The sequence below is a fragment of the Mercenaria mercenaria genome, chromosome 7, assembly GCF_021730395.1.
Source record: "Mercenaria mercenaria strain notata chromosome 7, MADL_Memer_1, whole genome shotgun sequence".
In the NCBI taxonomy this organism is placed as follows: domain Eukaryota; kingdom Metazoa; phylum Mollusca; class Bivalvia; order Venerida; family Veneridae; genus Mercenaria; species Mercenaria mercenaria.
The window spans coordinates 12,793,774-12,865,862 of NC_069367.1; the positions used below are offsets into that span (position 1 = coordinate 12,793,774).

The 72,089-nt window shown below is 35.4% G+C and overlaps 3 protein-coding genes across 4 annotated transcripts in view; 2 read left to right on the plus strand and 1 right to left on the minus strand.

The window, feature by feature from the left end:
• Positions 1-27,086: 27,086 nt before the first annotated feature.
• On the plus strand, positions 27,087-40,044 carry LOC123555622 (vacuolar protein sorting-associated protein 4B-like). 2 transcript variants are annotated; one of them, XM_045346219.2, is made up of 10 exons: positions 27,087-27,193; positions 27,938-27,950; positions 29,096-29,225; positions 30,080-30,203; positions 32,494-32,679; positions 33,776-33,929; positions 34,311-34,586; positions 37,245-37,435; positions 37,767-37,843; positions 38,707-40,044. In XM_045346219.2, exons 1-10 carry the CDS (start codon positions 27,166-27,168, stop codon positions 38,830-38,832), a joined length of 1,305 nt encoding a protein of 434 aa, XP_045202154.1. In that variant the 5' UTR covers positions 27,087-27,165; the 3' UTR covers positions 38,833-40,044. The 2 variants fall into 2 exon arrangements, with proteins under 2 accessions (XP_045202154.1, XP_053403562.1); XM_053547587.1 differs by lacking the exon at positions 27,938-27,950 and having other exon boundaries at positions 27,175-27,193.
• A 5,067-nt stretch (positions 40,045-45,111) lies between these two features.
• Positions 45,112-59,934, minus strand: LOC123554901 (uncharacterized). The gene is made up of 12 exons (XM_053547588.1): positions 59,484-59,934; positions 58,439-58,696; positions 57,806-57,907; positions 56,384-56,548; positions 55,612-55,878; positions 54,227-54,294; positions 52,752-52,859; positions 51,686-51,863; positions 51,276-51,375; positions 50,330-50,436; positions 47,743-47,874; positions 45,112-45,797 (listed from the first exon to the last, which is right to left on the minus strand). The coding sequence occupies exons 1-12, from the start codon at positions 59,493-59,495 to the stop codon at positions 45,678-45,680; spliced, it is 1,617 nt and encodes a 538-aa protein (XP_053403563.1). The 5' UTR covers positions 59,496-59,934; the 3' UTR covers positions 45,112-45,677.
• Positions 59,935-64,712: 4,778 nt separating this feature from the next.
• LOC123554902 (G2/mitotic-specific cyclin-B3-like) overlaps positions 64,713-72,089 on the plus strand; it is a 9,839-nt gene continuing 2,462 nt past the window's right edge. The window contains exons 1-6 of the mRNA XM_053547041.1: positions 64,713-65,002; positions 66,443-66,506; positions 67,327-67,419; positions 68,222-68,452; positions 68,885-69,040; positions 71,990-72,089. The exon at positions 71,990-72,089 is cut by the window's right edge and continues 50 nt beyond it. Of these exons, the coding sequence (XP_053403016.1) occupies positions 64,713-65,002; positions 66,443-66,506; positions 67,327-67,419; positions 68,222-68,452; positions 68,885-69,040; positions 71,990-72,089 (934 nt within the window). The remainder of the gene's footprint in view (positions 65,003-66,442; positions 66,507-67,326; positions 67,420-68,221; positions 68,453-68,884; positions 69,041-71,989) is intronic.

Sequence of the window (72,089 nt, forward strand, 5' to 3'; positions counted from 1 at the left end):
ATTATGTGTAGGGGGGTCAACAAATGTATTGTTTAAACCGGCCATGTGTTCTTTCTTCCAGCCTGCATCTGGCCGTTTGACTGACATATCTCCAAGCAAGGACGATAGAAGGTTATCATCTAGGCCCCACAAGTATCTGACGCGAGGTTTATAAGTTGTGGACTGTTCTGTTGTAACAGTTGGCAAAGATGTTTCTTTGCTTGTAGAAACCATTTGTGGGGTAGATGAAATCACTGGAGTCGATGCTTTTCTGGATTGCAAATTACTTTCCCCCAAATTCCATAAATACTCAAATGCATTATTACTCGATGTTTTTATTTCTTCTGTTCTAAATTCTCGTATTGTTGTTGTTGATGGAGATATTGGTAAAGGAGTTGAAACATCCTTTATCTGTAGATTAGTTTCTCCAAGATTCCAGAGATATTTAATTCTATTACTGATATCCGGTGTTTTCACTTCTTTCGTATTTAATACCCGTACTGTTGTAGTTGATAATGGTGCAAAAGTAGTTACATCTTTTTTCAGCAAATTACTATCTCCAAGATCCCATAAATATTTAAATTCATTTTTGACGTGTGGTGTTAATCTTGTGGTTGTCTCTTTCATTTCAATGTCATTGTTCACGGAAACGTGTGATATTGTTGTAGACTTAGCAGTATCATTTAGCGTTTGACCACTTCCTTGAATATTCCATAAATACTTCAATTCATCATTAGGACTTGGATTTAATTTCATTGGCACTGCTGACGTGTTTTGATAAACAGTTTGCGTCGAGTTTGAGGTATCACTTTTATCATTTGCGAAAGATGGTATTAGATTTTCTGCCAATGTTGCATTTTCTAGCAATGTATCAGTTTTTGTGGAAGCAAACCCCATTAACATGTCCGAAACATTTGTTGTGGTTTCAGCCGCTTTGTCCACAGTTTTAGCTATTGTTTTGGATTTGGTGTCCTTTGTCAACCAGTACGCACTACTAAACGGTTTTGTCAAATGTTCCGAGGTCTCCAATATGTTACTAACTGCAAATTGGTCGTATGAATTCAGTTTCCTATCAAATGTCAAACCATTTAAGTTTTCTTCACTCGGTGGTTGTGCCGAGATTTCAAATTTCCGTGTTGTTTCACTCGGTGTTTGTGCCGAGATTTCAAATTTCCGTGTTGTGTACGTTGCATTTGATGTCGCGTATGGTGTAGGTATTGTTATTTCTTCAGTTATAATTACATTTGGTAACCGATCAGAATGTGTAAGCACATCTGGGCTTTCAGAAAAATTGATGTTTGATGTTAAAACCTCAGAAATGGATGATGCACTTTGTGTCGAAGCAGGCAATACAACAGATTCATTTGATGAGTCTAAGTCACCTTTACTTGTAAATATATCAAATTTCGAAAGCCCAGCTCCGAAATCTGTTGTCGTATCAATTGTGTTATAATCATTTCTTGTTGATGTTACTTCAGTATCTGAAGGTGTTTCGTTAGTAGTAATAGTGTTTTCATCTCCTAGATATTGTTCTGTGGATTCATAAGCCGTTTGTGCCTGTTGTAAAATGTTATCCGACTTACCATTGGCACGCAATGTAGGTGTTGTCATTGCTTCTATAGGCAACGGTGGAATGTACAGAGTATCCTCAACATTATCATTCTCAGAAAGATTCTGTACACCTTCAACAGAAGAAATTGTTGTTGTTACTAAAGTTGAATCTTGTACTAGCAAAGGATTTACATTTAAAAAACCTGGATCAAAATTCTTCACTTTGGTGTTTAGATCCTTTCTAACTAATGTTCCTTGTGTAGTTATTTCATTCCGTTTTTCCAAAGGAGGAATGTATATAAAACCTAGATCGTTATCAATATTCTCCGAGGACCTTTGTTCATTTGTTATGAAAGAACTATTCAAAGTCCCTAGAAATACATCGTTTAAAAGTGATACATCCTTATTTTGTGTATCATTTTCTTCTTTCATAAGATGTGTTTCATTCACTGAATCTACAGTCATTTTGAAACGATCTTTCGAATCACTTGTGTTAATTTTCTCCGTGATTCCTGATATAGTTACTAATTCAACGTTTTGTATATTCGTACTTATATTCTTATAAGCTCCTGTAGATGCATATGTTGTTGCCGAAGTCGTATCTGAGATACCATCAGAGTTATAGATCACAGATGTTGTATTACTCGTACTTCTCGTATTATCGTCTGTACGATTCAAGAATGAAAGTGATGGTGTATTTGTCGTAATAAATTCCAGAGGCTTATCATAGTTCAGATTGTGTGTTTGTGTATAGTTGAAATCTGATTTTGGCAAAATTTCAATATTTTTATCGTAATTTCCACCTAAGTTGTATGCAATACTTGTGTTTACATCGAATATTGGCGATGTCGGTGTTACAGATACATATTCATCTTGTTGGTCTTTAGCCCTTGTATAAGTAAGAGGTTCAATAGTTCGTCTTTCTGTATTAATGGATTCTGCAATCGTTGTATCGTTTGTACTTGGCGCGAGTTCATCTGTCTTTCTATCAGTAACAGTGAAATCTGGAAACCTTGTAATACGTGTACTAGAAATTAGTCCGAGAATCGTTCTATCAGTACCACTGAAATCTGTAAGCCTTGTATCATTTCTGCCAAGCGTAGATTCGAATGGCATTCTGTCAGTATCAGTGAACCTTGTATGCGTTGTATAGCTTCTGTTATGCATGGGATCCGTATCATTGTACTGTGTAAATGTCGTGTTATTACTACTATGGGTCGATTCAAGAGTCGTTGTATCTGTGCCAGTGAAATATGTAAACATTGTATCATTGTTACTAGGCACCGGTTCAAGGGTCGTTCTAGCAGTACCAGTGTTCTCTGTAAGGGTTGTAAGATGTGTAGTAGGGATCTGGCCAAGAGTCGTGCTATCAGTGCCAGTAACATGTGTAAGCATTGTATTATATCTAATAGGCATATTTTCAATGATCGAGACATTAGCACCTATGAAATCTTGAATCAATGTATCATTTCTTCTAGTTATCGGTTCAAAAGGTCTCTGATCAGTACCGTTGAACTCTGTAAGCGTTGAATCATTCCTAGTAAACATGGGTTTCCTATCAGTACTAGTGAAAACTGCAAGCAGTGTATCATTTCTACCAGACGATAGTTCAAGTGTGGTTCCATAATTACCAGTGAAATCTGCAAGAAAAGTATAATTTGTACTAGGCAATGGTTCAGTGGTCGTTTCATCCGCACCAATGAAATCTCCAAACAATGTGTCATATCTACTAGGAAATGGTTCAAGAGTGGTTTCATAATTATCATTAAAATCTGCAAGCAATGTTTCATTTCTACTAGACATGCGTTTAAGCATTGACTGATCTGTATTAGTGTAATTTGTGAACGATGTATCTTTTCTACTAGGCATCGGTTCAGGAGTCGTTCTGTTAGTATTAACTGAATCTGCAAGCAATGTATCATTTCTTCTAGGCAATGGTTCAAGGATCAAATGATCAGCGCCAGTGAAACCTCCAAAAAATATGTCATTTCTACTAGGCCATGGTTCAAGTGTAGTTCCGTCATTACCAGTGAAATCTGCAAGCAATGTATTATTTCTAGTAGGCATGGGTTCAAAGTTCGTTTGATTAGTTCCCGTAAAGTCTGATAAAAATGTATCATTTCTACTATGCATAGGTTCAATGGTCAATTGATTTGTATCAATTAAATTATCATGCAATGTATAATTTCTGCTAGGCGTGGGTTCTAAAGTCGTTCGAGCTGTGACAGTGAAATAAGTATGCGTCGTATAACTTCTGTCAGGCATGGAACCAAGCATCATTAAATTTGCCCCAGGCACTGGTTCAAGAGTAGTTTTATTAGTACCAATGAAATCAGCAAGCAATGAATCATTTTTACTAAGCATTGGTTCAAGAGGCGTTTGGTCAGTACCAGTGAAATCTGAAAGCAACGTTTCCTTTCTACTAGGCATAGGATCAAATGTCGTTCTACTAGTGCCAGTGAAATCTGCGAGCGATGTATAATTTCTACTAGGCTTCAGTTCAATGGTCGTTCTATCAAAGCCAGTGAAATCTGCAAGCAATGTATCACCTCTACTTGTCATCGATCCACGCGTTGTTTGATCAGTAAAAGTGTAATCTGTGAGCGTTGCATCATTTCTACTATGAATGGGTTCAAGTGTCCTTTTGTCTGTACCCGTGACATCTGTAAACAATGTACCATTTCTATTTGATGATAGTTCAAGTGTGGTTCCATCAGTGCCAGTGAAATCTGTAAGCGTTGTATTTCTTCTACCAGGCATGGAGTCAAGCGATATAGGGTCAGGCCCAGTATACTCTGCATATACTGTGTCATTTCTACTATGCATTGGTTCAAACGTTGTTCTATTAGAACGAGAGGAATCTTCAAGCACTGTACTAGTATCTGTTCTACTATGCATGTCTTTAAGACCTTTAACATCAGTATCTGTGAACTCTGCATGCATTATACCATTTTTTCTAGGCATTGGTCCAATAGTGGTTTGATTAGTATCAGTAAAATCTATGAACAATGTATTATTACTACCAGGCATAGGCTCAAGAGTCGTTCCATCGGTGACAGTGAAATCTGCAAGTGATGTATCATCTCTAGCAGGCGTGGGTTCGTGAGTCGTAATATCAGTACCAGTGGAATCAGTCAGCGTTATAAAATTTCTACCAGGCATGGGCTTTACGGTTGTTCTATCAGTACCAGTGAACTCTATCAACGATGTATAAATTCTATTAGACATGGGTTCAAGCGTCGTGTTGTCAGTACTAGTGAACCCTAAAAGCATTGTATCATTTCTCCGAGGCACTGGTTCAATTTTCGTTCCACCAGCACTGCTGGGTTCTGCAAGCGTTGTAACATGTTTTCTAGAGATTGGTCGGAGAGCCATTTTATCAGTATCCCTGAAATCTGTAAGCAATGTATCATTTCTACTAGGTACAGATTCATCGATCTTTATATTAGTTTTAGTGTGCTCTCTTAGCGTTGCACTATTTCTACTAGGCAAGGGTTCCAGGGTTGTTCTATCAGTATCAGTAAATTCAGCAAGCAGCGTATCATTCCTACTAGGTATTGATTCAATGATCGTTTTATAACTATCAATATACTCTGATGGCGTTGTATCATTTGTTCTACGAAAGTCTTCAAAATTTGTTGTTAGCGTTGTATCATTTGTTCTATTAAAGTCTTCAAAATTCGTTGTTGGCGTTGTATCATTTGTTCCGTGTAAATCTTCAAAATTCGTTTTTAGCAATGTATCATTTCCTTGAAAGTGTTCAAAATTCGTTTTTAGCGTTGTGTCATTTGTTCCATGAAAGTCTTCAAAGTTCGTTGTTAGCACTGTATCATTTCTATGAAAGTCTTCGAAATTCGTTGTTAGCGTTGTGTCATTTGTTCCATGAAAGTCTTCGAAATTCCTTGTTAGCGTTGTGTCATTTGTTCCATGAAAGTCTTCGAAACTCCTTGTTGGCGTTGTGTCATTTGTTCCATGAAAGTCTTCAAAATTCGTTGTAAGCGTTGTGTCATTTGTTCCATGAAAGTCTTCGAAATTCGTTGTTAGCGTTGTATCATTTGTTCCATGGAAGTCTTCAAAATTCCATGCTAGCGTTGTGTCATTTGTTCCATGAAAGTCTTCGAAACTCCTTGTTGGCGTTGTGTCATTTGTTCCATGAAAGTCTTCGAAATTCCTTGTTAGCGTTGTGTCATTTGTTCCATGAAAGTCTTCGAAACTCCTTGTTGGCGTTGTGTCATTTGTTCCATGAAAGTCTTCAAAATTCGTTGTAAGCGTTGTGTCATTTGTTCCATGAAAGTCTTCGAAATTCGTTGTTAGCGTTGTGTCATTTGTTCCATGAAAATCTTCAAAACTCGTTGTTAGCGTTGTATCATTTGTTCTATGAAAGTCTTCAAAATTCGTTGTTAGCGTTGTATCATTTGTTCTATGAAAGTCTTCAAAGTTCGATGTTAGCGTTGTACCATTTGTTCTATGAAAGTCTTCAAAACTCGTTGTTAGCGTTGTGTCATTATTTCCAGGAAATTCTTCAAAATTCGTTGTTAACGATGTGTCATTTGTTCTATGAAAGTCTTCAAAATTCGTTGTTGGCGTTGTGTCATTTGTCCCATGAATGTCTTCAAAATTCGTTTTTAGCGTTGTGTCATTTGGTCTATGAAAGTCTTCAAAATTCGTTGTTAGCGTTTTGTCATTTATTCCATGAAAGTCTTCAAAGTTCGTTGTTAGCATTGTATCATTTCTATGAAAGTCTTCAAAATTCGTTATTAGCGTTGTGTCATTTGTTCCATGAAAGTTTTCAAAATTCTTTTTTAGCGTTCTGTCATGTGTTCCATGAAAGTCTTCGATATTCCTTTTAAGCGTTGTGTCATTTGTTCCATGAAAGTCTTCAAAATTCCTTGTTAGCGTTGTGCCATTTTTTCCTTGAAAGTCTTCAAAACTCGTTGTTAGCGTTGTGTCATTTGTTCCATGAAAGTCTTCAAAACTCGTTGTTAGCGTTGTCTCATTTGTTCCATGAAAGTCTTCGAATTTCGTTGTTGGCGTTGTGTCATTTGTCCCATGAATGTCTTCAAAATTCTTTTTCAGCGTTGTGTCATTTGTACTATGAATGTCTTCAAAATTCGTTGTCAGCGTTGTATCATTTGTTCTATAAAAGTCTTCAAAATTCGTTGTTAGCGTTGTATCATTTGTTCTATAAAAGTCTTCAAAACTCGTTGTTAGCGTTGTATCATTTGTTCTATGAAAGTCTTCAAAACTCGTTGTGAGCGTTGTGTCATTTGTTCCATGAAAGTCTTCAAAACTCGTTGTTAGCGTTGTCTCATTTGTTCCATGAAAGTCTTCAAATTTCGTTGTTGGCGTTGTGTCATTTGTCCCATGAATGTCTTCAAAATTCTTTTTCAGCGTTGTGTCATTTGTACTATGAATGTCTTCAAAACTCGTTGTCAGCGTTGTATCATTTGTTCTGTAAAAGTCTTCAAAATTCGTTGTTAGCGTTGTATCATTTGTTCTATAAAAGTCTTCAAAACTCGTTGTTAGCGTTGTATCATTTGTTCTGTGAAAGTCTTCAAAACTCGTTGTGAGCGTTGTGTCATTTGTTCCATGAAAGTCTTCAAAACTCGTTGTTAGCGTTGTGTCATTTGCTCCATGAAAGTCTTCAAAATTCGTTGTTGGCGTTGTGTCAGTTGCCCTTTGAATGTCTTCAAAATTCTTTTTCAGCGTTGTGTCATTTGTTCTATGAATGTCTTCAAAATTCGTTGTCAGCGTTGTGTCATTTATTCTATAAAAGTCTTCAAAATTCGTTGTTAGCGTTGTATCATTTGTTCTATGAAAGTCTTCAAATTTCGTTGTTAGCGATGTGTCATTTGTTCTATGAATATCTTCAAAATTAATTGTTAGCGTTGTATCATTTGTTCTATGAAAGTCTTCAAAACTCGTTGTTAGCGTTGTATCATTTGTTCCATGAAAGTCTTCAAAACTCGTTGTTAGCGTTGTATCTTTTGTTCTATGAAAGTCTTCAAAATTCGTTGTTAGCGTTGTGTCATTTTTTCTATGAAAGTCTTCAAAATTCGTTGCAAGCGTTGTATCATTTGTCCTATGAAAGTCTTCAAAATTCGTTGTTAGCGTTGTATCATTTGTTCTATGAAAGTCTTCAAAATTCGTTGTTAGCGTTGTATCATTTGTTCTATGAAAGTCTTCAGTATTCGTTGTTAGCGTTGCATCATTTATTCTATAAAAGTCTTCAAAATTTGTCCTATCGGTACCATTGAAGTATTGAAGTGTACCTGAGACATCTGTAGGCGTAGTGTCATTTGTACTAGAAATGGATCCCAAAGTTGTTCTCGCCGTACTTTTGAAATCTGTAAGCCTTGTATCACGTGTACTAGATATGGATCCAAGTGTTGTTGTTTCCGCGCTTGAAAAATCTGTTAGCCATATATCATTTGTATTGGATAGAGATCCAAGTGTTGTTCTTTCTGTACCTGAGACATCTGTAAGCGTTGTATCATTTGTACTAGTAAGGGATCCAAGTGTTGTTGTTTCCGTGCTTGAAAAATCTGTTAGCCATATATCACTTGTACTGGATATGGATCCAAGTGTTGTTTTCTCTGTACTTGAGAAATCTGTAAGCCTAGTATCATTTGTACTAGATATGGATCCAAGTGTTGTTATCTCCGAACCTGAGAAATCTGTAACCGTTGAATCATTTGTACTAGAAAGAGGTCCCAGAGTTGTTCTCTCTGTACCTGTGAAATTCGTAAGCCCTGTATCACTTGTACTAGATAAGGGTCCAAGTGTCTTTGTTTTCGTACCTGAAAATTTTGTAAGCATTGTATCACTTGCACTAGATTGGAATCCAGTAGTTATTGCTTCAGTGCCTGAAAAGTCTTTAAGTTTTGTAACACTAGTCGTAGATAGGGGTCCAAGTGTTGTTCTTTCCGTACTTGAAGAGTCTGTAAGCGTTGTATCACTTGTACTAGACATGGATCTAAGTGTGGTTCTTTCCTTACCTGAGACATCTATAAAATTTGTATCACTTGTACTGGATATTGGTGCATGTGTCGTTCTTTCAAAGACAGTGAAATCTGTAGTAACTCTTGTATCAAACTCACGGGTCGGACTCTCTGTACTAGTCACTGGTTGATATATATTATTTGAAACACTAGTTGTGGAGGGTCTGACCATACTATCTCTGTGTCTAGTAAAGGAAACACGAATTGACTTATCTATTCCAGTAGAATGTCTAAGGGATGTATCAAATGTACTAGCGAATGGTTCAGTCGTTACAATATTCCTGTCAGGCACGTTACTGATCGTTGTTTCTCCCGAAATAGTAAACAATCTACTAGGCTCACTATCTGTACTTGTGAAATATCTCGTCGTTGCATAGTTCCCACTAGCGGTGCCTTCAACAGTTGCTCTACCTGTACTAGTTGAATATTTATCTTCATCATAGATAAAATGACCAAGAGTGTTAACACTGTCTCTACCAGGTAACGGTTTATCAGTAGTGGATGTATCGGGAGCAGGACTGCTTCTATAGACGTCCAGGAAGGGTTGATCAGTTGTTTCTTTATACGAATCCGTGGAACGACTGATTTTAGCGCTTTGAGTACTGGAAATGACTTCATGTATCTTCGTATCTACACCACTTAAATTGGAAACTGCTGAATCTCTTATATCATTAGAGAGTTGCATTGTTATATCAGCTATATTTATTTCAGGTTCAGGTGTAGTCTTATTGGTATGTTTATCGGTGAAGGATCTGTCCTTTGAATCGACTAAAAACGATTCAATAGTTGTACTATCTGGTATGTCTGTGAAAGATCTTACCGTTACATTCGGTATGCTGGTGATGTTTTGTTTTGTTTTTGTCACATTTAGGAATTCAGTAGCAGAATTTCTAGTTCCTTGCAATTTGTTAAGATAATGGGGAATTAATTGGAGTTTACTTTGAATCTCCCCATCTGTTTCATTTGATGTTGAATTCACTGTTTCTGGTACCGATGATTCTCCTAACAAATTTTCAGATATTTCCTTGAAATGTTTATCAGCACTGATAATGGTGGCATCCGGCTCATATGTACTTGGTTCTTCTGTCATTTCATAATAGTCGTATACATAGTCATAAGTCAAAGTTGCATTGTCATTAGCAATTGAACTGTTTTCTAGTAGCATTTCTGAAGTGCGCATAGGTATTTTAGAAGTACTGTGTATGGTTGAAGTTTGCAAGGGAACGACAAGATGGATTGTATTTTCGATCTGATTGCCTGTTATAACTTTCCCCGTTTCTTCTAAAGTTGTTTCTGTTTTATTTTCACCCACCGTTTCACTTAATTGTTTTGTGAGCACTCCAAGCGTATTAACTGTTTCATTTGTAACGTCCGTTATGGTAGTGTGTGAAGGAATGGTCGTTTCATCAATTTCTGTATGCGTAGATGACGTAGTGAGGTCAAACAAATTTACGTCCTTCGTTGAAAATGAAATATTGTATGTGCGTGAAGCGGTCGTAGACTCAACTAGTCTAGTCGTGATATATTTCAGGTCCTTAGTTGTATGTTTCTTGTAATGCGTCGTTTCATTTTCCACTATATCAGAAGCCACACTTGCCGTTGTATATATTGGTATAAAAGAATCTTTGGTATGTTGTGTAGTTTCAAGAGTTGTCATTTCCTGAGTCGTTTCTATTTCTTGTGTAACGGTCGAGACTTCTGTTACTGATATATTAAGCTCTTCTGTCGTATTTTCATGTGGTACTATATCAGCTAGAATATTATGCACATCTATCGGTTTACTTCTTGGCGCATCATTCTCATCTTTAGCAACGTTTTGTATTGTATCGTTATCCTTGCTGTGTTTTACATCTTTAACTCCAACAACCTTGTTGTCACGTTTCTCATCCAACTGCTTCTTTAACACTGAAGTTGTCTCTATCATTTCAACAGTATCAATCCTAAATCTTAGGTCTCCTAGAACACCTAATGTTATGTCATTTTTGTCACGCTCGACTGAATAAAGTACTTCTTTGATGTTATCTGACGTTGGTATTCGTCTGTCTATAACATCAAAGAACATGTCGTAATAAATTTTCACACTTTCTTCTTGCCTGTAAATTAAAAGAAATGGTGTCATTATTTTGCTTTTTATATTGTTTGGATTGTAAACATTTATGATTTACGCGTAATGTAAATCAAGTAAACGAAGTTATTTAGCACTATTTTAAGATATAAAATTCCGCGTTTGTGCAGGCCGGCGAGCGTTTTCATGTTAATGCTAATGGAAAGGTTGTGTTTTATTAGTAAAACTCGTACTTACGTTATGTTATTCACCTGGCATCTTCTGAAGTTAGTTTTTAATGTACTGTTACTATATAAGTTAGTTATCTAAAAATAAAGAGAATGTTTTCTACATTTAAGCGTACAAACCGTAATATTTATTGCTCACACACTTAGATGACGACAAACAATAATGAACGTGTTCAGGGATAATAAGTTGTAAATAATTCAGTAAAAATGTTAAATATAGAACGATAGAAACAAAGAGTTAAACTAACAATTGTGTGAAAACTTTTTTTGTCAAATACTGCAAATATGAATATACATGTATAACAGTTTAATTTTGCTGTATATGGATTATGTGAAAAAGCACTTATCCACAGTTGTGTTCCATAAAGGGACATGCTACCTTGCAAGCAAAACAATTAAAACAGAAAACAATTTATATTATCAAAATAATAAAATGGTGTTGTTATAGTACATGATGGTCTTTTTCAAATCTCATTCAATATTCAGTAGCTCGATTAACTGTTTTGTGAGTTTTCTGCCTATCGTATTGACTATAAGGGCATTGTTGCAGATAAATTGTTCTTTAAAAAATAATATTTCAAGTACAAATTAACAAGAAAAAATCCAAATTGAGAAAAAAAGATAATTCTGTTACCGTGCTGCTTTTTAAAACAAAATAAATTTAGAAGCTTACCTCGGATTCAAATTTCTCTGATAGTTCTAGGTACTCTATTGAAGATTTGTTTAACATCTGGTCCGTGAAGTTTATTTTCACTAATGTCAACTTGGCACTAACACGACCTAAATTTGATAAGTATCTTTCATTAAGATCAAGTAACGCATACTGGTTGAAACTGTAAAAAAGGGCAAAAATCTGCTGATATTCTTATCCACTTGAAAAAAAGATTTTTTTTTATATTTTTAACGCGCACAAACGCGCATTCGCTCCACTCTGCTTTCTGATTATGTAGATGACTACCTCATTAGAATGCATTCGAGTTACTTTACATTGCACATTTACTTTTTTCTCCATTCTTTATTTGAAAATTTAATGTTATTTTCAAAAATTGAGATACACTAATTGTTCATGTTTAGAAGAAAATTTCTATAAAGAATTTCATTGCAATAAGGAAAGCTATAGTGAACAGTTTATCATTTATTTTTTAAATAAATGTGACTTTCAAATTTGATCTCTTGTACACACATTTTCGTTACATTTTTGTGACAAAGGTTGAAGAAATTAAGTATTTTCTAAACATATATACCGCAGAAAACATAGTTAGTTATTATATATAGGTCATACTACAATAAATAATATTCCCTATATATTCTATATAAAACTGATATTTTTGAAGAGCTACCAAACATAGCTAGACCCATTTCAGAGACAAATCCTTACCTCATGTTAAAGAGTTATGATAAAACTAATAAAAAATGAAGAGAAAAGTAGGGGTTATGTATCTTCTAAGAGAGTTTTCTCTTGTCACATTTGCTTACTGTAAAATTACATCAAAATCACACTGCTGCGACCTGGAAGTACTCCTCATACTAAAATTGAGTTTCACTTCACCAAATACAACCTCCTCTCCCATTTTTTTCTACCAAAATGGCAAAAATACACCCACAGTGAAATTTTAAAGGAAAACAGTTTTAATTCAGACTTCTGTGGCCATGCCATGTGAAAAATTATTGTTTTAAAACCTGTCCGCCATTACGCCAGACGGCTCCCACGCTGGTTCCTTTACTATAATTAGGCCTATAGTGCAGAGAGGAATTCTAGTCTTAAAAAATAATGAAATAATGCACGCGCGTGCGAAATACTAGATAATTTGACCTTTTTCACTTAGCGTGGTCAAGCTATACTGGTGAATGAAGTTAAGTTTTCCCTTTCATTCATTAGGTTGATTTTTTCTCTTATAGCCCTCTCATATCGTGAGACTACAATGACTCACTGTAACAATACCGATATGCGGTGATCGATACTGATTGAGTACTGTTTTCGCCAATAAAAATGCATGTGGTTTCATTGACAAAAGAACGCAATAACTATGTTTCAAATTTCAAGATAAATTAATTAATGAACCATAGCAAAACAATATATAGTACTTTTTTTACTATTTATGATTTAACGGTAAGAGAAAATGTCGGTCTATAGAAGCAGATTTTATAGTAGTGACCTTTATTTAGAGGTGACATTGAACACAAGTTTGCATGTATATGCAAAACATAAATAAACGGAAGCTCTGTCTCCCGCTCCTGGAACTGATCATCCGAAAATAAAAATAAAAATAAAAATGCTGGCTCTCAGGTAAAACTGATGCTAAATATACGCAAAAAAACCCCGTAATTTCAGTCTTCTCGTAACTATATAGTGTTACGTGATTTATGACACATATCTAAAACATATTGGGCAGACAATCGATTTATGTTTGTACAAAAAAAAAGAATGTGATTAATACTAATGAATTGGCCAAAAATACGTGGCGGCTATGTGAACGCCCAATTTAATAGAAATACAATATATATGACATGAAAGCTGACTCATATATATGCGTTACTCAATAGCTGCTGTGTATTGCAATTTATACAGGCTTTTTAACATATTTTACGGTTATTTTTTCCGATAATCTGATAAAAAATATTGTCTTGAGAAAAGACTAAGACAATTTATTACAATTCTTTCACACAGATCATATACATATATAAAAATAAGAACGAACGAATATATATGCATTATTCGTGTACGAGAACACGTACATGTAGGAAGGCTTCTTACATGTTTTTGAGTGAAATATTTAGTGAAATATTACTTTAATTAATATCTGGTAATTTCATAGTGCAAAATATCAAATATACAAAATTTGGTGAAACCATTGATAAACATGTTTTTACGTGTTCACTCGATGAAAGGTATTTTGATCTTAAACTGAAATAGAAATATCTGCTCGGTGTGCCGGGGATTCAACTTCAAAATATTAGGTATACAAGCGTTTTATTAAGAAGTTGGTCTAAATTTGGATAAAATTGCAAGGTTTTGAATTTTGACATCATATACTTCACAATAAAATACACTAAAATACACCATAGTTATCTTAAGGTTTCGATGGAGGCATTGAGAAACAAAAATCAAACAACACCAAATCATAGAAAGAAAGAGTTGTTTGACATGAAAATTGAACAGCATGTAAAACATGTATATTACTTTACGAAACAAGTGTCAGTATACTGATATAAACATTGAATTCCGGAAAAGGGCTGCCTAAAGGGGCTCCACTTCCGGACAGTTAAACGCCTTTAAAAACTCACCATTTTCAAAGAACTGTTACACATGTTCGTTTTGATGCATTTGCAATAGCGTGCGAGTGGTGAAATTTCGAATAACAAGGTGGAACACAGTTTTCAGCAATTGTTTATCTTTATTTCTTTACAAATGGCATTCATTTTCAAAGGGAGACAACTGTTCCCGATTATTTTAAGTACAAATGGCATTCATTTTCAAAGGGAAACAACTTTTTCCGATTATTTTAAGTAATCTTTGAGAAAAAGTTGTCTCCCTTTGAAAATGAATGCCATTTGTAAAGAAAAAAGATAAACAATTGCTGAAAACTATGTTCCACCTTGTTATTCGAAATTTCACCACTCGCACGCTATTGCAAATGCATCAAAACAAACATGTGTAACAGTTCTTTGAAAATGGTGAGTTTTTAAAGGCGTTTAACTGTCCGGAAGTGGAGCCCCTTTAGGCAGCCCTTTTCCGGAATTCAATGTTTATATCAGTATACCGACACTTGTTTCGTAAAGTAATATACTTGTTTTACATGCTGTTCAATTTTCATGTCAAACAACTCTTTCTTTCTATGATTTGGTGTTGTTTGATTTTTGTTTCTCAAGTCCTCCATCGAAACCTTAAAATTGCCTGTACCCACCTAAGTATGGTTCTCAATCTTCCCGATATTATCAAACTATTTATTTATCTTATTTTGTTGGATTTAACGTCGAACCGACACAATTATAGGTCATATGGCGACTTTCCAGCTTTGATGGTAAAGGAAGACCCCAGGTGCCCCTCCGTGCATTATTTCATCAAGGGCGGGCACCCGGATAGAACCACCGACCTTCAGTATGGCAGCTGGATGGCTTCCTCACATGAAGAATAAAAACAAACCAATCTCCATGAATTATGTTCAAACTAAGTATGTATCATCATTTTGAGCATAATTTAACGTCTACAGTGGCCGATATTTTAACAACGAGAAAATATAAAGATTTTATATATAGCGTTAAAACGGACAAAAAATCTGTTTGTGAATAACTTAGACACTATACGTAACACTTAGGAACATTTCGTAAAATAAATGTCTCACGATTCTGCCTTACGGTAGTGGACCCGTAATGACGCTCGGCAATCATCGTGCGACTACGTAATCTCAATAACCTACTCCGGCAATCTTCGGACGTTATCATAGCTTTCCGGCCGTACCTGGCGGGAAATGCCGAAATCGGATATCGAGAATTACGTAATCAAACGGAAATTGTCGACTGACATTTAGGTGTCCACTACCTTTAAATAAAGTGACGAAAACATTTTGCTTACCAACGATTTCATTTGGTCTCTCTGAAAAAAAAAGAAAAGAAATAGTGTATTCGTAAATTTAAAACATTGACAAACGAGTAGCTAGGCTAACTGTGGAATGTAAGCTAAATGAGTGACTGGGCACTTGAAAACATGTATGTTTAGTTCCAGATTATCAATAACATTTTGTGACCTGAATAATTTACTATGTTCTCATATACTAAACAACCACTGTTTGTACTAATTATAGAGTTTCTTTAAATAATAAGTAATCTACCCAAAAACGTTAATTTCGCTGTATGCATACATTGAATCACAACTGATCCAAAACAATACCCTACGCTTTTTTTCAGTAAATTATTTTATCTTGATCTTTTTTTTAATTCAGTTGCATTTAACTTGGCTTAATATATAAACTAACTGTATATCTAGAGCTGTCTTCCTGATCAAACTCATGTATAAAAAGTCATTTGTTTAAAAAACATTTTGGCAGTTTTTTTTGTTTTTTTTTATTGGTAGTACATATTCATCATTCGTTGTGTTTATAATTGTCCACTACATATATCCTAACACAGAACAGAACAGAAATTTTATTACAGTCTTGCACATTGTTCATCATCATTTAACATTCAATATTTTCATAAAGTAAAAATATATGAGCCGCGTCATGAGAAAACCAACATAGTGGGTTTGCGACCAGCATGGATCCAGACCAGATCCATGCTATTCGCTTTCAAACCCTATAGCAATTAGAGAAACCGTTAGCAGGTCGCTGCATAAAAAATCCACCTGAAACTCGGCTGGACCTTTTACTTCATTTTCGCGTCTAGCCGTATTTATATATGCCATCTGTTGGTTTTCTCATGGCGCGGCTCAAATGTCATTACGTGAAACATATGCATTGTACGAGTATAAGAAACTATATAAAGCATAGTACACATCTACACACAGTGCTGTTTATATGAACAAACATGATGATTTCTGTTAATATAGATATTTTGTAGTAATTGTTTTTCTCTTCAAATATGAAAATTGTGCAAAGTATGGCTTTAACCCTTAGCCTGCTGGCGGAAAGTGATTCTGACTAATGCGACCAGTGCATACCAATGACCAGCCTGCAGTCTGTTCACGGTCCGCACTGTTTGCCATTCAGTCAGTATCTTTGCGGTATATGGTACTGTCCAAATTAAAAGATGGACATGTTAATTATAGAAATTTAGTAGGGTAAGGGTTAAAAGAAAACATAAGATCATGTATACGCCTCACCTTCATGTGATTGTAAATAGTAAAATAGTGGGACAGCGACAGCTGCGGTCAGCAGGATCCCAATCAAAACAAGGAATATAGTGCATCTTCGTCTGCCAGTTCTGTGGTCCGTGTCGTCTGATGGTTGAGACTCTGTCTGCTTTCCGTTCGGATAAAACATTCCGTCTATAACACAGTTATCTTTGACTGGATCCATTGGCATCTGAAACCCCAGGATAGTATGAATAGTGTAAAATATTGAGTATAAGATTTTAATAGCAATACACAACTGAAATTGAAATATGAAGAAAACTTCGAACAGCAATTTATCCGAATACGAAAATCCATTGGCTTAAATATAATGTTATTAAAACTATTTCGAGTAAAATTGAACTTTTTTTCAATCTTAAGTTTTAATTTGCAGTTTTTTAATCCATTATAACTTTTATAAATTTATTTACAGTGTGCAAATATTACAACATTAATCTATAATACATAGAATATAAGCAATGACTAATAGAATATTACTATTTTTTATTAAGCAAAAACAGATAATTATTTATATGCGGCCAATACAAAATAAAAACTAGTTTTCGCCCACCATCCATGGTTTGTCTTTCGAATGAATTAGATGAACATTACCATAAAGAGACTTGCTTTTACATTGTTTGTTTGTTGATTTTTTACTTACTTTAAATCATTTTAATACATAGAATATGAGGAGAAATTGCCAATTTCGTATTGTTTTTGTTCCATTTTCAGCATAAAATCCGTGAATAGGCACGACATATTTTGCTTGGCCTTTTGGATTGTGGCCCGTCGTATAGTATCAGAAAATGACATTACTGGCTATATTTGTGTTGTTTTATTTTTTTCGTATTGTTTATTGCACTCCTTATTAAGAGAGTTTTACAGATTACAAAACGTTATACCAGTATATGTCAATTTAAAGGGGCGTGTCTCCAGATTTACATAGTATATCTCATTTTTAAAGCTATATTAGACCCAAATTTGTATTTGAATATTACGAAAAATATAAATGAAAAGTATGTGAAATATTTTTAAGTGAATGAGCCTATTGCTAGTAAATAAGTATAGTATGAATTTTACTGAAAAAAACCCGTCTAGTTTGTAATAATTGACTCGCGTATTTCTATATATATATATTTTTTTTTGGGTGTGTGTGGGGGGGGGGGGGGATAAAATACATACTGGGGGCGTGCCCATTTAATTTAATTGCTTTAATACATGTACAATGAAATAATGTATATGTCATGACATAACAAATAAAAGCAACACGTTCTTCTTCTAAATTTATGATTTAGTAAAAAGATGATCAGAACTTCATTCAAATTCTAATTATATTTAAAGTAAATAGACGTGTTATTGATAAATTGTTTGTGAGGTCTAATTAGACAAAAAAAAATTTAGTTTTCAGATGGTGTAAATGATCCGTATATTGCGAATTTAAGACCTTCGTGTACGGCTGATTTTGAAGGGAGAGGGAGAAGGAGAGAGAGGAGAGGGAGAAAGAGAGGGAGAAGGAGAAGGAGCGGGAGAGGGAGAGAGAGGAGAGGGAAAAGGAGGAGAAGGAGAGAGAGGAGAGGGAGAAGGAGAGGGAGGAGAGGGAGAGAGAAGAGAGAGAGAAGGAGAAGGAGAAGGAGAAGGAGAGAGAGGAGAGGAGAGGAGAGGAGAGGAGAGGAGAGGAGAGGAGAGGAGAAGAGAGAGGAGAGGAGAGGAGAGAGAGGAGAGGAGAAGGAGAAGGAGAAGGAGAGGGTAAGGGTGGGAGAGGGAGAGGAAGAGGGTGATAAATACATCGAGGCCAATCGAGTATACGTACCTCATGTATACAGTCACCATCCCAGTAGCGTGAATCAGCCTCATTCCAGCGGAAGAAATATTGCGGGTGCCATTTTGCCCGTATCTGAAACGTTTATTGACAAGAGATTGTCCACTGCTTAATTTACAATAAGCTATGGTAAAATAATATACTACCAATTAACAAGAACGAAACTTATAACCGCTACTTTAACAGCTCTAATTTTTGGAAACTTTTCGCGATGTGATAAATAAAAAAACTTAAGACAAAGGCAAAATACTAACGAATACCTAATCTTAAATGCATTTATGTCTGGAAACGCTTTATGTAGCGTTTATAAAAATCTCTCTGGACTAACGAATGCCATATAAACATTTTTATCTATTTACAGCATATTTCTGATCAAGCCTTTTACTTTATTCATTACGTTTGAAGTACAAATAAGCATACCTGGTTCCAGTCGTACGACCATTTATTGCTGGATATTGTCCCCTCAGTCGCGGTGTATATCCATCGCGGCCCATACTCCGCTGAAACCGGAAGTTCCTCTGGCTCGCGTGTCAGTGTTTTGTCCTTTTTACTCATAATAATTCCTCACTAATACACAATTAAAAAACCTTAATTTCCTCAACATATGCGGCAAATATGTCTATCGCTCAGCATAAAGGGCATTCAAAATGCGAAATAACATAACAGAACGTAACAATACAATAAGTACCGCCATATTTGCCTATATCCGCGAAAATTATGGCATGGCACCTAACACCTTAAATCTTTGAGTACACGTTCAACTTTGATAAGTCTTAATATTTCATGAATTAAAACCCGTATGTAATATTAACATTGTGTAAAATGACTTCAAACAAAGATGCACAATATAACACGTTTCATCCTTTTTTCTTCCAAAATATAAAATAATAGATATTTAAAGACGAAATAACATGGTAGTAGATAACAAATGTGTAAACCGATTAAGGTAGTCTGTCAAACAACACGGAGATCAATTTCACCTAAAATAAATTAATGAAATTGATGATAGCCCCGCCTCATTGAGTTTCAATTATGTTTGTGTGTTGACGTTATACACCAAAATTGAACATCACCAAATCATATCAAGAAACAATTTCTAACAGCATTACATAAATTAATAATGTTTCGGTAAAAAACGTGGCATCTACTTGTCAAGCCCTTTGTATTCTGGAAAAGAGAAACGGTGAAGGTAATAGGCCTACATTTCCGGACAGCCCAACACCTCAATATCTCCACCATGCTCGAATGCTCGAGGAACTTTTATCTGTCTTTTTTGAATGCATTTGCATTAAAATCGCGCAAAACGCATATTATCCCAATTTTCAGACAATTTGACTGCAGATGTTTAGTTCTTAAAGGCCGCCATTTGCAAATCAAAAGGGGACACAGCTTTGGTAAAAACAACGTTCATGGGTTTTTGTCGAGGAAAGAAGCCTAATGAAAGATTTGCCTTGCCAACACCAGGCTATTGGCAGTTTATGTGTATAAGAAAGGGGTTTATGATATAACAGTTAAATCTGGTCATAATTGCACACCCAGCGCCTTCATGGCACAAGGATTTTCTCCGCGAGTGTCATTGTCAAACATGTTTGCAAAAATGGACAGAAGTCACATCCAAGCCTGTATGTTATCAGTTTCATTGCTTTTTTCTTCCTTTTTTTGTAATCCAAGTATACATATTTTTTAGAAATCTCTTGCGTTGCTATATGATATCCGCATCAGAGTCACGGAACGTTTCTCGTGGGTCAACCTCAAGACTTGAGCAGCTAATATAATCTAAAGGATATACAATACAAAATGTAGCTCTATATCTAAGGTATACTATCAAAAGATATAGCTTTTTTAGCTCATGTAACGAGTGGGAAATTCTTTAACACAATCGTTCATCAATTTGTTGACAGTTAAAAGCTGACCTGCTTATGGTATTTACCGCGGTGGGAACACAAAATTATTGTTTAAAGTATAGCCTAACAGTATGTTCCCACCGCGGGCTATACTTTAAACAATAATTTTGTGTTCCCACCGCGGTAAATATCTCGCTTTTCAAAAAGAAATTTGTGAAAATAAATTTAAATTACTTTATTCGAATGAAAATAATATTTTACAATTCATATAAACAGGTCACATACATCACATGGTACATAAAATTCATCTATTATTAAGTCATTTGTAACCAAGAGAACTGAGCATTCGAACTGTCCAATGTTCTTCAGATATAGTCTGTACTGTGATGAAATTCAGTAAATACGATAAGACCGTGCAATAGGTAAATTTGTTTTTCAAAATAACGATCCATCACATCTTTAAGCATCTTTATGTCACTCGTCCTGAATCTAATACAACTCGTTGTAAATGGGTTGTTCGCTGTTCGACGCAGTGTCTTTTCTCGCGCGACTGTAAAGTGAGTGAGTCACGGCGAAAGCGGCCGAAAAAGCGCACTGAGTACTGGACACGGCTTTTTAGCCCATGCGCACTGAGCAACGAAACTTTCAGTACTCGTCGTCACTTGTCACATCCTCGTCGTTGCTGGCACTCTCGTCGTGAAGTTTTCGCCTGAGTTTTAATATTTGCAGTTTCTTCATTTTAGCGTAGTTGCAGTATGCAGTCAACAAACCTTCTACCACCAATATCCGGCTGCGCAATGAACACCGGAAGAGCTTGTTGTTGTTGTTTTTAGCAGACAAGTAACGTTTACTGATTTCATCCAGTTTTCCATTCAGCTGAAGAACTTGATCGCAAGCTCGCTGAAATCTGGACAGCTCCATGTTATGACGATGAAACATTTCGCTCTTCGTTTCCATAATTGTAAGTTTACTTGTACACTTTTTTAAAGTTTGTTTATTTTTGCAAGATAGTTGGAAATAATTTTCACACAAACACATTAAGAACTTATATACTCTTAAACATTTATCTCATTAAGACTCAATTAACTCAAACGAGATGGCACATTCACTCATACGTAAAAACAAAAGTACAAGCCGTGGAAAGATACTGACGGCATTTTGTCTTGGCTGTGTATATAATACAGTAATACACGCTAATTTTGGTGTGAAAAACACTACGGATGGCTTTTATTCACAGCTGTTGATTTTTTAAAGATCACCATCGATCACTACTTTTTCCTATTTTTGTATCATGAATAAGTATTTCCAAATATTGTTCCCTAGAGTTTTGCTATGAATATGAATAATTTCTGACAGGATATATTGATATATTTGTAACAATATTTAAGTTCATAAAGGTATGTTTTGTTCTGTTCTGTAACTTTTAATGAGCCGAAAACAAGTTCCGTATTTCTGTGTAGATGGACAGACATAATAATCTTACAAAAAGAATTTCGCCGGATAGCTTGAATTTCTCTCGTCCTGAATAAAAAACCCTTTGGAGGCTAATTTTTGATGAAATGTTAAATAATGATTTAGTATTCAGATAACTTTTCAAATGGGAATACTGAAACGCGAATCAAGCTTTGTTTTCTCTTTTTTCGCTTAGATAAAGTTTATGCTGAAGATGTTTCACGTAGACTGTAAAGGTTACTCAAATGCTCCAATGTCGTGTAAAAGATAAAGATTTAGACATGTAAAGTAGAAAATAATGAATAATCTTAAACTGAAACTGAAACTGCTTTATTTGATTAAACGCCTAATTTTACACATAGTATATTCACTGGCGTTGTACATTAAATTATACCAGATTTATATAGCGCCCAAGGCACTTTACATAGTTCAAATGCAGCCACACAGGGCGCATAATTCATCCTCTACTAGTACAGACACAGAGCGATCTGACCAGAGGGACAGAGTGAGACAAAGCCCCCACGACAGAGAGATCAGAAATCAGATACAGGCTTATCCGGCTAACTTAGCCTAGCTCGTTTCGAATAGACAGCCTGGTTCTTTAACGTGCCCAGTGTATAGCACTGATACACGCAAGGATTGCCTGGGTTCCTGACCAGTACACCTCTAGAAATCTTAATGAAACTAATATTGTAATATTTCATAATTATTCGTCAGTGGTGGAGGAGGGAACCCTCAGGTGTTCCAATGCACGCACTTTCAGGCATAAACATGTTCCTAAGTATAACCGTCTACCGTACGCCATAGCTTTCTAAAATGAAAAGACCTTTAACTATAGGTATAGGGAAGGGTTTTGAATAAATGTAGAGAAGAGAAACAAGTCACCTTAACCACACAGCCACATATGCCACTATGGTAACAGAACTATGATGGAACTAATGTTAATGAAAGTGCATTCTACATCAACTTTTTTTAAAAAGGGGACTTTAAAACGGTATCTTCATACTGATTTTTTTATGATCCGAATTTGTCAAAGATTGTTTTTACTTTATACAACTGCACACTTCTTTGACGATTAGAGAAATGGCGGTATTCCATTAGAGACATATCTATACCTTTTGAGTATGATATTGTGAAAAGTTTTGAATTGTGTACTTAATAAGTTACAAGTACATGTGTACAATGTTTACTAAATTGTCTACATTTTTTTTATTTGATCATATTTTATTGCTTCTAATTTACATACAAACACACAAATCATACAATGAAAAAGGCAAGCCTATTTTAACAAACTGATAACAGTATGATTAATTCAACTAATATAAAAGCAAAAGGGTTGGGCCACAAGTTTTGCCAACCTTCCCATAATTGTGTACATCCGTCGGAAACAGCTATTTACTTTGGCTAATTTCTTAGTCTGTGTCAGTTTTCTAAAATATTAACGAACATGTCATTTGCTTTTCTACCAATCATAGTTATATGTCAGTCTTATTATTGTCTGTACGTGTGTGCGTACGCGCGCGTACGTACGTGTGCGCGTTATTTGAATATGTCACGTTGTATTTGTTAATACATCTGTCTGTAACAAGATACTTCATGTATACGTTACAAGATAAACTTTGAATCTTGAATCTAAAAGCTACACATAAGCCTTATATATAAGTATTTTCTATCAGTGAACATGTTTTTGATGATTTTCTACACATGGTTGTTGAGGAAACTTGCGCCCAGTCCATCTGTACGCGTATTATTAAACGCAAAAATAAAATATTTAAATGAACTACAATCATATTCAGTTTCAGTGAATTCAATTTATTTATCTTATTACATCAAGAGAGGTGCTAATTAAGTAATAATCATATTTAATGACCTAATGACCCCTCTGATAAACGGTACATGTGAAATAACATGTACTTCTATTCAGTGGACACGTGTCGTAATTAATTAGAGAAAAGATTTACTAATTGCTTAATAGTATGTAGAACTTTAACACACGTGTCGTATTGGTATAATTACAATTTAATAGTCGGCGACTGTCGTGCCATGCGGATATAGTCGCCACGTGGTGTAAATTATATTTAACCACGTGACCATGTCATGTGACCATTTTCCGTGAAAAGAAGTATAAATAATAAAAAAACTTTTGCTTGATACACTTACATTACTCTTCATATTTGAATACATTTGTCAGATTCTGCTAACATAATACGATTCTTCTTTATTATTTTGAAAGTGTGCATTGAATTATAAAGGTACGTTAATATGAATTAAATCTGAATTACGTTTTGATACGAACTTTATATCAACTAAAATATTGTCACAATTGGCATACACTGAAGCTGAATTGTCACCTGTGACCAATGTATATGACGCTAGGTATCAAGAATATTTGAATATTAGATGTTCACACATCAAAACGAACGGTAGAACCAAATATTTTCTCTCGTAGATGATCTGTTTCATACGGGTATTTCAAACTGTCTAAACTAGAATCAAAGTCCAAGCACCAGAAAATTTAAAAAACATATATGGAAAAGAGTTTAAATGTAAGCTTTATGCTTTTGTTATTATCACTTTTAGTATTTCACAAAAAAAAGATAGCCATACATGCAGAAAGTACGTTTGTTCAGTTGAATTTAAATCTTGCAATTTTAATTTCAGATGGAAACTGAAAGACGTATAACGGTATTAATCCAAGGAAGCGTATACCCGTTTGCTGTCTCAAAATATACAACGTGCGATGACGTCATTACTATGGCAAGAAGAAGTGTCTCCTCTCTTGAAGACAACCACAGCTACGCCGTTTTCGATTCTGCCTTTGGTGTGTTTAAGTTACTTCCAGGAAACACTAAAGTCCTAAAGCAGATTCGCTCTTGGGGAATCAGCAAACACAGTTTCGTAATTGAGATAAGAAAATTAGACGAGGTAAATTCCAAGAAAGCGTCGGTTTCACGTGCTAAGAAGACAATGCAGCGCCTGAGAACTCTGATATCCAAGCAGGAACTGAAAGCTGACCAGAAGTTACAAACCTATCTCGACAACCTTGACTCAGCAGTTGATAAGAAATACAGACATTATGTTAAGAACATCACTGTCGTCGAGAAGTCTTTTGAAACTGGAAAACGAGAGCTGTTTAAATTACCAACTTACGCTAATAATCCTATCAGAACGCCGGGCGATGGTAGCGATAATGTATCTTTTATGGGGACAGAAAGAAGTCCCGGTGTTGGTGAAGAAAGTGCTGACGACTTTTGTTATATTGAAGACAGCTCCTGTCTAAACAATGGATTCATCTCTGATCATTTTGAAAGTGGATCTTGTAATGATAAAGACGAATTAAATAAGTGTGCAATTTACGAAAATGACGACATGTCACTAGTTGACGAAGAAAGTGTGTTTGGAGACGTCACCGATTGTGATAGCATATGTGAATTAGAAAGAAATGTTATAGACCCGAATGGGGAGAACAGTGCCCTTAATCTAAATGACTGCATTATATACGAAAATGATGATATATCATCGGCTGATGATGAAAGTGCTTTTGAAGATGACAGCGATTGTGAGAGTTTATCCGAACTTGAAAGAAATGTTACAGAGACAAATGAAGAGAATACAATTATAAAACTAAACCGAATTAAAGCCATATTTAGTAATGGCGATATAAACGCTAGAATAAGTGATGATGATCTGATGAACAGTTTTATGCAGACATTTATGACTGACGAAAGTGATGAAGGAATGGAATCAGACTGCAGCGATCTTATGTAATAACACGGAAAATGAACTATTTTCTGCTATGTATTGGCTTACAATGTACGCGTGTAATTGTTTATGACTGATAAAATGTGCTATTATCATTATTGTTTCGTTAAATAAAGAAAATTGAACATTGAGCTTTTCGTCGTATTTAATCATATCATTATCTATTACCCCGCATACTTTTACTACAGGAAGTCTTACTGGGAGAACTGGTCTAACTTGTACCTTGCGGAAAGGCATTCCTCGGCTTTCGTAGAATCATTCAGCATCATGCGCGTAGCTAGGACTTTAGTAAGCAGGGGTGTAGGGGGTATTCTCCCCCTTGGAAAATTTTTAAGTGAGAACGGCAAATATTGCATTTTGAGGTATATTTGAAGTAAATACAGTGAACTTAAACCCTGGTCTTTTTTTAAATAAAATTCATATAAAATGCATTATTTTAATTAGTAGACCTATACGCATGTGAAAAAATATGCAGCAGGTTTGCATGTAGACTAAAGAGACATTTTTATTATAGATATTACGTACAATAGGATCGAGCCTATATACACTCTAAAAACAGAACAAATCCTATCCCTTTTCTATGCAAATTGACCGACCATTTGAACAAAGTAAATGGTCACATCTCTGAATACATTGGTTGTTAAAAACGCAGACTTTTGTCATAACCTCAAAATAAATCAACGAAGACATATCGAGGGGCGAAATTGAAAATGTTCTAAGTGTTTCTATTCTTTATTTATATTCACTTAGATTACTTTCGCCCAGGCCCCTCGAATTAAGATTGTATCATTTTGAAAAATACTGTATTTTCGCCATGTACTACCGAACCAAAGCTGACACACTGATGCCTGGCATGTTTTAGTTTATAACACCAGATGGTAGAGAAATGCCTTCGTATGGGGCACAGTCCTGGAAAAAAGAAACCCTTGAAACCGCACACGTACAATTTAAGACAAAGACATATATTTAGATGAAAATCCTGAAACATTTTAACTATGAGTTGCGTACAATATCCTCCGCTCCTTACTGTTACCAAATGGATACAATGCTTCAGTTTAGCCAATTTAATTGTGCATGCTTGCCAGATTTTCATCACGCAGCTCTGCGCATCTGAGTATAGGCAGCTACGCGCCTGGGCTGTCGATGCATTTTGATAACAAAACTCACCCGTTTTTCAGAGAATTATTTCGAGGAAATATGTCTGGTAATCTCACATTTTATAGTCGCCGCAACCAAACAGCTATAAAAATAATTTTTATACTTCTTTGCCGCAATGTTCAGACATTTGTGGTCAGAACCATCTTCTCTGTCTTCGGAAAGTTCTTCCCCTGTCAATTGTTAGGCAATGTCTTCTAGCATTTTTAGCCGAACTGAGCACAGGTGGAGATCATATAGATATACCATATTGTTTTTACAAGTTAAGCGTGTTTTTAAATGCACACTTTTACCATCAATTCTCTACAGAAAGGACGTACATAGTATATCTTACTTCCCTGGCTGCTGTTGATTGACACTAACTCGATTAAAACTGAATTCAACTTCAAAAATCGAGTAGAGCTAAACAAGCAGACCAAAAAGTTTCATCTCCCGCAACAATTCAATTTTTGCTCTACCTTCGTCCAAGTAATAGACAGATAGATGGACGAAGAAGAAAGGCTTTTTAATGGTAATTTATTTAATTTCACTCAAGTAACTGAAAAATCGAAACTATATTTTTTTTATTTGATTTGTAAACCTCTGACATTTCGGATAAAACATCGTCGGACGGGATTCATTTTAAACTTGACGCCTTTACGGCAGGGTCGCCTAAGGTAATCATGATAAAGCGCCTTGCCCGAGGATGCACCAAAGTGGGAGTAGCCAGTAATCGAGCACAGTGCACTGCAGTGCCTTTGCCTCCTTAGTACACAACACGGATAACTAAGTCCTTATCTAATGAACTGCTCGTTATTTTCTCTTAAAACTTTCATCAGATGGCAACCTCGACACAGAGCAGAGGATAAAACTCGGGTCACGGACACATACTTTAGGTCAAAGCTCAAATTGTCTGTGCCATGTTCTGTATTGTAAATCTTTCCCTCCAGAATTGGAGAACTGCAGATTCTGCATGGGTTTATAATCGACTCCATAGAATTGAATCGAATAATGCACTACTGAATATATGTACACTATTTACGCAGCAATGACTAATCAGATCAATAAACAAACTCACTGAACAAATATATTACTTGTAAGATATTACATATTGTCTAAATCACTTGGAAGATATTTATAGAACTAACCCCAATTTTCTAACTCACCAAGATGACATGCAGAGCATACAACCTAGGAAGTTGGGTCCAAGGACAATAATGTTCCAGATTCAATATAATATTATATTTTTGTTAATATTCAACTTACAATTATTTAGCGGCGAAGTCATGGTAAGGCTATTTCATGTTTGTTACGGTTCAGTCTTTGCTCTATTTTATTCTTATTTTATTCTGTTTTAACTGTAATGCTGATTAATTGAGTTTTGGTTTTACCTCTTTTGCACCTGTTATTAGATTCATTTTTATATGCCCATCTCTCAAAGAGTGGGGTCTATTATGTGAACACCTGTGGCGGCGGTGGGTCGGCGTCCAAAAGCATGTCCGCTCTAAGTCAAACAGTTTTCATCCGATCTCATCCGATCTTCACCAAACTTGAGAATTTAGCCTTGTATTAGCTCTCTAAGTCATACAGTTTTCTTCCAATCTTCACCAAACTTGGTGACAATAATTGTGGGCATAATATCTCAGCCAAGTTCGATAACCTGCCAAATCGCCTCAGGTAATCTTGGATTATGGCCCTTGAATTACTCGAAATCTGCAAAAATTAGTCTTGTCCACTCTGTAAGTCGAACAGTTTTCATCCAATCTTCACAAAACTTGCTGACAATGTTTGTGGCATAATATCTCAGCCAAGTTTGATAACCAGCAAAATCGCTCCAGGCACGCTTGGATTATGGCCCTTGACAGGCGTATTTTGTGACAGTCTACCGCTCTTGTTTAATATTAAATAATTTTCATTCAATTCATATTTTAACTTTTTTGGCACTTATTAATTGTACTTATGAATATAAAGCATAATATTCTAAAGGTTTTATTACATAATACATATTTACTTTTCATCCAATATAAGTATTCCACATGAAGATAAGTGAATTTTAATAATGTTGGTATTATTTCAGTTTACATAGATTCAGTGTAGGGGGTGGGTATATGCTTGAATTTGGGCTGATTTAAACTGTATACGCATACACATTTTGAAAGTTATACCATGTTCACAATCTAAGCATTGTGGCAGTCCAAAATTACTATTCCTTAGTGTATCTCCTACACTCCTGAGCTGTAATACATATCCCCTACTCTGAGCTGAAGCTGCATCATAATTTAACAAGTTCTATAAATAAATGATGGAAATTTTGACATTGACTAAGGGAATTCAAATGTTGAATGTCCAACCATGTGGAAGTTTAACGTTATTGAACTCATTTTAACTATGTTGATCATAAAGCTAATATTTTATTGCATTGTGTATATTTCAGTCTGGAATCTGTGCTGGAGGAAGGGCAGAAGATGTCTAATGTTGACATAGAATTTATGTTAGCAACCTCTCAGAAATGTCGCAGTCTTGTACAAAAACTGTCGAGCTTTGAGAATGACCCTAGATACTCAGTATGGTTTTATTTATAAAATGTTTGCTTTTAGATCCTTGCCACTGATGAGTTTATTTTTAATAACTTTCTCATGCGTTTTCTTTTTTTAATGAGAATTCTGTGGAATCAGTTACCGTACCACTGTTAATTTATGGGGAGATTCATTTTTGTGGATTTCACACTTATGCCTATCCACAAAGTTAAATCAAACAGTTGTTTATTTTATCTTCAAAATTTTAAATCCATGAATTAAAATCCCACTAAAGTAACTGTTTGCGACAAAGCCATGCAATTTCAAATACCATCAAATGAAACAATTTTAAGGTATAGGTTATTATAAATACTTGTACCATGTGAGGTGAAACAACATGATTTATTAATGTCGATCATGAAACTTATAACCATAATTGTGAGGCTTATTACTGAGACAATTTGATAGGTTTTGTGTGCTTTGTGTATCTCCATAAAACTTTTAATGCTGAAAATGATTTGATTTTACCACTTAACAAAGAGTGGTATAAATAACATTGGTTGCAGTGTCTTTCATCACGTGTTCTTTTAAAGAATATTCGTTCCATACTTTGACCATTGAATCTAAATACTTCTGGAATGGTTACTAAGGCAGATAAGCTCTCATTTTGAGCTAGCTTATCAGGCAAGATTGATTGTGAAGTAATGGTGAATCCACATTTTTAGACACATCATCTAACTCTAGTCGATCTATTTCAAAGTAGGAGGGTGATGCCTGTTAGGGTTAAATTTGAAAAAGAAAAACAGACTGAGGCTTTTTTTTATAACAAAAATTGAATGGCATGTATATGAAGTAAACTGTGAGAAGAAAACTTTTAATGACAGCACTATTACTTTTGACAGGGCATGTATAAAGGATTGATAGAGAATATTCAGAGTCATGTAGATATACTCAGTGCTAAGATTGATCAGCTGAATGTACAGCAAGACCAAGAGGTTCCCGAGGAAGAGAACAGTCCAAGTAAAGGTAAACTATAGGGGAAGTTCACTAACAATAGTTTGGTCAGTGAAAAGACCCTTGTAGAATGAATGGTTATTTGGAAACAATAGGAGTGTGATCCCAAGTACGACTAGAATTAAATGTGTCATACATTTAATGCAGTTTAATATAATAAAAGTAGACTAGAATTAAATGTTTTATACCTTGGATGTGGTAATAATAAAAATGGAACTAAATCAAGCAGATAACAATTCAGTTTTTTAGCTCACCTGTCACAAAGTGACAAGGTGAGCTTTTGTGATCGTGCGGTGTCCGTCGTGCGTCCGTGCGTGCGTCCGTAAACTTTTGCTTGTGACCACTCTAGAGGTCACATTTTTCGTGGGATCTTTATGAAAGTTGGTCAGAATGTTCATCTTGATGATATCTAGGTCAAGTTCGAAACTGGGTCACGTGCCATCAAAAACTAGGTCAGTAGGTCTAAAAATAGAAAAACCTTGTGACCTCTCTAGATGCCATATATTTCACAAGATCTTCATGAAAATTGGTCAGAATGTTCACCTTGATGATATCTAGGTCAAGTTCGAAACTGGGTCACGTGCCATCAAAAACTAGGTCAGTAGGGCTAAAAATAGAAAAATCTTGTGACCTCTCTAGAGGCCATATATTTCACAAGATCTTCATGAAAATTGGTCAGAACATTCACCTTGATGATATCTAGGTCAAGTTTAATACTGGGTCACGTGCCTTCAAAAACTAGATCAGTAGGTCTAAAAATAGAAAAACCTTGTGACCTCTCTAGAGGCCATATATTTCACAAGATCTTCATGAAAATTGGTCAGAACATTCACCTTGATGATATCTAGGTCAAATTTGAAAGTGGGTCACATGCCGTCAAAAACTAGGTCAGTAGGTTAAATAATAGAAAAACCTTGTGACCTCTCTAAAGGCCATATTTTTCATGGGATCTGTATGAAAATTGGTCAGAATGTTCATCTTGATGATATCTAGGTCAAGTTCGAAACTGGGTCATGTGTGGTCAAAAACTAGGTCAGTAGGTCTAAAAATAGAAAAACTTTATGACCTCTCTAGAGGCCATATATTTCATGACATCTTCATGAAAATTGGTCAGAATGTTTATCTTGATGATATCTAGGTCAAGTTCGAAAGTGGGTCACGTGCCTTCAAAAACTAGGTCAGTAGATCAAATAATGGAAAAACCTTGTGACCTCTCTAAAGGCCATATTTTTCTTGGGATCTGTATGAAAATTGGTCTGAATGTTCATCTTGATGATATCTAGGTCAAGTTCGAAACAGGGTCATGTGCGGTCAAAAACTAGGTCAGTAGGTCTAAAAATAGAAAAACCTTGTGACCTCTCTCGAGGCCATACTTGAGAATGGATCTCCATAAAAATTGGTCAGAATGTTCACCTTGATGATATCTAGGTCAAGTTTGAAACTGGGTCACGTGCCGTAAAAAACTAGCTCAGTAGGTCAAATAATAAAAAAACCTTGTGACCTCTCTAGAGGCCATACTTTTCATGGGATCTGTATGAAAGTTGGTCTGAATGTTCATCTCGATGATACCTAGGTCAAATTTGAAACTGGGTCAACTGCGATCAAAAACTAGGTCAGTAGGTCTAAAATTATAAAAATCTTTTGACCTCTCTAGAGGCCATATTTTTCAATGGATCTTCATGAAAATTGATCTGAATGTTCATCTTGATGATATCTAGATCAGTTTCGAAACTGGGTCATGTGCGGTCAAAAACTAGGCCAGTAGGTATAAAAATAGAAAAACCTTGTGACCTCTCTAGAGGCCATATTTTTCATGAGATCTTCATGAAAATTAGTGAGAATGTTCACCTTGATGATATCTAGGTAAAGGTCAAAACAGGGTCACGTACCTTCGAAAACTAGGTCAATAGATCAAATAATAGAAAAACCTTGTGACCTCTCTAGAGACCATATTTTTCAATGGATCTTCATGAAAATTGGTCAGAGTTGTTATCTTGATAATATCTAGGTCAAGTTCAAAACTGGGTCACATGAGCTGAAAAACTAGGTCACTATGTCAAATAATAGAAAAAACAACGTCATACTCAAAACTGGGTCATGTGGGAAGAGGTGAGCGATTCAGGACCATCATGGTCCTCTTGTTTTCTGATGAATTGTAAAAAGAAAACTTGGTTAGAAATTTGAACACTGCTTTTGATGTTAGCCAGTACCTGTTCTTTTTACTGGTGTATGAAAGACTAGACTCAAAATGAATTTGATGTGTCCTTGATGTAAAGTTCATTTCTCTTTGTCATGTTTTCAGAAAAGCCAAAGGCCTCAGAAGATGGCAGTGGGGATAAGCAAAGTGTACAGAGAAGGGCCGCAATTGAAGACACTATTGTCGGCAAAGGTGGACTTACATTTCAGGACATTGCAGGACTCAGCGATGCAAAACAAGCACTGACAGAAGCAATTATTATGCCATTACAGTTTCCACAGTTGTTTACTGGTAAGTTATGGTCAGAAGTAGCTTGTCATCAATTGAATAATTTTCATGTTTCAGGTCAAAAGATATGAAAGCTGGAAACTACTGTAAAATCAGATATTTTTGTGACACTAAAAGTTTGCAATGTTTGAAATCATAGACTTGATTTGCCTTGTATTAAAAAGATTCATGGTACATGTCCTGCTTGTTAAATGTCTGGGTGGGAGGTTATAGGAATGGTCTCTATCCGTTCCTCCTTCTGTCTTTCATCCGTCCTTAACATTTTGTGTACGCTCTGTATCTCCTTTGAAGGATTTTCATGAAACTTTGGTCAAATGGTCACTTCATCAAGACACTGAGCAGAACTTATGAGTCGGCCATGTCTGCTCAAGGTGAAGGTGACAACTCATGGTCAAAGGGTTGAGCCTTCCATTTTGTGTCCGCTTGATCTGTATCTCCTAAGCCCCTTAAATATTTTCATAAAACTTGGGTCAAATGATCACCTCATCAAGACGATGTGCAGAACTCATGTGTCAGCCAATTGTTGGCTCAAGGTCAAGGTCACAACTCAATGTCAAAGGGTTGAGCCTTCCATTTTGTGTCCACTCTATATCTCCTAAACCCCTTGAAGGATTTTCAAATTCGTTGATGTCGTCTATGTGGACAACAAAATATACTTAACAACGTCAATGCTTACACCCAATAGCATCAACCCGTTCACTAGGGGATATAGATGTCTTTCAGACTGCCTTGTTAATAAAAGCAACAGGTTCATGAGTATTTATTTTTGCAAAGATGAAAGTTTGCAAATGTGTTGAAAAAACATCCCTTGCAATGTCTGATTTCACTGTAATTCAGGTCAGCTTGTGAAGAGTCAGGATGATGATTCGATCTGGCATGCATTTCAACTTGTTGAGACCTGAATGTTGAGGGGCAAATCTTTGCTTCCCCTTTGATTTTGCATAATCAAAGGTCCTTTATTTTGTCTTTCTTGTGTGTGCGTTTTTTTTTTTTGCAGAAACCTTATTGCTCACAAAAACATGAATTATTTCTACCAAAGAACCTGCAACAATTTATCTTGGTCTTTAAGCAGATAAGGAATTATTGAGTTCTTTTTCAGGATGTATAAAGCCTTGGAAGCGTATATTGCTGTATGGGCCACCAGGTACAGGGAAGAGTCGCATCGCTCAGGCTATATCCGCAGAGATCAACTCTACATTCTACTGTGTCTCTAGCTCAGATCTTGTGTCCAGTTGGGTTGGCGAAAGTGAAAAGTAAGAAAGAATTTGCCTCTTACTGAAAAGTTAAAGCATCCTTCAAAGTTTTAACTTGTTTCACAACATGTAGGATAATGTTTTAAAACTTGTTTACATCATACTGGGGTAATCATTTTTATGTCAGCGCATTACTATTGATATTTACTTTAGGTAGTATTATTTAAAGCACAGAGTGCTATGTATTTTAAGACATATACCAGAAGAAAACCTTTATATATGCTGTGTCAAGAGTTTAAATACAAAAATATATCCCTACGTATACAACAGTTTACTGGTTTTGATACACCATGAAAAATGTTCTTAACTAGAACCAACCTTCAGTTATTGTGTACAAATCAATTCTATTCAATTGTATGTTGTCCTTTTTTTACATCCAAGATTAATTAAAGAGCTGTTTCAACACGCTACAAACCAAAGTGGTAGATCTGTCATATTCATAGATGAAATAGACAGCATCTGTCGACAGCGGAGTTCTAGGGAAGAGGAGCATACAAGGCGCATGAAGACTGAGTTACTGAAACAGATGGAAGGGGCAGATAACTCCAGCAATTCTGACAGAATATTTCTTCTCTGTGCGACAAATTGTCCATGGGAACTTGACTCTGCTTTTCTGCGTAGATTCCAAAAACGCATCTATATTCCCTTACCTGACAGGTATCTGCTTTAATCTTTATTGCATTTAAATTGCTGTTTATGCTGTATGGTCAAGAGCTTCATTTGATAACCAGTTCAAGGGTTGAGACAATGGTTCCCTGGCAGGACAATATGTTCAAGACAATCATAATAACCAGTCTCATATGATAACCAGTCCAAGTATAGAGACTGTGATCTCCAAGCTGGACAATATGATCATGGTATGATAACCAGTCCAAGATTGAGATTGTGATTCCCTGTCAGGACAATATAGAGATAGTACCTTCATATCATATGTATGAAGTTAAGAGTTAGATCCATGTTTCTGAGAAAAAAGTTCGAATATCATCAAATCATAGAAAGAAAGCTTTGTTTTACATGAAAATTTAACAGCATCTAAAACATTTATATAATATTCTACAAAACCATTGTCAATTTACTCATACATGTACCGGTATTGAATTCCGGAAAGGGACTGTATGAAGGGGCCACTCTTCTGGACAGTTCATCGCCTTTAAAAACCCACCATTTTTATAAAGCTGTTACATGTCTGCGTTTTGATGCATTTACCAGTGTTTAAACTTAACACAAAGAGGTAATTTCTTTACAAATGGCATTCTTTTCTAAAGGGGGACAACTCCTTTAGAATATTTTTAGTATCCAACTCTATGGGACAGAACAGTAAAACATGTATTGGACAGATAAGTTGTTTGACAAGATGCTGTTCGTTTACTAAACATTTCTGTTGTTTTGTGATATACATGTACTGCTAAACCTTAAAAAGCTTTGAAATGAAGGCAAATGTCCATATATTTCTCAAAAATAAATATATGGACAATATTTTAACCAGAAGCGTAGAGTTATGAGCACTTAATATTTTCATATACAATGTAAAAGAAAATTTTGTGATTAAGGAAATGTAACTCTTCTTGAACATCGAGAGCAGAAACATCAAAGGGACATAATATATTGAATATTTTCAATTTAGGTGCATTTGATTTAACATTCAGCTATGATCTGGATTGCTAAATAATGATCCATGATACTGTTCACTAAAAATATAGAACATCTGGAACAGTCTGATAACAGCAAAAAAATGCTGCAACAGAATGCAAATATTTAAAAGCTCTAACCAGGATTAGAACCCAGGACCTCTCACACCTAAGGCAGACACTTTACCACTTCCCTATAACAGCAGTAGCTATAGCTAGGCAGTTGTTTAAGTGCACCCCTATTCTCTTCCCGACTACATTACGTGAACTGGAACAATTTTGTTACAATAACATGTTCGGTGTACTCCGCATTATCGGCATATTCGCTTTGTAATACCTAAAGGCAATTTTCGTGTAAAGAAAAAAATATAATCTAATTTTGCCGACAATTTAATTTTTCAAAACTGTCCAAATTTCTCTGATGTGTTTCTTAGAGTATGAACTTAATAACTGCAGGTAGTACCAGTGAAATATAACTTAAACTGAATCCTTTACATTTGCCATTTTAGCAGCTGGCGAATGGCAAAGACATTGAGCCTTGTAAAATTTAAGCAATCATTTTACCAGTTTACGAGAGGATTTCAATTGATAGGAAATAAGAGTTACAAACTAAATACCTTTCTGCAACACACAAAGTCATTAACATTCACTGTCAATCAGTATCATGAATAAGATCGACTGTCATTCATTCATTCATTACAATGATTCACACGTTTACATTTCAGTGCACTTGTGAAAACCACTATATTTTGATCTGTCGAAGTATGCGAAAAGCTCTGCATGTTACGGTCTCTAGACAATATGTTAAAGACATGATAACCAGTCTGATATGGTAACCAGTCCAGGTATAGAGACTGTGGTTTCCAGGCTGGACAGTATGGTCATGATATGATTACCATACCTTGAACCCTTGGCAGGGCAATATTCTCATGATATGGTATCCAGTCGAAGTATAGAAACTGTGATCTCCAGACTGGACAATAATTATGATCATGATATGATAACCAGTCCACAGATTTAGACTGTGTTCCCTTGGCAGGGCAATATTATCATGATATGGTAACCAGTCGAAGTATAGAGACTGTGATCTCCAGGCTGGACAATATGATCATGATATGATAACCAGTCCACAGATTTAGGCTGTGATCCCTTGGCAGGGCAATATTATCATGATATGGTAACCAGTCGAAGTATAGAGACTGTGATTTCCAGGCTGGACAATATAATCATGATATGATAACAAGTCCACAGATTTAGACTGTGATCCCTTGGCAGGGCAATATTATCATGATATGGTAACCAATCGAAGTATATTGACTGTGATCTCCAGGCTGGACATTATGATCATGATATGCTAACCAGTCCAAATATAGAGACTGTAATCCCCTGGCAGGATAGTATAATATGAGAAATGTAATAGCTTTGTTCCCACTAGAATAAATGTATCCATGAAGATTTAACTTATCAAAAATATTTCACTGGGAAGTTGAAGGTAGGACGAGTCAATTATGGATGCATAATAAAGCATTTAGCTGACTACAAACAAAATGCATATTCATTAGCGTGATGGGCTGCTATCGTAACTATTACTCAAAAAATTGAAAAATGTGTATTATTTATTAAAAATTTAATCAAAGTTTTAAAGTCATAAATATATTAAAATAGCACATAATAATGCCCATTACAGGGAAGCTAGAATAAGTTTGATTAAGATTCACACAAAAGAAAACAAACTGGAACTGACAGATGCAGAATGGAATAATCTAGCTGACAAGACAGAAGGGTATTCTGGGAGTGATATTGCTAACATGACACTCGGCGCACTATTTGGACCGATCCGAGACCTGCAGAATGCTCAGCATTGGGGCAAGACTGAAGGTAATTACCCAGAATTCTTTTCTGTAAAAGAATTTTAATGCATATAATTGATAAAATATTAAAAGTGGAAAGACTGAAGTGTATAAAATGAAGGCACTTTCAGGTTGAATCGTGATAGGGCATGATACGGTTATTGCACTAGATGTCAGTTATTGACTTTAAAAATAAGTTTTCATAATTTTGCATTTTTTTTCTTTTAACATCTGGCATTTAAGATTGATCAAAGAGTATAATTATAGTGCCTTTTAACCATAATCTGTCACTTTTCCATAGATCATGTCGAGTTGTATATTGCAATATTCATATTGATACAATAAATGTGTGGTTTCAGAAGAGAAATATTTCCCATGTAGTGCTGATACACCTGGTGCTTTCCCGGCAAAAATGTCCACTCTTCCGGCTGATCAGGTACGATGATATGCTATATTTATAAATCCTGTAATAATTATTTCTTCCAGTCCATAGCTATTGAACAGTCTTTAAAGCCAGCAGGTTTGCTAAGCTAAAGTCGGAACTCGAGAAAAAAAGCTATGAAATGTTTATCTGACGTCAATTGTCATAACACATTTACTAAATGTTAGACCTCATGTAAGATCTTATTTTTCACATGAACACCAGATGTAACATTTTGGTTAGAGAACACCAGTTGTTTTCCCATAGACTTCCATTATAACATTATGGCGTGTATGGCCTTCCATAAATCGAAACATGTATATCCAATCGCACTTTTTTCAAGAACTATCTTAGTTCCAACAAAATATCAGACAAAAAATATATGAAAAGTGATACTTTATTTAAGTAATTTTCGTGTGAATGAGATAACCCCCTGTTTACATCGTTGTCATGGCGGGAGAAATTCATTTGATGAAACTTTTTTTCAATACACATAAAATGTAGCAAATTTTGTCAAAATGTATAATGAAATACTGTAAATGTAGTAAAAATATTCCATTTTGAAAAAAAAAATCACTTCCTGGGTTTGTTTATATGACTGACCAGTCAGAACGCACAGGCGCTACCTTAATGTCCCAGGTATACACACCTATTTACTGTACATTTTTGAATTCAGGTGGTCTCTGACCTTTTCCCATGTAAACTATGTCACTCATGAAAATATTGTATGAGGTGCTGTCTTGGAGAAAGATATTTCAGTCATACACTTGAATAGACGAATATCCTGTACAATGTATTTCAATAGATTTCCATGACAAATTCAAGTCCACATGCAAATATGCATCTCATATTAACATTACACAATATATTGTTTACAGATCAAGCCAAGACAGACAGAACTATCAGATTTCTTGAAGTCCTTGCAGACACATAAACAGACCGTCACTGAATCTGAGCTGCAGAAATTCCAAGACTTCACAAACAACTACGGGGAACAAGGGTAGAGACTCAGATGCCAAAAGTAGTTCACAAATGTCCTTTGTAGCTATTTAATTGATCAGGAGTGTTTATAAAAAAACATCAGTTTAAGTAAGTCCACTGTCAATACCCAAGTTTTTCTGATGTGTCAACAGTTCCAGTTTTCTGGAATCGTAAATATTTGTCAGATTTGAATAACAAAATGTTGCCTGTTACCATTTTTGATTACAACTGTAAGGACAATTACAATGACATAACTGTGTCCAAAATTGCTAGTTTCATTCAAACTGCTATGTATTTGTTTGTAGTTCCTTTTTGCTAGTTTTTAACATTTCATCAAGCTCTGTTAAAGTAGAGATGTTTCGAAATATTGCAAGTTCTGCTTTAACCTTTAGCCTGCTGGCGGCAAGTGATTCTGCCTTTGCGATCAGAAGTGCAGGCTGATCTTGGTCTGCACTGTTCGCTATTCAGTCAGTAAATTTTTAGCGAACACACCTTTGAATCATAAGTGGTACTGCCCAAATTGGATGATGGACCAGTCCATTTTAAAAATTTAGTAGGGTAAAGGTTAAAGAAGAGTGGGATCGCTTAAGGTTGTGTTCCTGAAATGACAGTCAGCAACTTACATATTTTCCATATGCTATTTCGGCATTCCGTTTTCTTTTGTTTTTGCAAAAAGCAGTGTGCATATTGAGTTATATTTATGTCCAAAGAAAGCCAAATAGTCTTAAGATTACATAAACACAAGTTAATTGCCGACTGTCATTACTGATACACTACCTTAAGACAGAAAAATGGCTGGGTCAGTAAGTTAGTCAAGTTAGTTTATAGTTAAGTTTGAAAGCTAGAGAATAACTTGTTAAAGTACGGTAACTTTATTTATGTGTTAAAGACACTTGCTGCAGTTTCTTGTACGAGATGGGGCAAAAATTTCCCAATAATAGAATTACAGTCACAGGTCACTGTGCTTGTTTAAAAGTTACCTGCCCTTAAAACTGGATTTTGCTTCAAATGTGCATATTCAAGGGCAGACAGCTCCTGAACAAGCATGGTGACCTTCAATTCTTTTTTTCATAATTCTGTTTCTAACATGACACTGTGCTCATATACAAAGTGCGAACAAATTCTATTATTGGGAAATTTTTTACCCAAAACTGCAACATACATCCTGAAATTGTTTAATACTCTTGTTCTTAATACTGTTACAATAAAGTTGGAGTAAATAAGAAAATCAAAGATTTCATTGTTTTTCGTTTTATTTCGTTCATAACAATGCAAGTATTGTCATCTTGTACAAAAGATAATACTTTGAAATAACTATATGGGTGTATATTTAATGTATATAAAAACAATTCAGTTAGAAATATTTCTGATGAAAAATTGCACAACTATAATCAACATACCCTCAAATTTTTGAGTCAGGACTCGAAACTTGAATTTTTCAGCTTTAAATATGACGCAACTCAAATTATTCAGTTTAAGGAAAACAAGATATAATACGTACAAAAATAAACTAGATGAAAAATAATGTAGATGCATATATATATATATATGTGTAAAACATAATTTGACTTGAACATGGAATACTTGTGATGATAGACATAACTTTAAAGATATCCAATACCCATCATTCACTAAAATACTTCATCTCAAAAATCTGCATAACATGTAATTAACTTACGAGTCGGTTCACAAAACTGAATCCAAACAAGTAAAATTCCCTCTTATTTTGAGTTCAAAACTTTAAATCCTCAAATTCGAGAATTACCCATTTGGTCAAAACCACAAACTTATATGTCTATGAAATAAAGTGATTTTGCAGTAAACAAACAAAATTTAAATACTTGTAACACATTTAGTTTGTACCTTTCAATACTTTTTGAAAAAAAAAAAAAAAGAACCAATGATCTTGTAGGAAAGATTCCATTTTAATAAAATAACTTTATCAAATCAATGAGTGGATATGACAAATTTTAATTATAAACATGACAAATTACAGCAATGAACAGAACAAATTTAACGATTAAACAATAGATTATTGGAGTAAACAAATTTTAAGAATAAACCAGATTAAATTTTGTACGAAATATGTGATATCAATATGGAACCACAAGAAAGCATACTGATGATTCTTGATAAGGTCAATGGACTCCAAACAATAATCTGATAAATGAAATGAGTCGCGCCATGAGAAAACCAACATAGTGGGTTTGCGACCAGCATGGATCCAGACCAGCCTGCGTATCCGTGCAGTCTGGTCAGGATCCATGCTGTTCGCTTTCAAAGTCTATTGCAATTAGAGAAACCGTCAGCGAACAGCATGGATCCTGACCAGACTGCGCGAATGTGCAGGCTGGTCTGGATCCATGCTGGTCGCAAACCCACTATGTTGGTTTTTTCATGGCACGGCTCAAATAAAGCAAGTTTAATAGTACCAATATTACATATATCACATTTTAAACTTGCACTGATGCAACAACATAACAACAATCCATTGTCTGAGCCATCAGATCTGGATTAAAATTTTAAACTATTCTGTAATCTCCCAAAGTGGTAGAAGAAATTTTTATTACTTTTAAAATACATTAAAAAATAAGAATTCACAGAAAAATGAGTCTTTCCAAATGTAAATGTACTGACTTTAAAAATTTCAAACTTTTTTTATAAAGTTAATCTTACATTGACAGACTGCTTTTACATCAACTAAGATATCCTGAAAGTGTCATATTAATCCACCAACAAATAATAAGAAATGAAATTTTAGAGCTTTTTGGTATTCAGAATAATGGATTATTAAAATCCTCTGACAATAAATTCAAAACTAATCAAGATTTTTTAAATAAAAGGCTGACTATCACATCTAACAAATATGTGTATGAATTTTGAAAATACAAAACTTCTTACCATACAATGGGTATCTCTATGTTTGCCTGTAACATACTTACCAGGGCAAAAAGACTGAAGATAGAAAATCTATTTCCTAATAACAATATGCTTCTCAACTTCTACATAAAATAACGATTTCGATAGAAACAAGAGCTCGTAGAACACGAAATGCCCCCCTTGATGCATTCAGTAATTGCACAAGGAACAAATTATTTGGTCTGTGTGCACAAAAGTTCTACTGTTCTTGATCAAAGTGACCTTGACCTTTGACCTATTGATCTCAAAATCAATAGGGGTCATAATAAACCTCCCTATTAAGTTTTGTTATCTTAGGTCCAAGCATTCTCAAGTTATCGTCCGGACACATTTTAACTGTTCCAGGTCACTGTGACCTTGACCTCTGACCTCAAAATCAATAAGGGTCATCTGCTGTCATGATCAACCTCCCTAATAAGTATGTGATCCTAGGCCCAAGCATTCTTGAGTTATCATCCAGAAGCCTTTAAACTGTCCATAGTCACTGTGTCCTTGACCACTGGCCTACTGACCTCAAAATCAATAGGGGTCATCTGCTGACTGTGACCAACCTCCCTATCAACTTTCATGATCCTAGGCCCAAGCATTCTCGAGTTATCATCTGGAAACCGTTGAATTGTTCTGTGTCACTGTGACCTTGACCTTTACCTACTGATCTCAAAATCAACAGAGGTCATCTACTGGTCATGACCAACCATCTATCAACTTTCATGATCCTAGGCCCAAGTGTTCTCGAGTTATCGTCCGGAAACCATTTAACTGTTCTGTGTCACTGTGACCTTGACCTTTGACCGACTGATCTCAAAATCAACAGAGGTCATCTACTGGTCATGACCAACCATTCTATCAACTTTCATGATCCTAGGCCCAAGTGTTCTCGAGTTATCTCCGGAAACCGTTTAACTGTTCTGTGTCACTGTGACCTTGACCTTTGACCTACTGATCTCAAAATCAACAGAGGTCATCTACTGGTCATGACCAACCATTCCATCAACTTTCATGATCCTAGGCCCAAGTGTTCTCGAGTTATCATCCGGAAACCATTTAACTGTTCTGTGTCACTGTGACCTTGACCTTTGACCTACTGATCTCAAAATCAACAGAGGTCATCTCCTGGTCATGACCAACCATTCTATCAACTTTCAGATCCTAGGCCCAAGTGTTCTTGAGTTATCATCCGGAAACCATTTAACTGTTCTGTGCCACTGTGACCTTGACCTTTGACCTACTGATTTCAAAATCAATAGGGGTAATCCATGAGTCGTAACCAAATATCCTATCTACTTTCATGATCCTAGGCCCATATGTTCTGGAGTTACCATCCAGAAACTGTTTAACTGTTCTGGTCACTGTGTCCTGACCTTGATCTACTGATCTCAAAATCAATAGGTTCATTTCTGGTATATACCAACATCATATCAACTTCATGATCCTAGCCAAGGTTCTGAGTTATCATCAGAAACAGATTGGTCTACAACCGACCAACGACGACATCTGCAGAACAATATACCCCTCCTTCTTCGAAGGGGGGCATAAAAATATAAATCTACCATATTGCACTTTTAAACCCTGGAATTATGATTTTGCAAAATACTGATTAGCTTGTAATGAAGACAAGAACTCCTGACTTTTATCTATTGCACATATTTAACCTGAGTATTTTTTATGAGAATTTCAGACATGTTTTTAACAACAACCTTTTTTTTAAACACAACTGTGTTACATATACTTCAATATAAATACTCAAACCATACAAACACTTCTTTTACACTTAAGTAAAACATGCATCAACAATTGTATTACAGTTTCTACTTTTCAAATACTGTAAAATTATTTTTACTTGTGGCAGCTTTACTTTTTGGTGGATTTCGGGGTTGTGTCCAATCTGGAAATTAAACCCAACAAACAAGTAAAATTCTCATTATTATGTTTGAAAGTTGGTTGTTTGTTTGCTTGTTTTGGGTTTAACAACATTTTTTAGTTATTTAACGGCATGCAGTTAGCCTATCCAGTGTTCCCGGATTCTGTACCAGTACAAAGCTGTTCCCCAAAAGTAACTGCCAACTTCCCCATGGAGGACAAATGATTTCAGACACAATGTCTTCAAACTGACATGGAGAACATACCCCTCACCCAAGGACTGAACTCATGACCCTGCAACATGTAGATCTGCTCTCTCCCTATTGAGCTAAGCGGGCGGGCAAAGCCACGAAATTTCATGCCCACAAAATTATATGATTTCAGAGTACATCTGTACAAACTTCATCTTTAACTTCAACTTACGAATTTACAAAATTGTCTACTACTATCTGCCTATCATGAACTCTTCTGCAGCATAAGTACTTTGTAAAACCTTTCGTAACACTTTTACAATGTACATTAAACATTTCTAAACTACATGCACAATATAAACACTTTTATAACACAACTTGTTTATGAGAAGTTTTGCAACACATCTATAATACATGTTCTATATAATTACACACTTTATCAGTGTTTCCAACAATTATCAAATCAATACAGAGTAATTTCGAAATATTGCCCTACATGTATATATTAAATTTACTATAAAGAAACATTAACACAGTATTTATGTAGTAAAGCACTTTTCTCAGAAGAAAACTTCTAAGATACACATTCTTTTAAGGTAGTGGACCTGTAATGACATTTTCTGAGCAATTTCGGTATTCTCTGGTTGTAGAAAAAGCAATTATGGTCAAAGGATGTTGAACAAGCGTTTGAGCACAGCAATTGCAGAATGTCGTAACTGGTCCACTACGTCTACAATTCTTGAACTAAGCATGGTTTTCAAAGAATATTTCTTGAGAATACATTCTTTACAGTAACACTGATATTTAAACTCTTTGATATCTATGCAATATTTTCAAAGAATATTTCAATGGCACAGCTTTGACTTCCGTAGTGTATTTTGTACTGTTTTCCCTGAACAAATCTATAATAAAGCACTTTTAATATGAAATACCTGAACTGTTACTTTCACTTTTGTCACATCTGCAGTGACACACTGTTCTAAAGGTCAACCTCTATTTTCAACAAGGAGCTGCATTCAATAAATGCTTGATGCCCCCGCTGGCATCCTTGTCGATATAAAGCAACCTAAGTCCAAAACAAGGTCAAGGTCAAACTTAGGTCAGGTGATGTTTGAAGATGAGGAATGGTCACAGGTTACATCTGTATTAGTACCATTTCATTCTTGTAAGCGTACTGATGCTAGACAGAACTTTCCCATTTGGTTAACCAAGAGATGGCCCATATAAAGCAACTTAAGTCCAAAATGAGGTCAAGGTCAAGGTCAAACTGAGTTCAGGTGATGCGTAAAGATGAGGAATGGTCACAGGTTACATCTGCATTAGTATCAAGTCATTCACTATATGCCTCCTGCATCAGTAGATGCCGGGGGCATAAAAATCACTTCCCTTCCAAAAGTATCCATTTAAAGAAACATTCTGTAGTAATGTTTTCATAGAACAAGCCCTAATACTTTTATAACTATTCAATGAGAAACATTTTTACAGTCGTTCTACCATGACACCATATCTTTTCACATTCTCAGCTTTGTCCAACATTATTATCACATATTTTCGTATAGTTCATAGTATCAATTCAAAATGAAAATGGAAAACAAAAATGCATAGCACAATGTAAGTAATCTCAAATATGAGTCAAACAGTTCATTTTCACTCTAAAAATGCCCAAAATGAAGTAGTGTACTAGTACAGAAATACTGGGCACTTCTTTTTTTTTCGAGCTGATCTATAACCAGTTGTGTGGAATGGTATGTTTCTACAATATCTTAAATTTCATTTCTTTTTCCGATGATACAATTCTGTCACGATTAATACATAGTTCCCATATCTAATATGGAAGTGGTCAGATTCTACCACTTTAGAAGAAATGTTTACACCTAAATGATCAGTTTAAAGTTTGTCTAGAAGAAATGGTCAGTTCCAATTATGTTTGTCTGTAGCAGGATAAGAATCACAAACAATGACAGGACTACCACTGATATAAGGTACGATGGCAGGATCGGTATGTGGAACAACTTGGCCTGAAATGAATAATGAGATTACTTTCATTGATATATGTTACATCGACAGAATTGGTATATGAGAAAAGTTTGCCTAAAATAAAACAATGTCAGCACAACCACTGATGCAAGTTACCACAGCAGAATTGGTATATGGAATAACTTTGCCTGAAATAAACGATGTCAACTCTACCACTGATACAAAGTATGACAGCAAGATTATTATATGGAACTGGCCTGTATATATTCAAGAGCATCACTCACTCATACAAGGTAAGATGGCAGGACAGGTATATGGAACAACTTGGCCTGAAATAAACAAGGTTAGCACTAACACTGATATGATGCACAATAGCAAGATTGTTTATATGGCAGAACTTGGCCTGAAATAGAAGTTAACAGCACTACCACTGATGTAAAGTACAACAGCAAAATTGTTATACTGATCAACTTGTCCTGTATAGACAAAGTGGCAAAACTGTATGATGGCAGGACAGGTATATGGAACAACCTGGCCTGAAATAAGCATTAACAGCACTACCACTGATTTAAGGTAACATTACTGGGTCAGTATATGGAACAACCTGAAATAGAAAAATCAAACCAAAGAAAACAAAGAAGTCTGAATTTAAGTGACCTTAATTTTGACTTTTGTAATCTGATTATCATCAGAAAATGTCAACATGGACACTTGCAAATCTAACATCTGAAATTTATCAAAAGTTATCATATAGACTAGTGGGTTAAAGATTATCGAAGTGTCCACAGATATCTCACCATGAAGACACTGTAAGTGATCTAGTAAATCAGACAACAGCCAGTGAGCTGGGGAACAAACCATCATTCTTCTTTTGATACTAATCAAGTTAACACAATAATTAAAACAGACTATAAATAAACAAGAGCTGTCAGTGGACAGTGCGCTCGACTATTCTCAGTGCTTGATAGTATAATATAAGCAATGAGTAAAACTTTAACATTACAATAAGCATATTCTAAGTCAAAAAGGGGCCACAATTCAGTCAAAATGCTTGATAGAGTTGCATCCTCCTTTTTACAGACTGGGGTCATGACAGTAAACAAGTATGCAAAATAAGAAAGCAATACCTCAATGGAATTTGAAAATATTTGGTGTGGTACGCAAACTTTAACATTTGTTCTAAGTCGAAAAGGGGCCATAATTCAGTCAAAATGCTTGATAGAGTTGCCTCCTCCATTTTACAGACTGGGGTCATGATGGTTAACAAGTATGCAAAATATCAAAGCAATATCTCAATGGACTTTGAAAATATTTGGGGTGGAACGCAAACTTTAACATTTATCCTAAGTCGAAAAGGGGCCATAATTTAGTCAAAATGCTTGATAGAGTTGCCTCCTCCTTTTTACAGACTGGGGTCATAATGGTAAACAAGTATGCAAAATATGAAAGCAATACCTCAATGGACTTTGAAAATATTTGGGGTGGTACGCAAACTTTAACATTTGTGTGACGCTCACGCCGACGCCTGGGGGAGTAGGATAGCTCCCCTATTCTTCGAATAGTCGAGCTGAAAATTACCTTCTTTTCTATTAGAAAGAATTAAAACATAAGCAGAAAAACAAATGTAACCGTTGTAGGTAATATTTGAGGCATTAGATGCGACACAATTTCTACAGTTACAGCACAAATGTTAATGTTTTGTACTGATACTATTTAGAAACGTTCAACTTGTCAAGTTGCTGTGCAGGAGTTGGAAGTTAAATGTTGTGATATGCTAAACAATTTGTTCTTAAATTGAGCTTCAAAATATTTAACCCTAGTAAAATTTGACTGCCTGTATAAAGTTCACAGCCTAGCATATTTTCTTTGTAACTGAACACTTTGTAGAAAGCAAGGCTATACTTAACAATAATTGAACAATTTATAGCAAGCAAGGCTATACTTAACTATAATTAAACAATTTATAGCAAGCAAGGCTATACTTACTCTGAGACGAGCATGAGTCACAAAGTTGAGAAAAGAGTCAAGCTCCAGCAATGATGATCCCTTGTAACCAAAAACGCGTGTCTCCAACGCAATCTTCTTAAACCTGTTACACACCGAGTTTACCCTAGCAGCCTGTTGAAAAGTAAAAGCATTGTTCAAAATAAAATCTTACAAACACATTTTCGTACCAGTTCTAATAAATTATTGGTCACCAACCAAATCATACCTAATAGGTTATTGGTCGTCAAATCTACATCTTGTATGTTTGTTAAAGCTACTTGCCCCCAGTTTGGGTAAAATTTTTCAACATCTTCATTTCCAAAGTGTATATATGACACTGGAAAATGATAAAGTGGATGAAGATAAAAAATGAATAATCATTATAATGGTAAAAATGCAAGAACGTAAATATTCTGCATTATAAATGTTGCAATGGTTTTTTACAACCTTCTGCACAATATTTTTGGTTATTTATAAGTATATCTTGCATAATGCTAATACGTCAATAAGTTTGTACCACTAGTCACTTTCAGACTGCTCACTTTTTCTGAATTTTTGCGAGAAATTATTTTTTGCCTAAAATGTGTTGGTTAGTCCCTTTAAAAGTCTACTAAAGAAATTTTCCTTCAAGTCGACTTCAGTTATTAACTAGAGGTGCTTTTGAGAAAAGGGCATGTCTCCCACAACTGCCAAATCATCTGAATAGTAAGTCTGTCTTTATATACTGTTTACGTGCTGGAGTAAGCGGCATATTGGTAATTCACATGTTTGAATAACCAGCCTTTTGGTAATTATGTTCAAGGGCCATAATTCTGAAGTGCCTGAGCCGATTTGGCTAGTTATCGAACTTGCTTGAGGGCTTATTGGCAAACATATTTTGTTCAAGTTTGGTGAAGACCGGATGAGAAATGTTCGACTTAGAGTGCAGACAAGATATGTGACAGAGTAACAGACAGAAAGACAGACACACACACAGACAGACAGACAGGAGTAAATCAATATGTCTCCCACACCACTGTGTGGTGGTAGACATAATTACAGGAGCTCATTTGTTTATTTCCTACAGAATAAGTTTCTAACAAAGATTAGATTTCAGTTAGTAAAACAGATAGTGTTTCACTTTTTTAAAATACTATATAAATGATCATTGTTACCAACTACCATTTAATTATCTTTGCCAGTTAAAGAATTCTTTTTTGAGAAATGAAGATGGCATAAATAACAACATAAAGTGGTAAAAACATATATGCACCTACATCTTAAGCCAGGTAAAAAAAGCAAATTCAATGAATTGGTATTGCTTGCTGTTAAGGTTTTCAGGAATGTAGTGGAAGAGTGATTGAAACATTGAACTCCAAGTTTCACCATTTCTAAATATGGCACAGGTTATTCCAATACAAAAACTATACTAACTGCACGAAAATCAGAATCTAATCTTTAATTATACTTACTTTATGACCTTGACCAAAACAAAACAAAACAAGAGCACCACCTTGCAGATGCTGACGCTCATCTGATTTTTTTGTATAATAGAAAAGTTGTCCTACCAAGTCTAAAAAGGGCCATAATTTTTGCAAAAAGCAGGATGGAGTTATGTTTCTTGCTGTACATGGTCAGCTTATGATGGTGAACAAGTGTTGCAAGTTTTAAAGCAATAGCTTTGATAGTTTATGAGAAAAGCTGACCTAAACATAAAACTTAAGCAAGAAATCTGATTTTCTAAGTCCAAAAAGGGCAATAATTCTTTAAAAAAGCAAGATGGAGGTATGTTTCTTGATGTAAATGGTCAGCTTATGATGGTGAACAAGTGTTGCAAGTTTCAAAGCAATAGCTTTAATAGTTAAGGAGAAAAGTTGACCCAAACATAAAATATAACCAAGAAATCTGATATTTTCTAAGCCCAAAAGGGGCCATTATTCTTGCAAAAAGCAGGATGGAGTTATGTTTCTTGTTGTACAGGGTCAGCTATTGATGGTGAACAAGTGTTGCAAGTTTCAAAGCAATACCTTTAATAGTTTAGGAGAAATGCTGACCTAAACATAAAACTTAACCAGGCAACGCCGACACCGATCAAGTGATGACAATAACTCATCATTTTTTTTCTCAAAAAATCTGATGTGCTAAAAATGCAACTAAACTTTCATTGCTCTCCATTAAAACTACTGTTACATCAAGTTTGGTTGCAACATGTCATTTCTAGCTGAAGTTCATTTTTCTCATTTCAGTAGCTAAAACCTTGACTACATATGACCAAACTAATTACCATGGTCTGCCAGAAAGCTACATATATTTACCATGTTTGGCTGCAAATCTCACTACTGAGGTTATGAAGCAGAAATGGATCTTAATAATGTGGTGTGTAAAGTAATACCCAATAAAAAGTAAACACTATACAAATACTAAAGACCATAACTCTTATTCTAAAGCAATCCATCTGAAACTGACAATCATTTCTCTGCAATAGTAAACATTTCACCTATGTTTGATATAAATACTCCAAACCATGTCTTAGAAATGGTTCTAACAATGAAAAGATGGCTAAACAATGCCAAAACCCCCCACAAAGACTTGGTATAAATTAACCTACCTGCATAAGAGGGATGGCAGCTATGATGAACCAGACTACAGGATATAGAGCTCTATACATCCACACTTTAAACTGGTTATTCTTGTTCAACACCAGGATACTCACACCTAAAATAGTAACAAAATATTCACAGAATTAACATAAATACCCATCATACTAGAGCTATCACTAAAAGTGATTAATATCTCTGAATACCACTTTGGCAGAAAAAAAAAGTTAAATGGTACATAAATCTCATGCCTCAACAGACTATAAACAAGAGAACCACCTTGCGGGTGCAGACGCTTATCTGATATTTTTTGTCTCTGTATAATAGAAATATTGTCCTACCCATGTTTTTTTTATGATATTTTCTAAGACCAAAAGGAGCCATAATTCTTGCAAAAAGCAGAATAGAGTTATGTTTCTTGCTGTACAGAGTCATCTTTTAATGGTGAACAAGTGTTGCAAGTTTTAAAGCAATAGCTTTGTTAGTTCAGGAGAAAAGCTGACCTAAACACAAAACTTAACTAAGAAATCTGATTTTCTAAGTCCAAAAGGGCCATAATTCTTGCAAAAAGCAGGATGGAGTTATGTTTCTCACTGTTCGGAGTAAGCTATTGATGGTGAACAAATGTTGCAAATTTTAAAGCAATAGCTTGATAGTTTAGGAGAAAAGCTGACCTAAACATAAAACTTAACCAGGCAACGCCAACGCCGATCAAGTGATGACAATAAATCTTTTTTCCCCCCAAAAAATCAGCTGAGCTAAAAATGTCCCGTGCATCAACATTTCAATGTGATCACATTTCTGAAATTTCAATGAAAACCATTTAAAACTGTTTTCCTTGCTCCAATTAACAGAAAGGCAGATGACGGTTTGTTAGCTTTACCATCTGTAGCAGTTTCATTTTAGCTTAAAGAAAAATTCCACATACATGTAATATTTTTTGTTATATTAACTTACCAATAATTGTGAGCTCTGCAAATATCACAGACACAAGTGCAGTCATTCTAGCTATTGGTCCATTAAGTACACTCAAATTCTGCCTCACTGACAGTATGTTCTGAAATCACGACTGTTAAAAGTAAGAATTAAAATTGCAAGAAAGTGTGAAAAGTTTGATGCTTTTGGAAGCTGAAGCGGAAGTGTCATGTGACAGTATTTCATTTTGGGGTTTGGGCCAAAAAGGCTACTTCAGAGGATGTAAATTCATGGATTTCAACTTAAGAACATGAAATGAATGGAGATTTAACTTTTCATTTGAATTTGATTTCGATCTGATTTAACGGATTCAACCACAAAATCTGTTACAGTGAATTCTCCGCAAACATTAATAATTTCTCAATATCTACTAATTTGTATTAACAACTAACCTTCATCGCAGCTTTAAGATCTATGGATTTCTCCTGGAGTCGGAAAGCAACTCCCTTCACATAGAACAGGATCATTTCGCACTGTGTATAGTAGTTGGTTACTACGGCAACAAAGATTGAATTAATGATTAGAATTCCCAGCAAGTCTATGGTAAACAGGAACCAGTGTAACATTGCTCTGAAACAAAAACTTTGAATATTTAAAACGAAAAATTGATGACTTTATTTTTACTCCTGCTAATATTCAAAAAGATCAATTTTATCTTTGTCTCACAAGTATGGAATGATGGTAGGGACATGCCAGTTGCGACTTGCCAGTTGCCACTTGCTAATTGCTAGTTGCTACATGCCAGTTCACAGGATCTTTGTATTTCGATTCCACAATTGAAGCAGAACTTGTCCGAGGAAGCAGTAAGAGTCCCGCATTCTTTACACAGTCACCTGATCATGACAGTGATTTAAAATAACCATGCGTTGTGACAAATGCAAACAGACGGTGTACATATAAACTTTACCAAAGTCGCAAGTAGCAACTGGCAAGTAGCAAGTGGCATGTCCTACCCGCATTTCATACACAAGTCTTGGGAATCCCTATATAATGATATCTTATGAATAAGGAACCAATGTACCTTTGGTGACTTGTTAACATCACAGTCGACTGTAGAGTTATTAGATTACATAAGTTCCAGGTATTGTTTGTGTTTTTAATATACCAGCTATCCTATGTGTTTATTTGAATTCTATTAACCCTTATCATGCTGGACACGACTGATTCTGCAGTCTGTTCATGATCTGCGTTGTTCACCATTCAGTCAGCATCTTTTTTCTAAGCATCCCTTTAACAGTTAATGGTACTGTCCAAATTGATAGATGGATAAGTTCACTACAGAAATTCAGCAAGGTAAGGATTTTTAATATCCATGTACAGAGATCTATGGACATTTATATATATGGCACCCACTTTTGTTAAAAACATAATTACAAAAGTTGATACAAGCTAAACCAGCTGGGAAAACTCTGATTAATCCATCTACTACTATATTCACTAAATGAAAGGTATGCATACCCTGTTCTCACAAAGAAGGCAAGTTTGGGAAAATCAAACGCCCATTCATACAGTCCTTGCATTCCTAATGTCAATAATATCCACAGAGCACCAAACAGGAAAAAGGCTCTGAAAAACAAAACATCATATATCTTGACACAAAACATTTTTAAACCCTTATTAAGCTGGACATGATTGATTCTGCCTTTGTGACCAGTGAAGATCATGATCAGCCTGCACATCCATGCAGTCTGATCATGATCTACACTGTTCACCATTCAGTATCTTTTTGGTAAGCACCCCTTTTAACATTTAATGTAACTGTCCAAATTGGAAGATGGACAAGTTCATTATAGAAATTTAGCAGGGTAAGGGTTAAAATCCTTATTCAACTGCAAATGTATGTATGTATGTATGTAACTAACTAGTAGAAATACTCCCTAATCAAACACAGAGTTGCGGTATTACTTCAAATAAGCTCATTTCCAATTATTTTAAAGGCAGTCCGTTAACCTATCCCATGTTTGTTTATTCTGGTCTAGGACATATTGCTGTTTGTTTTATGCAAGTAACTGCCAACAATAAAAGTAATTGCAGACAATCTGCAAGTAACCGCAAACAACCTACAAGTAGCTGCAAATGGTCTGCAAGAAACTGCAAACAATCTGCAAATGATCTGCAAGAAACTGCAAACAATCTGCAAGTAACTGCAAATAATCTGCAATAAACTGCAAAGAACTGAATCAATCTGCAAGTAACTGTAAATGATCCGCAAGAAACTGAAACAATCGGCTAGTAACTAGCAACATTTAGCAAGAAACTGACAACTTTTTCACATGCACCAAAATAAGGAAGGAATGACATCAGACATATTTTATTCTGTCACAGATATTATTCCGATAATAATCCCAATACTCCTATTAATTAATGCTCTGCCAACAAAGAGAACCGCACGGGCATTTTAAGCTAAAGGGGAAACTTAATTTTGTGATTTTCCCATAGACCACCATCATGAAAACTTGCTTGACATTGGAATTTTTCAAAATTTAATCTGGCTGGCAAAAAATCAAACATACTATTCTGTCTTTTATTTGCCAATTTTTTATAAAAAGTATGTTCTGAAGTTTTGAAAAATTGTTTTTAATAAAATCCTACATCCTAAAACAATTTGACTAGAATGTGCAGAACTACCTTAAATTTCAAGCCAAGTTAAAGCGATAGTTTTGGAATTAGTTCACGTGTCAGTTTATTTCTTATCAGACAGAAAGTCATGCTGCCACAATGTGCACACTGGATAACAATTAATTATATGCAGGACGATTTTCATCCCAGTATTGCTCCGGGGCAATATTTTCTGATGGGCGGGGAGATTATCAAGGGGGAAAATTTCCTGTTACATCAGGTCCAGTTTTCCACATAGATGTGGCAAAGCCATGACTTCTGGTTGTTCAAATATGCAAAACTAGCTTAACAAGGAATTGTGAATTAACGTTTACCTCATGTTTCTTATCATTTTTTGTTGAGATGCAGATCTTGAATGAAGTGGACTGGCTTGTAAAAATACCTGGAAAACAGTCAATCATTTTTTATTCTATTTCTGACAGCTTGTAAAACAGATTTTTGTTGCTGAATCTCAGAATTTTTTTGCAATTTGAAAACAAAACACTAAAATCATTTAGATATTAAAGCAATACGTAAATAATAAACATCTAGTTTCAAACCTATTTTAAAGACCACCCCTGAACAGAGACCACCTGACTCTAAAAAACCACCAGTTTTGTTTCCTATCTTAACATTTACACAGTATTTTAAGCCGCAAATAAATAACACTTGCCAATGGTGTCTTTAAAGATAGTTTTGATTGTACTTCAAAACATTACATAAAAGATGAGAGTACTCTTTTTCCTTGCTTCATCAAGCTCAAGGTAAATTACTCTTTCTATTAGTGCATGGATTCATTAAAGCTTACTGTAACTAACACTTTTAATTACAGCAAGGGTTCATTAAAGCCTTTATAATGTAACTTCCACTTTCTGTTAAAGCATGCATATGGATATGTTAAAGCTTAATTCAACTTACACTTTCCATTTAATTTAGCATATGAGCCGTGCCATGAGAAAACCAACATAGTGGGTGTGCAACCAGCATGGATCCAGACCAGCCTGCGCATCCACGCAGTCTGGTCAGGCTCCATGCTGTTCGCTTTTAAAGCCTATTGGAATTGGAGAAACTGTTAGCGAACAGCATGGATCCTGACCAGACTGCGCGGATGCGCAGGCTGGTCTGGATCCATGCTGGTCGCAAAACCACTATGTTGGTTTTCTCATGGCACGGCTCATATGGATTCATTAAAACTTTTACATGTAACAATTTCCGTTAGGGCATGAACTGATTAAAGTCTAATGTAACTTCCACTTTCCATTAGTCTAAGAGCAGATTCAATAAAGCTTACAGTAACTTACACTATCAATTAGTGCATGGACTGATAAGCTTACTTTAACTTACATTTTTCCTTAGAGCAAGGAATCATTAAAGCCTAATTTTTAATGTAACTTGCACTTTCCATTAGTGCAAGGATTCACTAACTCTTTATGTAACTTCTTCTTTCCATTAAAGCATAGATTCATTAAAGTTTAATGTAACTTACACTTTCTATTACAACATGGATTCATTTTAAGCTTAACGTAAAATGTACTTTTTGCTTTCCATTAGTAAGAGAAAGGATTTATTAGCATGAATTCATCAAAGCTTTATTCACCTTAGCATGGATTCAAACCTTAATGTGAATTCTTCTTTCTGTTAAAACGTGCATTCATTAAACAATAATGTGACGTCCGCTTTCCATTGAAATGTGCAGTCATTAAAGCTTAATGTTACTTACACTTTCCATTAGAGCATACAACTGCTCATTTTCTTGGACCCTGAAATGTATCAGTCCCATTACAAAGGCTACAAAATGTAGAAAATTTGGCACAACGTAGGTAGTTACAATATGGTCACATCCTAGTGGGTAACTGGACTGTGACTGGCTGAGATTCTTCTGGGGTGTGTCCACTTCTGCTGGACGCATTGAGAATATTGGGAAAAAATCTGGTGTTGTCAAGTTGACTCGTGGTGTGGTAGGCTTGACCGTAGTGGTGACAACTGTCTGTATGGAAGAAAAGATTAATGGCATTTGATAATAACAAGAGATTTCTTGTACCTGCACACTTGGCAATAAAGAAGGACCCAACAGATTTATAGATACAGTTTCTTGCATATAAGGTTCTCAGTAGCTTTGAAATGTACTTTTTTTATCACATTCTCAGAAGATATCTTGGATCCTTTAACACCAATATTATTCAATACTGACATATAAATTTCATACTGGACGTATGACATCATTTTAGACATAATTTTAATAATTGTTTTGTTGCATTAAAAAGTTCATTATTAATATCATTTTCATTTGTGTTCATAATTATTAAAGAACAAAATGTTCTTCCACTGAGTCAAAAGAGTAAATGAGTACGGTAAGTTATTAAAATATATTCAGATTTGAATAAAAAATTGACACTTGTTCTTTCTTGGCGTTATAATGAGTCTGCTGCAGAATTTATGCATATTTTTCGAAACCAATTAATAAATACAGAATGAATCTTCATCTTTAATACCTGTGTATCTTTTTCCACGTTCAGTTTCCACTGACAAGCTATAATCTCATATGTATATGTATAAAACAGCATCATGATGATAAACATGGGATAAACTGTGTTGAGAAACTTCCATCCAAGACTTCCACTGTTAATGTACTCTCGGCCAAAACCCCGCCAACCAATCTGCAGTATCACAGACAACATAGCAAAATTTGGCCAAGTAATGAACACTATCATTGTATACTGCATGAATAACACAAATGAGCCGTGCCATGAGAAAACCAACATAGTGGGTTTGCGACCAGCATTGATCCGGACCAGCCTGCGCATCCGCACAGTCTGGTCAGGATCCATGCTGTTCGCTTTTAAAGCCTATTGGATTGGAGAAACTGTTAGCGAACAGCATGGATCCTGACCAGACTGCGCGGATCATTTTACAGTTTAAATGTTTCAGGCCATTAGTTTCGTTTCGCAATAAATCATCACAGTCAACCCGATCGAAATCGTCCATAAAAAGCGTGACAATATCCATTTCAATATTGACATCGAACTACAAGTTACAGTTTTTTGTTTCTTTTTTTAGGCAAATTTTTCAAATAAAAGAAAACACCGATTGGTTGAAACTACTCTCGCTGGTAATTTCAAGAGCACAAAACTGCACATGCCCAACAAATCAATGAAAAACAAGAGCACTGCAATGCAGAGCAATATACGCCCAAAGGTATGACCTTTGACCCCTATCCGAAACATGCGCTCTGCACGTTGTCTCGATGTGGTGAACATTTGTGCCAAGTTTCTTTAAAATCCTTCATGCAGTTCAAGAGTTACAGAGTGGACACAGCAAAGTCACATGACCTTTGGTCCCCAAGTGTGACCTTGACCTTGAAGCAAGCCATCCAAAACATGCATTCTGCACGTAGTCTAGATGTGGTGAACATTTGTGTCAAGTTTCTTCTAAATCCTTGAAGGGGTTCAAGAGTTACCAAGCGGACACGAAACTGACATGAAACGGACGGATCATGGACAGACGAACACCGACATCATAACATGATATGCCCCCTTCAGGTCTGTTTTGGGACTATGACAAACTTCTAATGGATGAGAATGCCCTAACTCAAGGTATCTAATGTCTGATGATGCCGTTCATGAAGAACAATTTAAGGATATATATATTTTAGCCCCTCGGACAGTCAGATCAAGAAAAGTGAAACAAAACCAAACCTAAGAGAGCTTGAAGCAAAAATACTGAAGAATGAATTTAAGAAATTATGTACACAAGATTTTAAGAGATGTTGTTTCAATGAAAATGTTGCCAACACATTACTGGCATGTACAGAAAATGATTTCAAGCTTTTGACAGGTTGCTCTTGATTCCTATGAGCAAGTATAGTTCCTGGAAATGTGAAATCTTAATTGAAAAGTGTATGGAAAGATACTTACAAACATGAGAAGTCTCCAGTAAGGCCGCAGCACTTGTCTCTTACATTTTCTCAGTGTGGTCGTGGTCAGATTTATACTCTCTTCATTATCAATGTCAGCTATCTACAACAACACCAAAAGCAGAAAATATGTATATTTATTAAACCTTTACCCTGCTGAATTTCTAAAACAGACTGATCTATCATTCAGTTTGGATGGTACCATTTATTATTCGAAGGAGTGTTCACTGAAAAGTTACAGACTGAATAGAAGATTTGCAGGTTAAAGGTTTTAAGACAAACACAGAACAATTGAACCATGTTGTGAATGTGTCAAATAAGTAAAATATGACCGACACAATAACAAACTCCCATACATAAAATGAGCCGTGCCATGAGGAAACCAACATAGTGGGTTTGTGACCAGCATGAATCCAGATCAGCCTGTGCATCTGCGCAGTCTGGTCAGGACCCATGTTGTTCGCTTTTAAAGCCTATTGCAGTTAGAGAAACCGTTAGCGAACAGCATGGATCCTGACCAGACTGCGCAGATGCGCAGGCTGGTCTGGATCCATGCTGGTCGCAAAGCCACTATGTTGGTTTTCCCATGGCGCAGCTCAAATATAAATTATCAACTCCTGCTAAAGGTACTTACTTCCACTTTCAACGTAGAAGCTGTTGACTTGTTAGAGAGACTAGATCCTGATACAGAATGCGATAGTGACATATTGCTTGCGTGCTGGAGTTCTTTCTCCTGGCTTGTATCAACGTCCGATGTCCCCTTGGTATGTGACTGCGCGTGACTGACGGAGCATTTTGTCATGATGTAGAGTCCATCATCGTCTTTGTCCCGATCTGAATTCTCGGACTGGTACCCAGAGTTCACCATGCCATCCACACCTGGCATATCATCCTGAAATATCAAAGGTTCAAAAGTTTAGATACAAACCTTGAAAATAAAAAGAGATTTTCTATCATCTTTTATTAACATGGCATGACCTAGACGTCTCAACGATGCCTTATAATGGCATTTTCTGATGTTAGAACTTTACTAGTTTGAATTGAACTACATAATGTAGCATATATGAGAAAGAAATGGTCCATGGCAACTTCCTTCTGCTAATAAAACAACTTTCTTTCGGTGAAACAGAATGAAACGGTAATAATTTTTGTCAAAAGTGGAGAAAGGAAGAGGTGAGAATGGGTCAAAATTTTGGTCCAAAAATGGCTCAAACAAAAAACACTGGCTTGGCCCATTTCTATAACATCATCATTCTTTATCTAGTAAATCCTTCAATATGCACTACCACTGAATTCTTTTATATATAACTTTAAAGGTCCAATACTAAGGAAAGTGAACATTTTAATTTCTTTTAAAAAGCACAGAAACTATTTCATTTTATTGGAAAATGAAAGTTGGTATGTAGAAATTCGAAATAAATCGCAGTATATGTACAATTATTTTTCTATGAAGTATGAAGAAAGTTAAAAAGACCTGGGGGCGTCATTCTGTCGATTCATTGAAATTTCAACATAATACACATACAGTTCCAAAGATCTTCTGTAAATTTTGACCTGCCAATCTTCATTATTTAGTGTCTTGCAGAAGTCTATGCACTGGCTATGAAAAAATTGCCAAATCACCCTCCCTTAGTAATGGACCTTTAAAGCTGAATCAATGAACAGCAAGAGGGACTAACCAAAATTCTCATACCAAATAACACCTCCACCAGTTATAAAGTTCAACAATTTTCTTCTCTTTCCTTTCCCTTTAGAATACTTCCAATGTGTGTGTGTTTTTTTTAAGTAATGCACTTGTGTTCAGCAAACAATTATCCAAACCTTTCACATTATCAAATTAGGCTTAATGAAATCTTTCCTTAAAAACTGTCCACTGATCTAACAGTCATAGCTACAAAGTTTTCAGTTACTTAATATAAAAAATATATATATATGTAATGTAACTATTAATACACTTTTCTTTACAGATTCGTAAAAAAATATTTTTATCTCAGAAAAATATTAATTCTAGTGTTTTGTGACATAAAACATTTATTTAATGAAGCAACATCACAATCTGGTACTAAATAATCTTACGCTTTTGTAGTGTAAATGTACTCATTTTCTATGTTTTTATTAGTGGTAATCTATACTAAAAGTCAAGGTCAACGCTAGACTTTAGCACTTGGTGTAAAAATGTAAAGATAATTGCTTACATTAGTAGTGGCTGATAAGTTAATAACCCTACTTGATATTTGATAAAAACCTTTAGACATAAGTTTCATGACATAAAAATGTGATGCAAAACTACTGACATACTTACAAACTGATAAAATACCCACATTATGTCCCTAATTCTGGATGCAAATAAAAACTGGGGTAGAATTTCTTTGAAACTTTTGCTAAATGCATGCCTCTTGTCAATAATGCAACTTTCAAAAAGTTGTAACACAGTAAAATTTGACAAATAAAATGTAGACTCTTTTAACTATAAAAAAGAAATTCAAACCCAGGCACTTAGTTGCTCATGGGAGCAAATGAGTCAATAAAATATGTAAAGATCCCCATCCCCACACACTGCACAACTGCTTGCAACAGAGGGATCTAGTAGACAGACTGTCAGTCTGACTGTCTATCACACTTTCTTTTCAAATGACAGCATTAAATTTGAAATTACTATAGAAAACTTAATGAAACTTACAAAATGATAATAGACACTGGCTGGAGGTAAGGACAGGAAACATAACTCCAGCTCAAAGAATTCTAGATTATCTCCCTTTTTGTATTTATTTTCATATTTTTATTTGACATTTATAATTACCCTGCAACTATAAAAGGAAGTTCAAAGAAACATCTTTATGATAGGTAACTGAATATGAGGATGCAAAAAGCACAAATAACGTAAATACTATTGGCATTTGGGATATTTTCTGTATTATACAACACCTCCACTTATGTATTCATCATGTGGGGAAGTTGGCAGTTACTTGCGGAGAACAGGTTTTTACTGGTACAGAATCCAGGAACACTGATTAGGTTAACTGCCCACCGTTACATGACTGAAATACTGTTGAAAAACGGCGTTAAACCCAAAACAAACAAACAAACAAACTTATGTATTCAAGTTATAAATTTCATGTCTGGTTAATGACTCTGCAACTACAGAATTGAATTGGGTTAGAACTGTACAAGCAGCTTCAGTTATCAAGATTACTTCCCTTTTCACTATATAACACTACTACATGCCATCTCTCAAACTGCACTCTTGCTATCATTATCTTCATTTTTCTATCAATCTGCAATACATGTTTGTTTTTTTTAAAAATAAATAAGTTATGTCTGTTAAGTTCCAAGTCACAGTGACAAAATTTAGGTAATACGGTGGCTAGACCTAGCTATGTTCCCTCAAGGCAATATTTCAGATTTGGGCAGACACCTAGGGCAGAGCCATCGACCTTCCGTAAAACAGCTAGGTGGCTTTCTCATATGACAACCTGAATACAGCTATAACCCCCAGAGATGACAAGAAAATTATTTTACTTCAACAACCTTAACTGCTAAACTGTGGAGGCCCATAAAAAAAGAAAGAAGTTGATATTAGTAATTAGGTTACATTGATCTTTATTTTACATAAGAACAAAACATGCTACGAGTGTCGTAGATATATATCAGTAGAAATCACTGTCACTAAAGTGATTCAATCATGATCACGAAAACGTCAATTTATGTTACTGGTTATTTCATTTTCTCAGGACCACAGTAAAACCAAGTCAAAGCAAGAGAATGGAGAATATTCATGTGTAAGCTGAGGGGAAGAAGTTGTATCAAGATCTAATTTTCATTTTTATCTCTAATGCCCTTTTTGTATATTCTAAATCAGTACTATTTGAATAAAACTTTGAAATTAAATGATATATCTTGTAAAATTTTACCCAGTCTGGAAAAAAAAAAAAGAAGTGAAAATGACAACAGAAAATAAAGGATTTAATTTTTCAAACATTGACTTTGCCGAGCACTGGATGTAGTAAACATGTCCAAAATGACCTATAAGACATTACCAACCTGACAACACAGTGATCGACCACAAACTGATCAGTGATTAGCTTTATCTATATGATAAAGTAACATAGGTTAACCACATATTAACCACATTTATCTAATTACGTAAGCAATGGTTTGTTTACTGTAAACAAGCTTACGTTCAGTATTGTTCCGAAACTGTAAAACAAGAAATACGGAAATTCCACGAAAACCAGGTTTTCAAACTTTCCATCATGCTAACAGGTTCTGTTTGAAAAAGGGTTATGTTCTATCATCACATTTCTCACTGCATCAAATCATGCCATTCAGAAGTACAGATATAACAAACGTAGATGTGCCATTATATGGCATTACATATTATGTAATTATTGGCTTTCCGGTAAGTCATCAGTTGACCGTGAAGCTGATGACAGAATAAGGCCCAGACCAGGATTTGAACTGTGACCAGTTCATTCCACACTGTAAAAGATACACTAGACCAACACTTTAATATCATTTATACATGAAGTTATAACTTGTGGCTGGGTTTGCATTCTGAAAGTCTGCAACAGTTTACTGTTAAAAGGTTTTTATATCTATCAATACAGATCATCCTATATAAGTCTATGTAAAACTTGTGACCACCGGGGCAGAGCCTCTTTTCACCCCAAAGATTTTCCTTTTGGAGAGTTCTGCATAAAATTCAATTCTTTGAACAATTTTGAACAAGGGCCACCTAAGGATCATTCCTGTGAAGTTTGGTGTAATGCTGCCCAATGGTTTTCAAGAAGACTTTTTTAAAAATTGTTGATGGACCCATGACAGATGACGGACATTGAACGGTCACAAAAGCTCACCATGAGCCTTTGGCTCAGGTGAGTTAAAAACACATGTATTGTACTTTATCATATTTATAAGGGAAGTAATTTCATGTACCAACAAAAAAAGAAAGACTGATAGTTAACTTGGGTGCTAATTGTGACCTTGATCTTTGCATATGACACAATGTCTTGTAATGGTGAATATTTATGCCAAGTTATTTGAATATTATGCCCATGCACAGATTTTAATAAGTAACAGACCAGACAAAAAATACCAAAAATGTTTTATCTCCAAAGGTGACCTTGACCTTGAGCTAGAAGTCCAAGTTTTACATGCAGCACATCAATTTGTCACTGTGAGTTACTCAAATATCCATCCATGCATTAAGTAAAATTACCGACAAGATCGCAAAAAAAGACCTATTATCTTAAGTGTCAGCTTTGACCTTTGATACTGGGACCCAGATGACTAAGACTTGAACATGTCATATTGTCTCATTATTTGGAATATTTTTTCCAAGTCATTTTGAATTCCCTTGATGTATAGTCGAGTTCTGGACCAGACATGAAACTGATCTTCTAGATCTGTGACTTCCAAGTGTGACCTTGACCTTAGAGCTAGGGGTCTGGGACTTGTGCATGACACAAAGACTCATTACAGGGAACATAATCATGTGCAAAGTTATTTTAAAATCTCTTCTAGAAGGCAGAGAAGAATGCATCCCATTGCTATTTCCCCCCTCTTTTCTTTGAAAATGGAGGGGGACAAAAATGGTGGAAAAACATTTACGAAGAGGGGAATCATGCCTGTACAAAATTTTACAGCTGTAAAAGACCTGTATTTTTGGTCAAAATAACAGTCATGCTTATTCCAAATTTACACCTGTAGATTTTATATAACAACATTGATTTTACAGCTGTAGATTTCAATTTACAGCTGTCAAACGACTGTAAAACAGTTCGAAATATGCAAATGAGCTACACCTGTAAAAAAAGTTACAGCTATAAAAATGAAAAAAGTTACAGCTGTAAAAATGCCCAAAAGTTACAGCTGTAGAAATATTATAGGTGTTGAAATAGAGGGCATTATTTTAAGGGACGAAAGTAGAGGTGCAAAAAGTTTTAGGATGAATTGCAATTCTCTAGATAAGGTAGCAATTACTATGAAAATGGCAATATAAATGATCTAGTGCGTAAAGTATGTATGGTATGATTACAGTATAGCAAAAGCAAAATTCAAGAGTAGGATACAAAGTAGAACATCACAGATCTTGTTTATAAAACTTTCTTTGTCAGTCATGAAAACATATGACAATCTTGTAATTATTTCTTCTGAACTTATTGGCTTCCAGTATAGAGTAAATAGTTAATGTATGTACTTATACATGTCCTTTTACAACTATGATAGATAATTAAACATCTGTACTTACTCTATACCCCTTTAAATTCCAAAATTTTACAAGATGTGATGTCTGTGTGAATTTCAGTTATATCCCGCCAAAATGCATTAAAGATGGCTGACAATACTCGTGTTTCCCTCCAAAAATGTTACAGCTGTAATTTTGAGACATTACCATTTTACAGCTGTAACTTTCAACAGTAATTTTTTTACAGCTGTAAATTGAGACCTTCATATTTTACACCTGAAATTTTCAACTGTATTTCTGATCATTTTTCCACTTACAGGTCTTTTACAGTTTTTGTGTTGAGTCGCATCCCTAGTTAACACTAGGGGCCTCCGGCACAAGTCGGTATTCAAACACCCTTCAAGCCCGTTACACTTGCATTGAAATTTTAAATTTTTTATTCAAGTATGATGTTAGATTTGCTCTCAATATGCAGTAGATCATAATTTTGTATGTAGCATCAGATATATTATATAGCCTGATCAGTTCATAAAATTGACAGTACTTGAGTAAGCAGTGAGTAATGAATTAATAAGCCCGAATTTGCTGTTTTAAGTTTTTTCTAACACTGATGTATATTTATTTCAAATCAGCAAGGTAAAACGATAAGTACAACTCTAGCCTCAGTTTTATATTGTAAAATACAGGGCAACATAACATTTGTTTAAAACTTTAACTTATAATGGTATTGGCTTTACAGGCCTTAGCTGACAAGTCAAATATCAAGGTCGCTCTGAAGAAATCCAAACTGCCATCTCAGCTCCCAAAACCAACACTGCCAGCACCAAAAGCAAGCAAAGAAAACAAGGTTGTGAAGAAAGAAAAGAAACAGAAATCAGGTGTCCAGAAATCGGCGTCAAGCGATAATTTGACAGATGAGAGTGTGCTTTCATTGGTTGCCTGCTCACAGGAGTCTAGTGGCAGTAGTGTCAGCAGTTCACAAGAGTCCCTTGCTTCTACTGCTGACATAAGGTACATGTAGGTACAAGGCTAGATCTGTTGGTGTCTGCCTCATTTAGATGGTCGTTATTTGTATTAAAAAAAGTATAAAGTAAATTTATTTATAAATAGCGGCTAAGCCTAAGTTATGTAGTTTGGATTAATTATAATGTTTGTCATGGTCATAAGAATAGAAGCCAGTACATTGTTTTTCTCTATTTTATGGTGTATTTTGGTGTTCTACGTTATAAGCAGTTTGTCTTTGAAACATTTATTTAAGAAATAATAAATCTGTTACTATATTTTATCAGTTAATAAAATATGGGCAGGAGCTTGGATGCGTAATAGTTAAATCATGAGTGCGTAGCACGAGTGATTTAATTATTCGCATCCAAACGACCGTGTTACTTTTTATTATATTTATGTTTTTGAAATGCTGTTTGCAACCGTTTTGCCCTGAAATAATTTGTGCCCTGTGTTACGGGTGACGAACTTAACTTTTATATGACGTTACATCATTATGACGTCATACTTTATGTCATACATTTATGACGTCACCGCTGAATCATAATTAAGCTAATTGAATTCGCTTGTAGAGCCTAAGTTATGTAGTTTTGATTAATTATAATGTTTGTCATGGTCATAAGAACAGAAGCCAGTACATTGTTTTTCTCTATTTTATGGTGTATTTTGGTGTTCTACGTTATAAGCAGTAATTCTTGGTTTGTCTTTGAAACATTTATTTAAGAAATAATAAATCTGTTCCTATATTTTATCAGTTAATGAAATATGGGCAGGAGTTTGGATGTGTAATAGTTAAATCACGAGTGATTTGATTATTCGCATCCAAACGACCGTGTTACTTTTTATTATATTTATGTTTTTGAAATGCTGTTTTCAGCCGTTTGGCCCTGAAATAATTTGTGCCCTGTGTTACGGGTGACGAACATAACTTTTATATGACGTCATACTTTATGTCATACATTTATGACGTCACCGCTGAATCATAATAAAGGTAATTGAATTCGCTTGTAGACATCAGCACGTGTTTTACGGACCTACACATAAGTCAGTATGACTTTTTATTATATTTATGTTTTTGAAATGCTGTTTTCAACCGTTTGGCCCTGAAATAATTCGTATGTAATGGAACTGAAGTAGAATCTCTGATGTTACAATCATAGGGGGGTGAAATGTAACAGCCAACCATATTTTATCGTAGATTCATGTATAGGCGATTTCGCTATATGTTTATATAGCAGTTGCTGCGGATCGTGTAAGAATTCATGTTTTAACTTCTGAAAGATTTCTACGTTGATACCCTTGCTCTACTGGGTTCAGTGAGTCACCAACCAAGCCCTTGGGATTCTGCAGATGTTATAACATGAAAAAGTGTGTGTTATAAAGACTGTCATCATATTATATGGATATTCAAATCTGACAGCTTATGATAATTATATGTATTACTTGTAGCTGTCAAGGTGTAGAAGATCTGATACCGCTTGAAGACGAAGAAAAAGAGGAGAGCAAGCCACAGGTACTGTATTGCTCTTTCTAATTTTAATTCTTGGGTAACAAATTAACAATACCATTGAAGTTACAGCAACATTGGTTCTGAAATTGAGTTAATTGCTTTAAATATTTGTTATAAAGACATGGGTAAAAGTTTTCAGTATTAATACTGAATCCAGTATTCTGAAGATTTCTTCTAAAATCTATACAAGTGATAGGAAAATTAGTGTTTTCAGTATTGAAAGTCTTGATTTCAGTTTCAGTGTTGAAGTCAGAAATGAGAATGGGATTTGTTTTGACAGTAATAAACAGAATTTGTTCTATTGTTTTCCTACCAAATGTTTTATGCTGAATATTATGTAAAGGTAGTTTTATAAACAACTGGCAAACAGTTTCACAAGATTATTTCTTATTCTAACACAACCAGCGAATAACCTATATACATTTAGAGCAAAATCTATCTTGGGTTATTCTGCAATATACCACTCGCGTGCAGACGCCATCCGGTCCAGGTGCGTAGCACGGTCATAAAAAGTAGTTACTACTTTTCTCTAACACTTACGATACTAGTATGTCGTGTTAAAATTGAAATAAGTTCCCAAGTGTGATTTATCGTAGAATAATCCGAGTTTTTCGTTCTTATGCGAAATAATATATTACTCAGGCCTACGGCCATCATGATATATTCTTACGCATAAGAACTCAAAAGTCGGGTTCTTCTACGATAAACCACGTTTGGGAAGTTATTATTTCTTAATTATATCGAAAGTAGCACAAGATTCGGTGTTATTTATAGCAAAGTGTTAGTAAATGAAATGTTTTAATAGGTGTTTTTTTGTTTGAAGGACATTGATGATGTGGACAAAGAGAATATGCAGGACCCTGTACAGGTGGCTCTGTATGCCTGGGATATCTTCAAATATTATAAGGACAGAGAGGTATAACTTATTCTAGCATGGCAGTCGCATACTTCAAGAAACAAAAATATTTTTATTGAAATTTGTTTCAAAGATAGTGGCCCCATAACATTTGACAATAGATAGTATTTGTTTGATTACCTGTTCTTCGTGCTCAATTTAGGCATAATGCCTTCTCTGACGGGTTGAAAGTAATTTTTTTTTAGCTACATTAACAGTTGAAGAAAACAGCAGTAATGTACAGTGATTGTGCAATCACACTTAAATTACTGAACGTCATAATGGTCTCCTACCTTAGTAGTGTACTGTACACCTTGTTTTTTGGATGAACATCTGCTTAGGCCTTTGAACTGTGTTTAATCCCTTAGTCTAAAACATTTTGAATGTCTTTGGGAAGATAGAATTAGGAAGAAAAATGTGTATGGACCTGTAACAATAATATGTTAATTTAAATTACAATGGTAGAATGTTGAAATTGTACACAGTTTCATGGATTATGTGGAGGTAAAAGACAGCTGTTTCATTCAGTTTGTCCAGTCGCAATATTTTGTTTCCATTCACTGCCTTTAAAAGGGTCTCCGTTGTCCAAACTAGGGTCCAAACTTCCAGCCATTTCCCTAAACCTCTAGCTTTAATTCCAGCTTAATGTTGTCATATGATATGGGGGAGCCAATCACCTGGCTTGCAGAAAATTTGTTGTACTACCATGTTGCCTGAAACTGATACTGGCTTGCCTTTAAACATGTTAAAGCGAGGTTAGCAAACTCTGTTGCAATTAATTATTAATATGTGATGCTATGTTAAGTTTGTTTATGTTTCACAGCTACAATTCCATGTTCAGCCTTACATGGCCGCACAGAAGTTCCTGACCACCAGTATGCGTGCCATCCTTGTCGACTGGCTGGTAGAGGTACAGGAGAACTTTGAGCTCAATCATGAGACACTTTACCTGGCCGTGAAGCTTGTAGACATGTATGTGAGTCGTAGAGAGACGCCGAAGGAAGCCCTACAGCTGATTGGAGCTGTCTCATTATTTATAGCCTCCAAGTTTGATGTATGTTGGTTTTATGTTTCTAAGACCTTTAGAGAATTTTATATTTCTGTAATCTGTAAAGTCAATTAGAAAGTTTGTTTTGAAAATTGATTTCTGCAATTAAAAGACAGATAATAGTACTTTGTAGACCTTTTAGTACAGGTAAAGCAGACTTGTGCATTATGGTCAGATTCAGGTATTGCTAACTTCCCTAAGTTGAGTTTTGACACCCACCCATGTTCCAGATTCTTAATTGTGCTCTCTTAAGGATATCTCGAATTAATGAAATTATTTGCTTCTTTAATAGTAACATCATTGCTGGCCATTTCTCACCATAAACTCAATAGACAGGGATGCCAATTCATTGAATTTGCTTGTTTTCAGCTTTGCAATTGTTGAAAATAGAGGCTTTGTACTTTCATTGCTTGTACTAAAAGTTCAGTGTATTTTTAGGAGCGTTGCCCACCTCTGGTAGAAGATTTCCTCTATATCTGTGATGATGCTTACAAGAGGAAGGAGTTCCTCGACATGGAGAGATGTATATTGAAGACAATAGGTTTTGATATAGGCATGCCTCTTTCCTATAGATTCCTGCGTAGATATGCTAAGGTATGAACTATATTTGGACCAGATTTTCTGTAAACTTGCAAAGGGTTTTTATGCAATTTTCCTCCTGTGCGGAATGGTTTATGAATAAAAGAGGTTATTGTTGTTTTTAAATCCGTTAATTTTGAGTGGAAAAAGTATATTTTCACGAGTGGCGCAGCCACGAGTGAAAATAACAACTTTTGGTGTTCACGAGTGAAATTACCGTGATATTACATCGATACCAACAATTTTTCTGTTTATTTATGTCTAAAACTACTTTTGTTGTGTTTTTTTTCAATAAAATGTCGAAATTTGCGGAAATTTTATCAGGAAGCATCGCAAAGATGACGTCATTTTAACGACGTCATCGTCATATTGTTTTCCGGCTTTCAGTACGCTCGGTAAAAATCTAGCCCTCTGTCTTGCATGGGTACTATTTTGACCCCAGTTGACTTTGAGCAATACAAACACATAGTTATGTCTCCCCCAGGAGACATATTGTTTTTGCCCTGTCCGTCCGTCCGTACGTCACACTTCATTTCCGAGCAATAACTGCAGAACCATTTGACCTAGAACCTTCAAACTTAATAAGGTTGTAGGGCTGCTGGAGTAGACAACCCCTATTGTTTTTGGGGTCACTCCATCAAAGGTCAAGGTCACAGGGGCCTGAACATTGAAAACCATTTCCGATCAATAACTAGAGAACCACTTGACCCAGAATGTTGAAACTTCATAGGATGATTGGTCATGAAAAGTAGATGACCCCTATTGATTTTGGGGTCACTCCGTCAAAGGTCAAGGTCACAGGGGCCTGAACATTGAAAACCATTTCCGATCATTAACTAGAGAACCACTTAAACCAGAATGTTGAAACTTCATAGGATGATTGGTCATGAAGAGTAGATGACCCCTATTGATTTTGGGGTCACTCCGTCAAAGGTCAAGGTCACAGGGGCCTGAACATTGAAAACCATTTCCGATCAATATCTAGAGAACCACTTGACCCAGAATGTTGAAACTTCATAGGATGATTGGTCATGAAGAGTAGATGACCCCTATTGATTTTGGTGTCACTCCGTCAAAGGTCAAGGTCACAGGGGCCTGAACATTGAAAACCATTTCCAATCAATAACTAGAGAACCACTTGACCCAGAATGTTGAAACTTGATAGGATGATTGGTCATAAAGAGTAGATGACCCTTATTGATTATGGGATCACTCCGTCAAAGGTCAAGGTCACAGGGGCCTGAACATTGAAAACCATTTCGGATCAATAACTAGAGAACCACTTGACCCAGAGTGTTGAAACTTCATAGGAATATTGTACATGCAAAGTAGATGACCCCTATCGATTTTGGGGTCACTCCATTAAAGGTCAAGGTCACAGGGGCCTGAACATTGAAAACCATTTCTGGTCAGTAACTTGAGAACCACTTGACCCAGAATGTTAAAACTTAATAGGATGATTGGTCATAAAGAGTAGATGACCCCTAACGGTTTTGGGGTCACTCTGTGAAGGGTCAAGGTCACAGGGGCCTGAACATTGAAAACTATTTCCGGTCAGTAACTTGAGAACCACTTGACCCAGAATAATGAAACTTCGTAGGATGATTGGTCATGCAGAGTAGATGAACCCTAATGATTTTAGGGTCACTCTGTTAAAAGTCAAGGCAACAGGGGCCTGAACATGGAAAACCATTTCCAATCAATAACTTGAGAACCTCTCGACCCAGAATGTTGAAACTTCATAGGATGATTGTTCATGCAGAGTAAATGACCCTTATTGTTTTTGGGGTCACTCCATTAAAGGTCAAGGTCACAGGGGCCTGAACATTGATAACCAGTTCCGATCAATAACTTGAGAACCACTTGACCCAGAATGATGAAACTTTGTAGGATGATTGGTCATGCAGAGTAGATGAACCCTAACAATTTTAGGGTCACTCTGTTAAAGGTCAAGGCCACAGGGGCCTGAACATGGAAAACAATTTCCAATCAATAACTTGAGAACCACTTGAAACTTCATAGGATGATTGTTCATGCAGAGTAAATGACCCTTATTGTTTTTGGGGTCACTCCGTTAAAGGTCAAGGTCACAGGGGCCTGAATATTGATAACCAGTTCCGATCAATAACTTGAGAACCACTTGACCCAGAATGTTGAAACTTCATAGGATGATTGTTCATGCAGAGTAAATGACCCTTATTGTTTTTGGGGTCACTCCGTTAAAGGTTAAGGTCATAGGGGCCTGTTCATGAAAAATCATTTTTTGGAAATAAGTTGAGAATCACTTGACCTACAATGTTGAAACTTAATAGGATGATTGGACATGAAGAGTAGATGACCCCTATTTATTTTGAGGTCACTTGATCAAAGGTCAAGGTCACAGGAGCCTGAACAGTGACTTGAGAACCACTAGGTCACGAGTGTTGAAATTTAGCGGGATGACTGGACATGCCAAGTAGATGATCCCTATTGCAGCCAACCATCAGTGTCTCTTTGACTTTCGCTCCTGACCCCTATTGACTTCTTGCCTATAGGACTTTGCATTGGGGGAGACATGCGCTTTTTTACAAAAGCATTTTCTAGTTCAACTTATTTATATAACATTTCTTGTAAGTTTTATATTTGGTTAATTATTTCAATATCATAGTGAAAGATGTCTGGTAATTTCTCAGAGAAAATTATCAGATATATATTTTACACTGGTAGAAATTGCCGAAATAGGTTAAATAAAAATAAAAATTTGGTTAAAACATGAAATAATTTTTTTTATGTTTTACACATGGGATTAACAAAATTTTACTTCACATTTTCACTTATTGCATCATCACTTGAAAATTTTGCATCTGGTGTTTGCTAGGCACTGTGAGAAGATAGTTTGATCTTGCACGGAAACAAAGAGATCTTGCCATTTTGGATTGACTTTTGCATTGTTAGCCTAACTTGAAACTTGCTAAATATTTTCAGTGTGGACGAGCCAACATGGAGACTCTTACGCTAGCAAGATACATCCTGGAGATGTCTCTCATGGAGTACGAGTTCGTATCTAAACGAGAATCAGAGATGG

Coding starts and splice junctions, on each gene's coding strand:
- LOC123555622 (XM_045346219.2), top strand. CDS start 27,166: ATGGACGAAGAAGAAAGGCTTTTTAATG. Junction 30,204..32,493: donor AGAGAACAGTCCAAGTAAAG/GTAAACTATAGG, acceptor TCATGTTTTCAG/AAAAGCCAAAGGCCTCAGAA. Junction 37,844..38,706: donor CCACTCTTCCGGCTGATCAG/GTACGATGATAT, acceptor TATTGTTTACAG/ATCAAGCCAAGACAGACAGA.
- LOC123554901 (XM_053547588.1), bottom strand. Junction 51,864..52,751: donor GCCTTCTTTGTGAGAACAGG/GTATGCATACCT, acceptor TTTTTGTTTCAG/AGCAATGTTACACTGGTTCC. Junction 47,875..50,329: donor CTGCCATCCCTCTTATGCAG/GTAGGTTAATTT, acceptor ACTTTTCAACAG/GCTGCTAGGGTAAACTCGGT.